General features: G+C 45.0%; 3 protein-coding genes across 4 annotated transcripts; 1 reads left to right on the top strand and 2 right to left on the bottom strand.

Moving 5' to 3' along the window:
- Positions 1-21,042: 21,042 nt before the first annotated feature.
- DARS2 (aspartyl-tRNA synthetase 2, mitochondrial) lies at positions 21,043-36,134 on the bottom strand. The gene is made up of 17 exons (XM_058808595.1): positions 35,937-36,134; positions 34,783-34,882; positions 33,982-34,048; positions 33,632-33,733; positions 32,444-32,539; positions 30,945-31,068; positions 29,693-29,739; positions 28,903-29,009; positions 28,079-28,148; positions 27,353-27,532; positions 26,896-27,003; positions 25,660-25,722; positions 25,339-25,491; positions 24,271-24,489; positions 23,249-23,359; positions 22,957-23,032; positions 21,043-21,923 (listed from the first exon to the last, which is right to left on the bottom strand). The coding sequence occupies exons 1-17, from the start codon at positions 36,004-36,006 to the stop codon at positions 21,736-21,738; spliced, it is 1,881 nt and encodes a 626-aa protein (XP_058664578.1). The 5' UTR covers positions 36,007-36,134; the 3' UTR covers positions 21,043-21,735.
- A 141-nt stretch (positions 36,135-36,275) lies between these two features.
- CENPL (centromere protein L) lies at positions 36,276-40,299 on the top strand. The gene is made up of 4 exons (XM_058808593.1): positions 36,276-36,419; positions 36,538-36,789; positions 37,747-38,289; positions 39,125-40,299. Exons 1-4 carry the CDS (start codon positions 36,297-36,299, stop codon positions 39,194-39,196), a joined length of 990 nt encoding a protein of 329 aa, XP_058664576.1. The 5' UTR covers positions 36,276-36,296; the 3' UTR covers positions 39,197-40,299.
- Positions 40,300-40,797: 498 nt separating this feature from the next.
- KLHL20 (kelch like family member 20) lies at positions 40,798-67,336 on the bottom strand. 2 transcript variants are annotated; one of them, XM_058808274.1, is made up of 12 exons: positions 67,281-67,336; positions 65,302-65,362; positions 58,023-58,596; positions 53,864-54,022; positions 52,716-52,810; positions 51,416-51,531; positions 50,397-50,580; positions 49,000-49,143; positions 48,625-48,758; positions 47,593-47,801; positions 44,970-45,076; positions 40,798-43,418 (listed from the first exon to the last, which is right to left on the bottom strand). In XM_058808274.1, the coding sequence occupies exons 2-12, from the start codon at positions 65,322-65,324 to the stop codon at positions 43,334-43,336; spliced, it is 1,830 nt and encodes a 609-aa protein (XP_058664257.1). In that variant the 5' UTR covers positions 65,325-65,362; positions 67,281-67,336; the 3' UTR covers positions 40,798-43,333. The 2 variants fall into 2 exon arrangements, with proteins under 2 accessions (XP_058664257.1, XP_058664256.1); XM_058808273.1 differs by lacking the exons at positions 65,302-65,362; positions 67,281-67,336 and having other exon boundaries at positions 58,023-58,628.
- Positions 67,337-70,740: the final 3,404 nt, after the last annotated feature.

Here is a 70,740-nt window from a genome sequence, read left to right as displayed (position 1 = left end):
CCGCCAGACAGACAGACAGACAGAGCTCCACAGCGATGCCCTGCCATGGACTGCCCCGTGCCTCGCAGGGTTTGATGGAGAGCTGATGCTCAGCACGGGGCAGGGAGCCAGCCATGCCGACAGACAAGGTTAATTTTCTGCTGGGGGATCATCCGAGGTGCTCGCAAGCAGCCTGCGTTCTGTGAGCTGACTATTGCAAACGAGCTGTTTATTGAGTGTTAAAAATCAGCCCCAGAGCTCGGGGTTGCAGCCCCAAAGCCATTTATGATGGACAAGGTCTGCTTCTGCTCTGCTCTTATCTGCTGGTATTCCACAGACTGGGGCCTGCAGGGCATCCAGGTCCCAGAGCAAGGATTTCCTGGGGCCATTCCCTGCTCCAGGGATACACAGCTGAGCCAAGGGGAGGTCATTCCCACCACAGCAAAACACCTGAGCACGTGTTTAGTTTTAAACACCTCACCCAGGATGAAATACAAACACAGCTAGCCACCAGGGTGAGCTGGGATTTCTTTCATCCATCTCTGGAGGCTGCTGCTGTAGCCTGAGCTGAAATATAAATGAGGCGAGCAAGATGAGCTCGTCCTCTTCCTCCAGCAGATTTTTCTTTCATAAAAATGTCTGATGCATCCAGCAGCAGCTTCTCCTCGGCAGAGTGGCTGCCAGCAGTGCCCGTGCCCTGCCAGGCTGCAGGGAGATGCCAAAACCCAGATGGGCGATGTCCCCAGAGCCGCATGGCAGGGGCACAGAGTGGCAGGGGGACAGGGCAGGATTGTCACAGCGCTGCTCTGGGGGCTGCAGGGATGAGAGAAGGGCAGCCCAGCAGGGCAGAGGAAGCTCAGCCCGCTCATTATGCAACCTGTGGGCTCCCCAGCGGGAGGAATTCCACAGCATTCCGCTGGGATGGGGCACAGCAGCCCGAGAGAATGCCAGCACCACGGGCCCCTTGGATTTGCCAAATAACCCAGTTTGTTTCCCAGCTGTGCCAAATACCGGTTTGTTTCCCCCACCCTTGGGAGAGCAAGGAGCTGACCCTCACTGCTGTGGGGGTGTTACAGCAGCAAATTTACAGGAGCAAAATAAACCCCCCAGTCCTGCTGGTTGTCCCCAAAGGGTGCACGTGCCTCTGCTGTCTGCAGATTTATCTCCAGCCTCGGCTCAGCACAGCTCTCTCCTCTCCAACACGGAATCTTTTCGCTCCAGTTGGTCTCGTTTTTAACCAGCTCAGCCCCAGCGCTCAGTCACAATGTCACAGAGACCCAAATACTCAAAGGAGACACAATCCACCATTTTAAAACCACAACAGCAGCGAAGCAGGGCGGGGGGAGATGCCGGGGTGCTGAAGATCTCCGAGGTGCAGGCACAAGCACAGGCTCAGGCTGGTGTTTTCTGCCAGCATCAAAGGCCCAGCGTTAATCCCATTGCAACAGAGATCACCTAGCGCCGGTCCCGCTCCTCCCCAGGCAGGGCTGGGCTCAGCCTAAGCAAAGCTGAGCTTTCCCCGCCTGCTTATTAATTCCCAGCCGTGCCCGTGTCCCTTGGACCATTCACAAGATGCCACGGGACGATTAAAAAGGGGGGAGCAGCACCGCGGTGCCATTGACGGGGTGACATCCCAGCATCACCCTTCCCCTCCCGCTTGGCAGAGTCGCCCTTCCCCGCAGGAAACCGGGCAAGGAACAAGTCAAAAATCCCTCCTCCCGCAGGGATGCAGACAAGGGAAGGCCTTTCATCACACTCCTGCCTCTTACCTGTGTGCAGCTACCTGGCTTTTGGTGCTGGCTGGGGCCCTGAGGAGCTGCGGGGTCTTGGAGCATGGGGGGCGGGTGTGGGACCTGTCCCAGCCCCGTTATCCCCTCCAGGGCAGCAGCACCGTGCCCCTTCCACCGTGCCCAGCCCCGTTATCCTTCCCAGAACAGCACCGTGCCCCTTCCACCGTGCCCAGCCCCGTTATCCTTCCCAGAACAGCACCGTGCCCCTTCCACCGTGCCCAGCCCCGTTATCCTTCCCAGAACAGCACCGTGCCCCTTCCACCGTGCCCAGCCCCGTTATCCCATCAGGAGCAGCACCGTGCCCCTTCCCGGGCTGCCCAGCGGGGAAAGGGACGGGAAAGGGGTGGGAAAGGACAGGAAAGAGTCAGGGAAGGGACAGGAAAGGGATGGGAAAGATACAGGAAAGGGAGAGGGAAGAGATAGGAAAGAGACAAGAAAGGAACGGGAAAAGGACTGGAAAGGGACAGGAAAGCACAGGAAAGGGATGGAAAAGGGACAGGAAAGGGACAGGGAAGAGACGGAGACATAAAAGGGACAGGAAAGGGGCAGAAAAAAGACAGGAAGGGGACAGGAAAGGGATGGGAAAGGACAGGAAAGGGACAGGAAAGAGATGGGAAAGAGATAGGAAAGGGATGAGATAGGGACAGGAAAGGGATGGGAAAGATTCGGGAAAGGGACAGGAAAGGGACATAAAAGGGACCGGAAGGAGAAAGGAAAAGGATAGGAAAGGGACAAGAAAGGACAGGAAAAGGACAAGAAAAGACAGGAAAGGGATCAGGGCCTCACACAACATCAGAGCGAGGAAAGGACTCCTTTATTTTCAAAAACTCTCACTCCTCCACATTCCTACTCCTATATTATCGACAAACAAAACAAAACAAAACAAAACTCTCCTTTACTTTTAATTAATTTTAACTAACTAAAACAAAAAAATTCCCTAAACCATAGGGTTTTTTTCCTTTTCTGAAAACCTACTCTAAACACCCAAAAACCTCACACCTATAACTCACCAAAACCTAAACTACAACATACTGAAAAAGTAATAAAAAACTAAATAAACCAAACTACAACCCGCAAAAAAACCTTTCTAAATTTATAATCTCTTTTAAAACAGTGAAAAAATTTATTATTTAATATTATTCTTTTTTATATTAATAAATACTTTACCTATTAAATAAACATTTTTTCCACTTTTCTCCAAAAAATCATTTTTCCCAAACCAATTTAAAAACAAACCTTAAAATTTACTTTTCTAAAAAAAACCTTTAAAAATTTTCTCCCAAAATTACCCTAAACTAAAACAAATACAACTTTTGGGCTCCATGGTCTTTGTTTGCTGTCACCTGAATGTGGGAAATAGATTTGTGGAGAGATCTTAAAGTTTGATAGAAGGATTATAAAGTATATATTTGTATGTAATTTTTGAGATAAATGTTGGTTTGGAAATGTTATGGAATAGGATAGATACAGTTGAGAGAGAAATGAAATTAGAAATAAGTTTTAAAAGATGGTTTTGTAAATAAGACTAGATATTTTAGAGAAATAGAACTATGAAAGATGTATTGTAGTAGAACTTAAAAGGGGTAATTTTAGGTAATTGGTTTTACGGTATTTATAGTGTAGTGTAGTAAAAATTGGTAGGTTAAGAAACACTTATAATGCACTGTAATTAGGAAATAGTTGACTTTTGACTGTGATGGTGTGAATTATAACACCTGTATTGTCTCACTCTTCACATGAGACTGAAAATAAAATAAAAGTTTTAAAAACTCTTCTTAGCTGTTCTATCTTTTGCTAGAAAAGAGTTTAATCTGACAAAATTGGTGTTTTGTGCGAGGAATAAAATACTGGTTAGTTCTGTGTTGTGAATTTGTGTGAAGACATGAAAGCCTTCTTTATACATTATATATTATATATTATATATTATATATTATATATTATATATTATATATTATATATTATATATTATATATTATATATTATATATTATATATTATATATTACATAATACATGTTGTATTACATATGGTATATGTTATATGCTGTATGCATATACACATATACATTATATTATATGTTATATGTCTTATATATGTTATATGTTGCATAGGTAACATGTTATATATGTAATGGTATATGGTATATGTTGTATGTTATATTACATATGTTACACATTATATACATTTTATATATAAACCTTTAAAATAGTAATAATAGTAATGATAATGATGATGATAATGATGATGATGATGATAATAATAATAATAATAATAATAATGATGATGATGATGATGATGATGATGATGATGATGATAATAATACACAACTTTAAAATTTCTCTACAAATTTATTTCCCTGGAAGGAAGGGGATTGCAGTGATAGTTCAGCTTTTTGTGGGTAACTCCATTTTTCCTTTGAAGATAACAAGTCCCCAAGCCTGGTGCTCCCCAGGGACACTGAGGGATGCCTTGGGGGTGGCCTGAGCCAGGGCTGCACATCCCAGAGCAGCATCTCAGCCTTCCCCTCTCACCCCCCATCATCTGGGTCATCCTGAAGCAGGTCCAAAGGGCTGGCAGGGCTGTTTGGGGGCTGTAAGACACTCCAGCTCCCCTTTGGATGCTGTCAGGGAGCTGCTGGCAGAGCCCCTGCAGTCCCTGACACACCCAAAATGGGGGGAGCCAGAGATCCAGACAGAATCCTGCCCAAAGGGCACCAATTCCTCACCCCACTGATTTTATTTCTCTAAAACATTGAGTGTTTAGAAGTGTGATCCTCTGCGAGGAAGGGAGAGCTTTGCACCTCATGCCTTTTTCAGCTTTCCCTTCCCCTCCTCTGCTCCAATGTTCTGCCTCTCAGATCTCACCTGGGGGAGCTCAGTTTGGTCAGAAGGGTTAAAATAAAGTCGAGTCAGATGTTTGAGGTATTGTACCCTCCCCAAAAGCCCCACTCACCCGTTTTACTCCAAGGCTTCCCACTGGTGTTTGCAGACACATGGATCTCTAGCCACAGGGCTGCTGTTAATAGAAATCAATGGGTGATGCATGGAATTACAAGTGCAGAATTTCCAAGTCAATACCCTGCCCAGCAGTTAACCGGGGAGCACACCAGCCCCATCCCCACCTCTGGGTGCCTGTGTTCAGTCACACACCTTCAAGGCTCACCTAAAACGATGAACATTCCCACAGCAGAGGACAGGATCAGTCCTACCGAGCAAAATCCAGTACCCTGCCTGCTCCACTGGCCTCAGGATGCTGGCACCCAGCTCCAGGAAAGCCCCTCCTCACAGATCACCCTGCCAGGAGCTGTCAGAACAGATTTCAAGTCTCAGCATTCCATCAGCCCTGCAAGAGAAAAGGTCTCACTGTGGGTCTGTGGCTCTGGACGGATTCTCTGCCTGGAGCAGCACATCCAGGGCCCAATGGATGATCACTTCAGGGCCTTTAACCAGGTATTGATGCCTCAGGTTTGAGTTTTTACATTTTAAAAATTCTGTGCTGCTTTAGTGTGTGGGTCTGGGCTTCATATGAGGGTATGGTGAGCTCTGTGCACAGAGCAGGGAGACAAAACAATTCCTGCTCCAGCTGGGCACCAAGGACAAATGATCCAAATCTCAGCCCCAAGAGCACAAACAATGTGGGCTGGAGAGAGAAAAACAAGCAGGATGGGACTGCATGGGCTAAAGCTGGAACTGGACAATTAACTCTAATATGGAAATAGAGCAGAACTTATAAATGTGAGGGACTCTGTGACTGGGGATCCATTTTTTGTGACCATTTTGGTTCATCTTGGGCGTAGCCCTGGCTGGGCTCTTGTGCTGCCCAAGGTGGATCCATTGAGGCCTTTTAATAAATCCCTACTTTATTCTTTAACTCCATCTAGTCTGTTCTAGGTCAGCTCTGACAAGACATCATATCCCATCCTCATTCCCACCACAAGAGCAGCGAGGAGCTGAGGTTTGGTGCCATGACAAAATCATTGTTTCTCATCCCAGAGAGATCCCAATGGTGCTGGGGAGCTGGATCCCTTTAGGATGCTGAAATTGGGAGCACATCACTGCAAAGGGGGGTGTGGGGCTCTCTCTTGCAGCACTCTGTATTACTGACACCACTAACAAAGCTGCCAGGAGTCTCTGAGGATGCACAGCTTTCCTACAGCCCAGGGCTGGGAGATTTCCAAGTGACATCCATCCTCTGTAGGGCTGTTTTTAATGCAGATACACTGCAGAGCTATCGGGGAAGGTGGGCAAAAACCATCTTTGGGGAAAATAATCCCCATATCTGTGTCTTGTGGGGAGTGAGGAGCTGCCTGCTCTGTGCCCCAAGCCAGACTCCAAGTCTCTAGGAGGACAGACGCTCTGGCAGCCTTATAGGCTGGGATCTGACTCTCCCAGAGGGGGAAAAAAAGGGCAACTTGATGATTTGTGGTGTCCAGGACTTGCAAGGGGACACTGTCAGTGCCACTCTCTGTCACCACCATGAAGGTGCCCCCCAGCTTCCAGCTTCTCCCTGGCTGACCCAGGATTTCCAGCTGCATGTGGAAAAGCAGGTTTGTTTTGTATTGCATGCAAGATCCTAAACTTAGTGAGCAAGATGTTTATTTGGGAGGGGAAAATAGGCCATATTTATGTAACTGTGAAAAGCTGCAGCAAAAGGCTACGGATCCAATGGGAGAGGAGCGTCTGCTCCCAGCTCAGGGCTTTTGTGAGAGCTCCAGCAACTGCATATTCATCTCCCCACACCCCAAAGAACCAGCTTTGAGGCTTTCCAGGCTAAGAATAGAGGTCTTGTTGTGTTTGCTGCTCCACGGGCTGGGTTTTTGTCCGGGATTAGAGGCACCAGGGTGTGGAGCTGCAAACGGCAGCATCTCCTCCTGCCTGTCAGCCCAGCAGGGATGGGGAGCGCAGAATAAAGGGAGAATTCATTCCCAGCCACACAGGATGGCATTAGTGCTGGCCCTCTGCTCCCAGAGACATCCCCCGTGGTGGATGGGGCACCCACAGAACACGACTCCCTTGTGCACAAACAAAAACCCGAGCAGGGCAGCTGGGGCAGTGCCACCACTGAAATTAGCAGCTCGTCCTGGCTGTGAAGCTGATGGCTTGGAGCCACCTCGGGTCCCTGCAGGGACAGACAGCTCCCTGCCAGCCATTTCTGTGACATTTCTGTCTCTTTCCACTCACATTCTCTGTCCTACTTAAACCAGGTTGGGAATCCAGCAATGCCCAGGCTGGGAAATGGGAACTCCAGGGATTTTCAGACAGCCCTGCACTTCAGGGGTCTTTCAGCTCCAGAAATCATCATGTGGCACTGCTGGGAAGTAGCACAACACTTCTCCCTGTTTGGCTTTGAATTTGTCACCCTGGGGCTCTGGGAAAGCTCCTTAAGGGCTGAACTGGGCTCACAAATGGCAGCAAAGTCGTTCCTGTAGGGAAACCAAGAGGAAAAGGAATTCTAGAGGCTCCTGTGGCCTCTGACTCCACTATTCCCTGAGCCTAGGGCCATATTCCTGGACACACATCCTAAAGCAGCAAGGGATGAGACTTCCAGAAAGGATGGTGACCCAGGGCTTGGGTACCTGTAGCCAAGTGAGAGGAATGGTGGATTTGTCTTTACAAACAAGCTGTGGGTCTGCTGGGAGATAAAACCAGCACTGGGAGAGAAAAGAAACAATGGGAAGGATTCCACTGATTGATGAATGGATAAAGATATTTGCTTTTGCAAATGAACTTGAGGTTTGCTGATAAGTGAAATTAGACACTGAAAGATGAAAGAAACAATGGGGAAGAAAAAAACCCCTAAATTCCATGAGAATTAAAGATTAAAAGGGAGGGTTGGAAATTAGAGGGGAATCTTTGGTATCAGGCATTCTGGGAAGTCTGAACCTCTCAAGTACCTCAGAAATGGGGAAAGAGAGAAGGGAAATGCAGTTGGGAAATTGGGATAAAAAGGAGGCTGCGTCCTCCAAAAATTGGAGAGACCCCAGGGGAATGCCCCATGTCCTCTCCCTTTATTGGAATAAAGTAAAAGGACTCCTCTGTCTCCTTTTTGGACATAAACGTCTGGTGTTTGTGGGTTAATTTTCCTGACATAAGGGCAGCACTGAGCACAGGCACTGGCTGCAGACAGCAGGATGACTCCTGTCCACCAGAACTCCAGCCTGGGAGGTGAGAGAGGCCACCACAGCACAGACTGAAGGCTATGACTGATATGAGGTGGTGTTTTCAAATACATGGGGACAGAAATTGGTTTTTTGAAACATGCAAGGAAATGCTCTGCAAAACATGAATCCCCTGAGAGCACGCACAGTCTCTGGAGAAGGCCTTTCTTGCTAAAACATAACAGAGAAGTCTCTTGGGAAAAGACTCTCTCCTAAAATAAATGCCCCTGGGAGCAACTGTCTCAGAAAAAAAAAAAAATAGAAAAAGAAGTGTTCTAAAAGCTGCTATTGATTCTGTATTTACCCTCTCTGCAGCAGCAGCACACAGAGCTCAGAGGTGAGCCATCATCTCCCATGCTCCTTCCTAATCAGAGCTGAGAAGGATCCAGCAGTGATCCTGCTGCTCTCTCATTTCCTCCCCATCACTCAGACCTGCTCACTGTGAGCAGCAGCTCCACAAAATCTGTCCTGGGCTCGTCTGTGCAGCACCACAACGGGGCCATCCCATCTGCTGCTGTTTGTTCAGCCCTTGCATTGCCAGAGGAACATCTGGGAATGCTGCTGAGCCTCTGCTCAAAGCACAGGGACACCTGGGTTTCTCCCCATGGGCTGTGTGACCCCAGCACCGTTTGGCAATGAAGGAGAGGCCAAGAACCAAGTGGTGCCTGCTGGAATTAGCCACTCTCGTGATGCTGGCTGTGAAAAATGTGTATTTTATTATTGGCTTTTCGCAAATATTAAAATGAATATTATATGTGTTGTGTTGGAAAGTGATGCTGTATTAATTCTCTTAAGTAGTGTGTTAAATGTAGTTTTAGGTTCTAAAAATTGTTAAAATAGAAACGATGCTATGTAGGATACTTTTTTTCTAAAAGAAAGGACTTGCACTGAGATAGCAGCCACAGGACACCTAAATCTTTCAGAGAAAAAGAATTTATTGCCCTCTTATCAGAAGAAACAAACTTCGTCCTGCCTCGAAGGCGCTGTTAGAATTCAGAAGAAGAAGTTGACGATGACCAGACAGAATCCTGTGTTTGAATGGAATTTATGCATCATGTATGAGGTGTATGAATATGCAACAGGCTGTTGCTTTTAAGGGTTAATCCTCTGTTAACGTGGGTCCTTTTTCGGGCTGGTGCTGCCCAGAAAAGGTACCTGGATGTCTGTAACTCTTTGTATTTGTTGTCTCATATTGTCCTAATTCAAATTATCCAAATTATTATTACCCTAATTGTATTACTATTTTTATAACCATTTTATTACTATTAAACTTTTAAAATTTTAAAAACAAGTGATTGGCATTTTTCACACTGGCCACCATCCAGGCACTTGGCCAAACACAATCCAGACACTCTGACCCTGAGGATTGGCTGCCATGCCTGGAAAACCACATGCCAGCTCTGACTAAGCACTTGCAGGTTAATTTATCTTTCACATTTCCATTGGTGTAGCTCAGCAAAACCCAGAGCCACACTGGCAGGCAGCAGAAAATTCCTAATGAACAGCCATGAGTGGGGAAGGCCTGAAAATTCTCCAGGAAATATTCATGGAGCAACTGAACACTGAGGATCTGCTGTAGGGGGCATTGGACACCAACCCTTCTGCTGCTGGCAGGAAAGATTCTTTGGATGTCTTTAGGAGAGGAAGGCAGAAGCATTCTAAAGCCTGGTCTAGCAGCCTGTTAAAACCTACCTGCCCTCACTGTGGTTTAAGGCATAAATCTGTATTTATTGCCCAAATTCTGCATATCCTGCAGTCCCCTTTTCCATGAGCAGATGTGTGCAAACAAGGTGACCCCCAGAGAGGGGGTTATATTTCAGGGTGTTCCATCACCAGCAGGAAAATGAGGTGTTCCTGAGACAACAGGAGTTGATGCAGATCCATTCTGAGCTCAGACTGATTGCAAAGACAGCGTGGATGCAATTCCCAGGACTTCAGGCAACACCCACAGAACACAACAAGGTACTGTGTGAATAACATCTCCCTAAAAATCCAGTTCTGGGGACATGGTCATCCTCTGGGACTGTATGGTTAAAACCAAAAGAAACAGGCAATGAGATCAAGGAAAAAAAAATACTGGACTTCCACAGCCACCTAAGCATGAGCATCTCTCTGTCTGGGAAAATAGATGGACAGAAATGGAACAGAAATGGACTAAAGAAGCTGGAGTGGTCACAGAGTGTCACAGCACCTCTGAGTGGCCCAGGGCATCACCATGCACAGCACCCAAAGAAAACCCCATTTATTCACCCACATCAGTCTCTGCCTGCCCTGCTGGCAGGAGGAAGTGTCACCACGTTTCTCTTCGCAGAGAAAAGCAAGGCACAACTTCCCAAGAAATTCCTGAGATTCACATTCTCTGAACCTCAGAGAAAGAAAAACCAGTTCTTGTCTCATTTACTGCTTCTGTGTTTGTTCACAAGTAAAATACATTGTAGAAGATTGTTTACCTAAAAATAATTAGTAATTAGGTTCTGGTGTGAGTATTTTGATTCAGTGACCAATTGAATCCATGTGTGCATGCTGGGACTGTCACTGACAGTCACGAGATGCTGTGCATTGTACAATTAAGTGCTTGGCAGATTCAGTTTAGATATAATATAATACAAAATAATGTAGTATAATAAAGTAATTAATTAACCTTCTAATAAGATGGAGTCCTTCTCATCATTTCTCCCTGCCACAGAGGTCAGCTTGTTCCGATAATGTGAAAAATGCCAATCACTTGTTTTTAAATTTTTAAAAATGTAACAGTAATAAAATTGTTATAAAAATTGTGATACAATTAGAGTAATAATAATTTGGACAATTTGGATTAGGACAATATGAGACAATAGAGACAAAGAGTTACAGACATCCAGGTACCTTTTCTGGGCAGCATGAGCCCAAAAAAGGACCCACGTTAACAGAGGATTAACCCTTAAAAACAATAACCTGTTGCATATTCATACACCTCATACATGATGCATAAATTCCATTCAAACACAGGATTCTGTCTGGTCATCAGATTCTGTCAATCCTAACAGTGCCTTCAAGGCAGGAAGAAGTTAATTTCTCCTGATAATGGAGCAATAAATTCTCTTTCTCTGAAAGATTTAGGTGTCCTGTGGCTGCTATCTCACTGCAAGTCCTTTCTTTTAGAAAAAAAGTATCCTACATAGCATAGTTTCTATTTTAACATTTTTTATAACTTAAAACTATATTTAACACACTAATTAAGACAATACAGTATGACTTTCTAACACAACACATATAATATTCATCTGAATATTTGCAAAAAGCCAATCATAAAACACGTGCATTTTTTCACAGATAAGAAAGCAGCTTTTCTGTTCCAGGCTGCAGCCAGGCACAAGGCAGCAGTGAGCAGCTCTGCTCCGGCCCAGCAGGGACTGGGATCAGGGCAGTGTGCAGGGTCTCCTCAGGACAACAGCCCCAAAATGGGGAATTTTGGCTGAGAGCAACAGGAGGAGCCAGCAGTGTGTGTGTTTTGCTGTCTGCAGGGCAGCTCACACCCAGCGTGGTGTTTGCCTTTGCACAATGGGCTCAGTTTGTTGACTCGTGTTCAGCTTGTGACCCAGCAGCAGCAGCAGCAGCAGCGTCTGCTGGCACAGCAGCTGATCCTGCTGGGCTGCTCCCTCTAAACCCAGCATCTCACACTCACTGAGAGCTTTCCATCACCATTCCTCAATTTATCAAAGCTCAAAACATTTCCTTAGGTTTTAGGAGAAAACCTACCTTTAGGAGGAAACCTACTTTTAGGAGGAAACTTACCTTTAGGAGGAAACCTGCCTTTAGGAGAAAACTTACCTTTAGGAGGAAACCTAGCTTTAGGAAGAATCCTACCTTAGGTTTTTAGTTTTTCTGTTCTGCTTTTAGCTTTATATTCAATGTTACTGGGATCTTTTCACAGGGTGGTAAAGACAAAACAATCCTGTTCTAGCTGGAGACTCAAGGACAATCTCTTCAAACTTCAGGCCCAGAGCATAAACAATGTGAAAAGAGGAGGGTGGGCAAGCAAGCAAGGAGGGTGAAACTTCGTAATTTGAAGCTGTTAATTGGACAGTTAACTCCTATATGCAAATGGATTAAAACTTATAAAAATGTGAGATCTTGTGACCCATCTTGGAGCCATCTGGGCAGAGCCACAACCAGAGCCAGTGGCTCTGGTACTGCCAGGGTGTGACCTTTGAAGGCACTATATATATATTTATATTTATATTTACATATATATTTATATAAATATATTAAAATTTATACTGTATATTTGTATATTAGGTAAATATATACGTATATAATTATTTTATAAAAATATATATAAATAAAGTTGAAATAGAAATTTTAAAATATACAACAAATATATCAATATAATAGATATAAAATAGTATAATATGTAAATAAAATCTATTATTTCTATATACTGTATAAATATAATTATACTTATAAATATAAATATATTTTAAAATATACTATAAATATATTATATAAATATAACATATAAATATATCTAAAATTATATGTTACATATAAAAATATATATTATTTTTATATTATATAGATATAAATCTGTAAATATTAATTAATATTTATATATAAATATATAAATGAAGAGACAGCACTTGAATAAATATCCACTTTATTCCTCTTAACTCCATCTAGCCTTTGTTCCAGCTCCTTAAGGCATCACACTAGCCTATAGATTCTCAAATTTGTACTAGTTTGCTCACAAATATAGGAAACAACATTTTCTATTCACCATCTCAAACTGAATTAAAGGACCTGAAAATACTAATTTAATTTTCCTTATAGCAGCCTTCCAGTACCTAAAAGGGGTTTACAAGGAGCCTGGAGAGGGACTTCTCACACCAGCACTTTCCCAAAACAACCACATGGTTTTACCTGCCCAGCACCTTCCAGACCTGTGCTTTTTTTTTTCAGTTTTTTTGTCCTCCTGCAAGTGAAAATTAAACTGATCTGTAATTACCCAGGTCCTCTTTTTTCCTATTAGAGCCAGGTACTGAGCGAGGTTTAGAGCAGCCAGGTTCCTCACCTATCCACCCAAATTTATCAGAAAGCACCACAAATTATTCTGAAATCACTTCAAAGCTCTTTATTGAAATTCCTGCCACCCAGGCAGCCTGATTTCCCAAGAGCCCCCTTGAATGTAATTTTTTTCCCCTCTATTCCAAGCAAAGCCCTCACTATTTGTCATTATCACCAGCAGTGCTACTCAGCACTTCTTTCTCTTGAACTTTCTAACAATGACAACTATGAAAAATAACCATTTTGGCCTTCCTGACATTTTTTGATAGTTCTTCGTGTCCCCAAGATTATCCCACATGGACATTAACAGCCCGAGGAGGACCAAGGGAAATGCTGACCTCGTTTGTTGTGATTAGCAGGACCACAGAAAGGAAGGGCTGTCACAGTCAGAACAAGTATTTCTTACATTAATGGACCATGATGAAGCAAAATGCATTTTTCCTGCAGGTTTAGAGAATAAAGCAAGCCCAGGGTTGCAAAGGGGAAGTGTTTTTATTCACTGAGTAGTGGCACCTTTAGGTCAGTGTCACAAAAAGCTCATTCCCAACAGCCCAACACTCCATCTATCATGAAATGTTATATGGCAAATTTATCCAGCTCCAAGGAGGGAGAAAAACCTCCAAACAAACCTGCATTAGTTCAAAAGCAAAGCCAAGTGAAATGCAAGAGTTGCCAGAGAGGTCATAATTCAAATTGAGCTCAATTAGAAGCATCCCAGTGTTTTTACAGTGTTAGGTTCTAGTCCTGACTGTGGACAGCAAGGTGAGTGAAGCACCTCGCCCTCCTGAGCACCTAAATCCTCTTTTATGACGGACACAGCCCCCAGCAGAATTCTCCTCCTCAATTTTCCCTATCCTCCTGGTATACTTAATAAATAAATGAGCACCATACATCCACTACTACATAAAATGACGTTTCCTGATTATGAATTTGTTAAAATTACTACAGTTTTCTATAACTGCATATTACATGGTGCCTATTCTTCACTATAGGATGCATAGTAACACAGAATTTATATATTTACACACAATTTGTGTAGATTTGTAGCTTTTAGTTCCCACTTCTGTGAAAGACTAAGGAAAAAAAGCAGCAACCTCTTTTAGGATTTCAAAAGGAACAGTAACCCCCAGGAAAGCACACAAAAACCTTCTGTGTCACTGGCTATTTAAAGAACAGCTTCAGTATTTCCTACTGTTGCATAATAGATTCTGATTATTTTGACACTTTTCAGTATTTTAAAATCTTTTTTAAGCTGGAGCCATGGGGAGGCAGCACGAATTAGCTGAACCTTATTTTATTCCTGTCAGCTAATTTCTAGATCCTCCAAAGCTCAGTTATTTAGTCCTGTTCCTCACCCGAGCTGCAGCAGCTGCTTTGGGAAGCCATGCAGTGTTCTGGGTCCAAAATCTGCTCCTGGATGAAATAATGAAAGGCTGCTCATCAGGCACCCCTCAGATGCTTTGATGAGTACTGCCAAAGAAGCAGTGAGGAGCAGAAAAAAGGCATGGAAATGACCTTGATGTGAAGAAAAATATGTCTGCAGGCTACCAGCTTCAACAGCAGGTTTTTTAGGTAGCATTAACCAAATTATAAACTCACAGAAATTGCCTTTTCAGAAAGCATCATTCCAGCAGAACATTCCTGACTACAAAGCACATTAATTCAGTCAGCACAGTTATTTAACTGGTGAGTCTACATTTAATAGGTGTTTATATTCATTAATATTTATCTCATCTTCCACAAATGAAATTAGTAACAGCATGCCAGAGATTTTCTCCACATGGCTCCTGCAAATGCATTAAACCCAGCTATCTCCAGAGGCAACTGTGGGCAGAGCTTGGCCCTGTGTGTTTCTGTGGCAGCTGTGCTAAAATTATGCTCCTCCCATTAAAAGAATCCTTTTTTTTTTTGCTGGATCTGGCTTTAGTTATACAATATTAACAGTGAAAATAGGAGCTGAGAATTCATGGCTTCATATGCTTTCAGTTTAAATTCTATTTAGAGAATTCTCAGTATTTTATGAGACATCTTAAACATCCAAATCAAGCTCTCACCTTCCATAATTGCTTTGCTGTGAATATTTTAATAATTATTTTGTTGTTGTTATTATTAATTTATTATTTTAATAATATAATCCTTTACTATGAATATGACAGGGTAGCTTTTATATAAACTCTTGCCTTGCAAAGAAGCATGGGAGGTTAGAGATGAGTGAGATTTAAAGTACTCAGAGAAGGAAATGTATGGGTTGGGAGGGATCTTAAACATCTAATCCCACCCCCTGCCATGGGCAGGAGAACTTCCACTACCCCAGGTTGCTCCAATCCCCATCCAGCCTGGCCTTGGACACTTCCAGGGATCCAGGGGCAGCCTCACAGTGCCTCCTCACAAGGAAGAAAGTTCTGGAAGGCCACAATGAGGTCTCCTCCCCAGGCTGTTTCTGGGATGCTCCCTCTGGGACAATGCCTGTGGCACCTCGAGCTGCTCAGCCTGTCATCCACCCACATCTCCTCATGGCTCTCTGGCAGCTTTGTACAAAGATGCAAAAAAGGCAATTCCTCAGTTAGCAGGGCTGTGTCATCCTCCAGAGAACTCCTGGCTCTGGGCAGTGTTTGGCTCTGGCTAATGCCTCTGGTTTTGGGTTTTATATTTTTAAAATTCTGTGCTGTTTTAGTGTGTGGGTCTGGGCTTCATATCAGGGGATGGTGAAGGGATGGGAAACAAAACAATTCCTTCTCTAGCTGGGGACCAAGGACAAATGATCCAAATCTCAGGCCCAAGAGCACAAACAACGTGAACTGAAGAGAGAAAAACAAGAAGGATGGGACTGCATGGGCTAAAGCAGGAATTGGACAATTAACTCCAATATGCAAATGGAGCAGAAATTATAAAGGTGAGAGACCCTATGACCAGTGATCCATTTTTGGGTTCATCTTGGGTGTAGCCCTGGTTAGGCTGTTGTGCAGCCCAAGGTAGATCTAATAAATACCTAATAAATCTCTACTTTAGCTCTGTCCAGCCTCAGTTCTAGGTCTGCCTTCCCAAGGCATCCTGGCCATTGTTGTTGTGCCACTCAGAGTGAAGTGATGCTGCGTGAAAGGATGGGACTGACTCAGTCCTTCTCCTCAGAGCCCTGCTGCTGTAATTGCTGTCAAATTAGTTCTGTTCATGCTGCAGGAAAAAAATCTATTGAAGGCTTTTCTTTCCCAGAATCAGCCTGGATGTCTTTTCTCTTTACATATAAATAAAAATAATGGCAAGGAAAATTGAATAGATGACAAACAAGGAGGCTGCATTTCAAGGGACAACATCAAGGAGCTGAGGACTTCATCTCCAATTCCCTTCAAATTGCTCAAATAAACAATAAAATTCTCAGGACTGAGACAGGGTAATATTAAAAATCCAAGAGTACACTGTGATTGCTGTTTCAGAGAAAACTGCCACCAAACAGGCCCCTTGTACCAACTGTTCTCAGAAATGTTTTTATACTGTTCACTTGGGCAATTAGAAAGTGTTGTCCAAATCTGCTTCTTGTTTTTTTCAGATAGAGTGGAGTGGGATCTTTCTGAGTACTTAATATTATATATATATATATATATATATATATATATATATATATATATATAAAAATATGTGATTTAATGCTAGTTTTTGCACTAAAAAATATCTAATCACTGGAACTGAAGGTTGGTAAATACTAACAGCAGGATGTTGGGGAAAAAACCTACAAAAACAACCAATAAGAGCATTCAGCTTTGGCCATCCAGCTGTCCGTGGGTATATGAAAAGTCACTGCACTGAAGTCATGCAGGGATTTCCTCAGGAAAGTAGGTGAAATTACCTAAAACTGTACAGCTTAAAATAAATGTGAATAATAAAAAAAAGAGAAGATATTAATTCATGAAGTTATAAGCAGAACAGAAAACACATAAGAAATTTGAATATCATTACTTCTATAAGCTGCATGGGAAAGCGCAATGATCAGGTGAGAGGTTTAAATTAAGCATGAGGAAGTAGTTTTTAGAATAACACATAATTTAACAGAACTCAAGGCTATAAAAATGCAGAAGGGAGTCTGCAAGAAAGAGGGGGAGGTACTTTTTGCAAGGGCACGTAGTGACAGGACAAGGGGATAGAAGTTTAAAGTGACAGAGAGCAGGTTTAGATGGGATATTGGGAAGAAATTCTGCACTGTGAGGGTGGTGAGGCCCTGGCACAGGGTGCCCAGAGAAGCTGTGGCTGCCCCTGGATCCCTGCAAGTGTCCAAGGCCAGGCTGGATGGGGCTTGGAGCAGCCTGGGATAGTGGAAAATGTCCCAGGGTGGAACTAGAGGGTCTTTAAGACCCAACCCAAATAAATTCTTGGATTCTACGACTCTATAAAATACAAATATTGTTAAAATATAACCAAATTTATGGTGGAACCATCCACAATGCTTTTCTTCTGCTCTGCAGTGAACACCAAGGCTATCAAAACATAACAAGCAAGCTGGCTCCTGATGGGTTATTAGAGAAAAATGTGACCAAGCCATCTGAACAGATCTGTCACGGAGCTCTGCTCGCTGAGAACTGTGCCTGGCACAGCTGGTGACTGCATGGAATCATCATTTTTTAATTACTGAAAACAAAGCTTCCAAAGGAACACAACAAACTGGAGCACAAGCCTGGAATCAGAGCCCAAATATTGAGATGTGAAGTCATGTGAAGCTGACATGGGGGATTTGCATCTGGCACTGTTTAGGTGGCTGTGGTTGTCTCTGCCTGTTCTGTGAGCACAGAGGCTCAAAATGCACCAAGAATGCTCCAAACACACCCCAGGGCAAGCAAAGTTAAGAAATAACTGGGGGGAAAATAAAAATCCATACATCTGAGAGCATAAATTCTCTTGATCCTTCTGCTTGTAGCAATAGAGACTCATTTCTTTGGGCTGCCTGCATTCAGTGCAGCATCATTGCTCCTTTCCTCACAGTGGGAGAGGTGGAATCCAGAGCAGCAGAGGCATTCCTGGGATTGGGAATGTACAAAGCCACACCTCCTGCTCACACCCAGGATAAAAGAGCAGGTACAAATCCAGCTGCAAACAGCTGAAACCATTCTTCGAATATTTCTGACTTTTTACAAATACTAATACTTTCTGTTTTCAGCAGAATTGGGAGTTCATCAGCACTCTGAACCTCTGGGTATCTGCAGCACAGGATTACACAAAGCTGCTGTGATACATTGCAATTTGGTAAATTATATTGTAATTTAGCTAAACTAAAGAGAGATACCAGGACAATACAGGATTAAACTCCATATTAAATTCTGGGAACACTTTCTGTCTTTGTGGCACTTTATACAAATAAATTTACCCAAACCACCTGGGATGGCTGAAATCAAGGGCTGCAATTTCTCCCCAGGCTTGGAAACTTTTAAGAAACAAAAAAAAATTAAAGTAACAACTCACACTTTGGCTGCTGAGAATCCCCCCCTGTTCTGGAGAGGGAGGGAAATATCAGCAGAAATTGATCTCTGCTTCCACAAAAGGGTAGTATAAATTTACTAGAGGGTTGTTCTGGTCAAATCTGTTGAAACATCCAGAGTAGGTTCTTCTAGAGGTGAGGAACAATCATTTTACCAGTGTTTTGTTCAGATCCAACAGAAGAAAATCAGTAAGAGGTGGAGTCAAAGAGTGCAGAGGCTCCACAGGCAACCCTGGCTCCTTCTGGAGCACTCCTTGTATAAACCCATTGCCCACCCTGATCTTCACATCCCATCTGTGCCACTTGTGAAGTTGTCTGGAGAGGAGAGGATCATGTCAGGGAACATTCAACCTCACATTCTTACCTAAAGAATAATTCTTAACAGATGAGGATTTGGCATCTTCTAGCACAGCTGACAGAGCAGCATTTCTCCACAGGTTTGTCTGACACACAAGGAAAATAACAAAGAGCAGAAGCAACAAGGGGTCTGTGATGGTTTCAACATCTCTTTTCAAGATCACAGGCTGGCATCTTCTCTCCAGCAAGCAGGAGATTCTGGTCTGCAAGAGAACCAGCCCTGATTTCCATGGATTTCTTTGTACTGCCTGTCTACTCTTGCTCCTACCAAAATATGCAGTGTGCCAAGCAGATTGTGGTTTCAGGGATTTTCTGTAGATTTGGCTTGCACAAGCCCAAGCACAATCTTACACAATGCTCCATAAAACAAAAAAAAAAACCCCTTAGTATCTTCTCTGTGGCAACATTCACACAAACTTGGCAAACTCACATTTGGAGAGCCTTGGGAGCCTCCTTCATTCACCAATCCAATCACAAATGATTTTCCTGCATTTGGGACACACCTTTTCATATTTAACCTAATTGTGGCAGGACAGCAGCAGCTCAGACAAGGTGTTTGGCTGCACTTTTGATTTCTACCTGCAGTGATTCCCTCATCTAGCAGTGGGTAAACAACCAGCAGCCAAAGCTGCTTGCACAACAGGGATGTGTATGGCCGGGAGACAGCTCACTCACATGTTTTAACAAGTGCTCTCAAAAAGAATGTTCCAGGCAGGGTTACATTTCTGCCTGAGCCTCCCAGAGCACCAGCTTCCCCTTGAACACTTGATAATCCTAATTTGGGACTCAGCAGAGGTAAACAGCATTTGCCTTTGCAAGCAGGTGCTAAGCAAGCAATATGCTACTCCTGATTTCACAATTAAAAAGCAAAGTTCAGCACATTTTGTTTAGAGTTACTATAAATAATAGCCTGGGGGGAGTGAAGAACTTTTGAGAGTAACTTATTTCCATGACCTCAAACAAGCCTATGACATCCCTGCTTTGGGAACACAGATGATCCTCAAGCAAATTCCATGCAAATCTTAATCACAGTACCAGTAAAGAAACGAAATCAGAAAATCCAGCATCCCATAAAGCAGCAATCTGAATACAACACATAGCCTGCAGTGGCTGCACTTTGCATCACCACTGACAAGGCAGGAGAACAAAAATATCTGTTCTAACTGCCCCAGGGTGACTCTCCTCCCTGCAAAAGCAACAACAAAAATTAAATAATTGTTTTTGAAGTCACAGGATGTCCTCAGCTAGACAGGACCCACAAAGATCATAAAGTTTCAATCGAATCTGCTTAGGGATCTGTTTTTCAGGTCAGCTTCTCTCTGAAAACTGATCCTCACTCCATTACTGACAGCTTCTGCTCAAAGAAAGAAAGAAAAAAGGTTAACTCAAGATGAATTGATTTCAAATAGAAATGAATACCCCATATGAAGAAAAAATGAAGGAATTCAGTGTTTGGCTAAAATAAATGTGAATACAAATCCAGGATTGTTCTGGTTTGTTTAAAGTAATATTTAACCAGCTCTGAGACTGAAATAACAATCATGCCAGAAATAAAGTAATTTCGTTTTACACATGTAACTCCATCATTTTATAATCTGCAAAGCAGCAGCAAGTCAGCTCTAGTGCCACTTTCTATGGATGGTATTCAAAAAAACCCAAAAACCACCCTTAAGGAGAGGAGCTGCCTGCATTACTGATTCTCATCAGCAGGACAGCTCAGTATTTAAATAATAACTGTGAACACCACCACGTAGTGTTACCCCATGATGTGGAGACTGAGAGAGTGGCCAAGCCTTGGAGCAGACCAGGATCTGACAATCTGCAGGACAGGCTGGAGTTCAGTATCAGCTCGGACAAGAACTGAAATCTTCCTTCTGTCCTCCAGCACCTCCTCTGGCATGTGCCTCCTGCTGTCCTTCCCAGCTGGGACACAGGAACTCTCCCTCTTCTTCCTTTGCACCAGCTTCATCAAGGAAACTCTTTTCCTCAGTTTCTTTACCTCCACCTCTCCTCAGAACAGTCACTGTGGATGTTCTAGTGTGGGACAGAGATGATCAGTTCCCTGGGAGGAAATTGCTGCTGCCTCACCACCACTGCAGCAGCAGGTTTGCAGAGCTCACAGAAGCTCATGCTGTGCTCCCACAGATTTCTTGTCATCTCCTGGAAGGGCCAGGGGTCACAAAGCCAAACTGACAGCTTGCTGTTGTAGAGAAAACCCAAAGCTACACTCAGGCAAAACCACACTGCCAGGTAAACTTTATTTATAAACATACAAACTCCTGAATGACTGTGCTGAAAGCACCAGGACCACAGGCCCCAAAGACAGATCAACACATCTTCAATGAGTATTACAAGGACAACTGTTGCAAACATCATCCATGCTTCTCTCCCTCTCCTTTAAAGGGAAAACACAGCTGAGTGTGAATTCCCCATGGCAAAGTTCTGCATGATCTGTATCCTCCATCAGGAGACAAGTTGCTGGCTGAGCTGAAAGTTTGGCTGTGCAGTGTTCAGAGCTCCTGGTCCAGCAGTTTTATTGTCACAGTGCTCAGCTGATGTAATTTAATGAGGATCATGATTTAATTCCTGCCAGGGAAGCTGACTATCTCCTCCAGATTGTAGGAGGAATACTTTACAAGGGACATGTAAAAACTGGGAAAAACCAGAACCCATCTTCCTTCCAATATGACACACTAAAGCAAACAGTCTCAATATCCTATGCTAAAATTACATTCTTTGCTATTGCTTTTTGGCATGTCCTTCCCATTACCTCCCAAAGATAATTCCTATCAGGAAGATCCCTTATCTACCTCCCACTCCATCCAGCCCAGTGGAGTTGGACTGTCCCCACCCTGCCACAGCAGCTGATATTTCCTGCACTGAATCCTGGCCTTTAGAAGCTGTAACCACCTCTGGCTGATCAGATCAGCTTACACCACTGGTGTGAAGTCAGTTTTTCTTTGCTTCTTTCTCCTCAAGAGGCCAGGAAACCTGAATGTGATATGGCTCCAGCTCTTCTGGAGTGACATAGTCTGGAGCATTGCCCATCAGGTCTCGTCCCCTGAAGGATTTTGGAAAGGCAATCACATCCCGGATACTTGGAGCGTCAACAATGAGAGAGATCAGCCTGTCAAGTCCTACAAGCAGAAAACAAATTGGTCAAACATTTGAGTTATGGCTCTGTATTACCTCCCCTGAGTCAGAAAAATCAGAAAGATTGAGGAGGTAATATCACTGAGCTTGAAGAAAAAGAGTGAAGCAAGAAGCAAGTAAGGGAGGAAAAAAATTAATCTCAGCTGGTAGCAGAGAAAGAGATTTGCCTCGAGAGCAGAAATGTCTACCAAAATAAAGCTTTTCAATATTGCAGGAAGCTCTGTAACACACTAAGGGCTTACAAACACAGCATAACAAAACTTGGGCAGCTGAATGGCAGAACACTGGCAGGGCTCTGCTTTACAACTCAGGGCTCTGCATCAAGCAGTTTGGAAGGATTACAACTACTGAGAATTCAAGAGGAACAAAAGGCTCTGGGTGACTGGATGGAGGAAGTCAAACTGCAAGACCCCAGGTTAAAAAGATAACTTCATTCTTTGTAGGCTTTTTTATTTTGGTGAGTGTAGGGAGGGTGTTGTTGGTTGGTTGGGTTTTTTCCCCCTCTTTCTTTAAAGCATGAACTTGCATTGTTCTAGGGAAAAAACCAAACCCCTACATTTTCTAAACTAATGAGCAAAACAGGTGAGGAGAGAAGGGAAGTGAGATGGCAGCAGAGGGGAAGGGTGTGAAACACAAAGTGCCATTTCTGTCCCATGTCTCCAGGCAGGCAGCACAGGGATCCTGCTCTGGCTGCACAGGAGTGGGAACAAAGCTGACTCAACCTCACTGAATACAGGGTTTGCAGATCAGCAGGTAAGGACCATCCTTAGAGCCACCAATGTCCTTGCTTAAGACCTAAACCCCACTGTGACTCTGGAGAGGAACAGCCCAACTTTCTGCTCTTGGTGACCAGACCTCTGTTTCTTTTCACAAAGCTGCTGCAGAGATGGAAGCAGCAAGGCTTTTCCTAACAACCATGAGCCTTGTTCCCTGGATCTAGTATTAAAAAAACCCACCAAACAAAAAAAAAAAAAATCCCACTGAAGACCTGCATCTGTAGAACTACAGATCACTTACCTAAAGCAATTCCTCCATGAGGTGGAGCTCCAAATTCCAAAGCCTCAATCAGATGGGAAAGCACCTCAGAGTCCTCCTGCAAAATCACATTAAGAGGTGTCACTGGACAAGCAATGCTCCTCCTGTTAGCAACACAAGATGAAGTTACAATGAAAGCATCCATTGCTCAGGGCTAGGAGTTATGTCTTTATCTGAGAAGATGAGTGTTTCTTTCAAACTATGTAATTAATATTTCAATTAATCTGTGCTTTTAAATCTCCAAGAGATCATTAGAGGCATCTGTAGGTGTTACCTTCAGCACTTTCTCCAGCACAAAACGCTGCTGTTCTGCACTGTGAATTCTGATGGAGCCACCTCCAACCTCATTGCCATTTAGCACAAGGTCGTAGTGCTGGCTACGGACCTGCAGAGAGACAGGGACAGGCACTCTGTGAGGCTGGCCCACAGCTGCACCTAGAAACAACCTGCACAGAGATTCAAAGACACTGGGAATGAAGCCCTGGAAGGTGTAAAACTGCTCTCTCAGGGGTACATTGCAGTTCAGGTGTCAGTCCTGCTGGAGGTATGGCGTGCCTCTGACTGATGTGGGAGGAGAACAAATCCTTTTGAAAGGTTTATCAAACCTGAAGCAAATGAGATAGGTCAGAATATAAGATTTTGGTTTTCTGTCAGCTCCTTTTGCTGGGGCACATGTGAATATTTGCTATTTGCAGTAATCAGGAAGCCATCTCTTCCAGACACATACAAGATCATAGAATCACACTAGGTTGGGAGGGACCTTAAAGATCCTCTAGTTCCAACCCTCTGCCATGGGCAGGGACCCCTTCCTCTACCCCAGGTTGCCCCAAGCCCTGCCAGCCTGGCCTTGAACACTGCCAGGGATGGGGCAGCCACAGCTGCTCTTGGCAATCTGTGCCAGTGCCTCACAGGGAAGATTTTTATCCTGATACCAATCTAAGTCTACCCTCTTTCAGTTTAAAACCATTTCCACTTGTCCTATCACTGCTTGCCCCTGCAAAATATCCCTCTCCAGCTCTCTTGTAGCCTCTTTAGGCACTGGAAAGGACTCCAATGTTGCTCCTGAGCCTTCTCTTCTCCAGGATGAACAACCTCAGCTCCTTCAGCCTTAACTCACAGCAGAAGTGCTCCAACCCCTTGATCATCTTAGCAGTCACCTCTGGACTCATTCCAACATATCTACATCTTCCTTGTGCAGTCAGTCCCATGAAACATCTCTTTTTACACTAAACCCAGCTGCTGCTACCCTGGTTTTCCATGTAAAAGAGCCAGCACGGCAGGCATGAAGCTGGTTACCTTTGTGGGATCAGAATACAGGAGGCTGACATCTGAAGGATGAGGGGCAGTGAAGGGGTGATGAGCAGATTCCAGCTCAGTGGGATTCTCAGCCTTGGGGAGGAAGAGGGGGAAATCCACCACCCAGAGGAAGTGAAAGGCTGTGGGATCACGGAGTGCCAGCCCAGCTGCCTCCAGGAGGTTGGCACTCAACAAGCGCAAGGCTCCTAAGGCAGAGCACTGCAACAGAGAGAAGGGAGAGGTCAGCCAGGGTGGTTTCACCATCAGGAATTCACTCAAACACCCACCAGGCAGAGTGTTCCATGAAGGAAGTACCACAGACAGCATCAGCTGGAATGCATTGCTGCCTTGAACACTTTAGCCTCATATTCTGAAACGTATCACCTTCCTACCAAGGCAGCAGCAACACCAGGGTTTGATAGACACCAAGTAAGGAGCTTGGAAGTTCGTGTTTTTCCAGCTATTTCATCTTCAGAACTTTCTCAGACTAACCTGGATTAACTGGGGGACCACATGTAAGATCCACACTTTGCAGACTGAGAAATGAAGGCACAGAAGTGAATACAACAAAATGTTGGCTATTGAGCAAAGTGTGACACTTTATAATAAAACAATGCTTTGTTTTATTGTTTTATTTCTCTCTGCTCTTGCCAGTAACATCTGCTGGCAAGAATAGAGAGAAGGGTGGAAACAGAATCTCTCACCATTGCTGCTAATAAGTCATGCACTTGTGGGAGACACAATTACCTAGTTGACCTCATTTTCCAATCTGTTTGATGCTTCAAAAATGAAGTTAAAAAAAAAGAAGGCACTGATTTGTTGCAGGGTTTTTTACATTTCAGGCTTCATTTAAGTTACAAGTCCTGCCTAGAATTTGAATGGGGGCCATGAAAGTAATAGGCACATTTCATGCTTTATCTGCTGTTGCTATAGCTGCCGTTCCAGAGAAAGAGAAAATTAAACGATGACCTATTTTAATAATAAGAAGAATCAGACTGAGGTCAGATAACATCAAAACCATCATCAGCAACATTCAACTCACAGAGCCACCCAAGAAAAGCCTCCTACCACTTGCTTGTGCTCTCCAGCTGCCAGCAGCACCACATCACCCTCCTGTATCTTCAGTGCTTGGATGAGCTCTGACTGCTCCTTCTCACTGAGGAACTTGGTAAGCAGAGATTTCAAGCTTCCATCAGGTCTGCAGATAATTTCCATGATTTCCTGGAGAAAGGTTAAGGGTATGTTCAGTGCAGTGCTGCCCTCTCTTGACTTGAAGCATTACATGCTCAGGCTCTCTCAGCTATTAAAAACTGCTCTCCTACCTCCCTCTGCCTTTATCACACTTTGTCACTCACCATTCTCAAAGCCTCAGGAGAGTTTCTGTCTCACCTGGTTAAACTGGGATTTTGCAGACTCCTTCAATGATCCCAAGTCTTTATTTGTGAGATACCTCTAGGGAAAGAGCAAGAGAAGACACAGCAAAGATCAGCTTGGAAAACTTGACTAGATATCAAATCTACTGATTAAGCTGTTGCAAACATCTCAATTCTTTTGTTTCCAGTTCAAGTTCTTATGAAGGCTGTGGAACAGGACAGGGTCCTTAGCACTGGGCTGGGTGTCTGCTCTGAGGGCTTCTTTCAGGAAAAGACCCCTCCAGATCTACACATTTTTTCCCCCTCTCACAAATAAATGTATCTGGTCAGCAGGGTCAGGTCACTGCCTCCAGCCTGAAGAAACAAGGCTACACCATCACACTGTGGATGGGGAATGCAGAGCTCAAACTGGAGGAAGAACAGAGAAAAAACAACTGGGCTGACTCTTGCATGCAAAGCCATGCAGTAAATGAGGAGCTGCATCACGATCTTGATTATTTTTCAGCTACTCCAGTGTTTAGGGTGGGTCTAGATGACATTTTTGCGTTGCTCTAACAAACACATCTGTGCCCTCTCGTGGGAAGCCACTAACTTGCACTTTGTGCCAAACTGAAAGGAATCCCAAAGGAAACCATGGCCACAAAGCCCTGCTCCCCAGATAAAACTCAGTTTTTAGAGGACTTGTTTTTTCCATACTACCCAAGCTACAAAGATGTCTACAGCCAGAATTAAATCTGTTTCCTTGCCAAAATGCAGGACTGTGTCAAAAGTCTTCCACATCTATTATAAACTTTGATTTTGGTCCATGACAAGACACAAATTGTACCCAAAAATGCAGCTAAAGCAAACAAGAGAAGGACATGGAACCATCTGATCCTTCTCTGCCTATCCCAGAGCTGTGCCATGCCCAGCCCCTAACCAGGACAAATCTCCTGTCACAAGGCATAATTTATTATTGAGATGCACATCAAAAAGCTGACAGAAAGCAAGGTGATACCTGAGAGGGTTCCCTATCCTCATGAGATCTTGCAGCTCTGTTGTTTTCCTCCTCTTCCTAAGAATAAAATACTCTTCCTGTTCCCTTTTTATTCTAACACCACTCAGCCCCACCTAACACGGAATACAACCAATCCCAAGCTCCCTTAAGAACACCAGAAATAGCAAGGAACATTTCCATACCAACAAAGGAATTCAAATTAGCATTTTATTTATTCCACACAAACCATAAACAGGATGTAAGAGCATCACTTACCACTCCCTGAGGGATACAAATGGCTCTGATGGAGCCATGTGGGTAACTGAGGGCATTCTGCACAAAATGAATGTTTGATCCTCGTAAAACCTCACTGACATCCACAATCTGACAAAGGAGAGAGCACAGGAAAAAGCACTGCTGGTAGGAATACAAAGCAAAAATTCCTGCATCCGTGTCTTAACACCTTCAACACTATTCCCTTTTTGAAGATTTTGCTTTTAAAATAGTCAAGATACGTTGCTCCCTACATCACCTTTAAAATCAAGTTTTATTAGAACATATATTTTTCAGTCAACTGATTAAATCCTCACTTTTACAGCAGCAACAACGGAACAGGCACCTTGGGTAAATTACAGCACTCAAAACTCCAGCCAACCATGTGTCCATGATCCAAAGGTTATTAAAACACTGACTGAAAGGAAAAGCTGCAAGCTTTCAATGGGCAAATCCTCACCTTCATCCCAAAGCGAGTGTCTGGTTTATCAGTCCCATATTCAGCCAGTGCCTCCTCATAAGTCATGGAAGGGAAAGGAGTCACAATGGAGCCTCTTTCCTCAGGCCAGGAATGTTGCAGGAGGCCCTCTATGAGCCTCTGGATCCCAGCTTGATCTATAAATGACATCTCTATATCTATCTTAAAACAGAGAACAAGGGGGGGAATTCCACATTAGCTACAGGTTGTGCTTTCACGGTGCTTCTTGTGAGTACATAGCCAGCAGAACAAGAAACAATACACAAAATGACATCACAGCATGACTGCATTAGGCCAGGAATGTGTTTAGGATCACCCTCCAGGCTGATGACTCAGCCAACAACCTCCTCAGAGAGTGAATGAGGTAAGGATGACAAGGACATAGAAGCGGCCTTGAGTGAACCAGGCTAACTCAGCCTGGGATTTCAAGGCTGAGGAATGGGATGTCTGCCCTAGCAGGACAGGAGGAGATTGTATCATCATAGTAAAATCACTGCTGCAGCGCAATTCCCACATCTGCACCTGAGGCACTGCAGCAGCCAAGGACAGGAACCACGCACTCATCCCACACCAATTTCCAAGGCTGTGCCAGTGAAACACACACCAAAGCAGCACCAGACTGGCACAGAATAAGCCTGCAGAAGGGAAAACAGCTCTGAGCCACTTGGGGTGAGAAGCAGCAGCAAGGCAGCAGAGGCTGGTGATTACCTGGGTGAATTCTGGCTGCCTGTCAGGCCGTGACCCCTCGTCCCGGTAGCAGCGAGCGACCTGGAAGTACCTGCAGTGACACTGTGACTTAGACCATGATTTAAAGTATCCTCAACTCAACTGTGGCTATAGAACTGAGCACACAAAGAGAAGGAAAAAAAGAAGTAAACCAGAAAGAGAGGGCTTTGCTCCCACAGCAGATGATCTTTGTTCCCATCCCTTCAAAAGAATGGAATCATAACAAGCAGTATCCATCTCCATATCTTCCAGAGGCACTGGAGACTGCCAGGTGAGCTGTCCCCCAAGGGCAGCACACTCAGCTCTTTATTCCACCTTCACTCCACTCCAGGACTCTCATAACAGCCATGCAAAGCTCTCAGACAAACCTGGCCTGCAGTTCACTGTGTGAACAATTGTCTGTCTCCCCGTTCATCCATTTGATTTGGAGAAGTAAGCCCAATTAAAAGCTTTGCACTTGGGCACCCTGACATGCTTTTCCTTGTCGCAGTCATGCTCAGCTGCCCAGCCTCACCTCAATTAATTCTGTAGGTTACTCCTGGAGCAGCTTTCATCACACATTAAATCTTCTGCCCTTCAGGAAGGCTCTGCTTCAGATCAGGTTTGCATTTAACACAGCAGTAAAGATTTCAGCTTTCCAGAAGGATACATTTCATCTGACTGTAAAGTCTTAAATACTTAAGGATCTCTCTTCAAGACACAAATCCTTGCCAGTGAGGTTTTTTGGAAAGTTTCTAAACTTCAAAGATAAAGCAATCAAACCCTAGACAGAACATGCAGAGAACAGGAGTTCAAGAAACTCTTACCTGTCCAGGCCTCCAACCATGAGGAGCTGCTTGAACTGCTGAGGACTCTGTGGCAGAGAGTAGAACTTGCCTGCTTCCCTCGAGGGCACAAGGAATTCTTTGGCTCCCTGGCATCAGAAAGAAAATTTACAGAGTTCAGCAAGTAAGTGGCCCCAATTCCTAACAGAGCAAGGGGAAAGGACCTACTTCTCCCATTATGAAATCCCACATGTGAGGAAATGGTTGTTTACACATTACACTTCATATCTGTTAAGCAACTTGGTCCAAAATATCTGAAAGGAGAATTCTCTACCTTCTTCTCTGAGAGCCTAATGCATAATAGACCATCCAAGACTGGGGTTTAAATGCAAGAACTCCAGGGTAGCTGCATCAACAATTCCTCAGCTACAGCTCTCTTCTCTCTGACTATTTTTGAAATGAAAGAAATGAATATAAGATCAGAAATTTAATTTACTTGAGTATGATCTCTACAATAACCTACTGGTTAAGAGATAAATGCTGAAAAGACAGTGCTTTCAAATTTTTTGGGTTTATAATCCCAGGGTAGACTTGCATTCAACATGTGCTCTACAAGGCAGAAGCTTATCTTGTTTGAAGGTTCAAAATTAAGACATGAATTATCATCTCTCCCCTTTATCTCCCTCTACGTTTAAAAGAATTTGGGGAGGATATCAGAAGTTTCACAAGCTGTTATTTAGCAAGGGAAAAGCAACAAATACTGAGTGGCAACTGGAAATGATTCAGCCCTGACTGTGCAGCTGTAGGAGGCCAAAAAGCATCACATACATACCCCTGGCGTTCTTTTAAACAGAGTTGGAGTTTCTACATCCACGAACCCTGGGGAACAAACACAGAATATGCTGAGAGGAGGGAGAACTAACATGACAGAGTAGGCTAGAGTAGGGTTAGTCAGCAAAATATCAGGTCGTGCAGCACACCATGGAGCCTCTCCAAAACCAGCACACTTTACTACTTCTAATAATTATTCCTGTAATGACAGATCTAAAGGCTCTGAGCTACTCTGATGTCCTGCCAGAACTGTTGATGACAGGACTCCAAACAGGCTGAAAATGTGTTAATTCTCTATCTATTCTAAACCAAGCACTGATTTTCCAAAATGCACATCCTGATTTTAAGAGAAGCAAAAGCCCTAAACAAAATCCATCCCTCTGACATGCCTCAACTGGGTGACCAAAAGAGGGCAACTACCTGCAAAGTGTATTTTCTCATTGGAAACAGCTAATTTGAAACAGGCTGCTCAGAGCTTCATCCAGCCTAGCCTTGAACACTTCCAGGGATGGGGCAGCCACAACTTTTGTGGGCAGCTTCTTCAGGCCTGATGAAGAAGTAGCACCCACCCCACCATAAGCAGACATTTTCTTATTAAGTGTGACCAGTTTGGAGCAGCAAGTTGGTTAGGAATCTCTGCCAGCACAAGGAAAAAGCAGCAGGGAGAGCTGGAATGTCTTGAATTTGTGAGGGTCCCAAGGACGAGGTGAGAGATGAGAATCTGACCCCATGTTCTCAGAAGGCATATTATTGTATTATATTATATTATATTATATTATATTATATTATATTATATTATATTATATTATATTATATTATATTATATTATATTATATTATATTATATTATATTATATTATACTAAAACTATACTAAAAAAAGGATATAGATAGAAGGCTTAACAAGAATGAGAATGAAAAACTCATGACTGACTCCTCAGAGTCAGTTGATGACAGAGGACTCCAAACAGGCTGAAAATGTAATTCTCCATCTGAAATGTTAATTCTCTTGACACAGATGATGGTGATTGGTCATTAATTAAAAACAATTCACATGAAACCAATCAAACATACACCTGTTGCATAAACGATCTCCAGCCAAATTCCAAAGCAGCAAAACAGGGAGAAGCAAATGAGATAATATTGTTTTTTCTCTGAGGCTTCCATTTTCCCAGGAGAAGCAATCCTGGTGAGGGGATTTTTCAGAAGACATGACAGTGGCAGGAATGTTTGCTGCTCCAAGCAGCTCCCTCACCATGCAGGTTGCAGAGGTACTCGCGCATCCTCATCACCACGCGGGAGCGCAGCCGCAGCACCCACTGCAGCCGGGAGCTGCGCAGGTCCAGGTACCGATACTGCATCCGCAGCGCCTCCGACTTCTGGGGACGAGAGAGGGGCGGGGTTAAGGACAAAATTCAAACTGCATGGCCAGTGAAGGGATCCTAAAGCCACAGAGAAAAAGGAGAAGATAAATAAACGGTGATGCTCGGTTGCCGCAATGCGCCCGTTACGCACAACCTACACAAATATGGCAATTGCTTGGAAAAAAACCCAAAGTGCCCACAGAAGCTGGGGCTGCCCCATCCCTGGAAGCGTTCAAGGCCAGGCTGGGTGAAGCTCTGAGCAACCCGACCCATGGCAGTGGGTTTGGAAAAGGATGATCTGTAAGGTTCCTTCAAACCCAAAACATTCTGGGGTTCCACGAATCAAATAAAACAGCCCCATTTCAAACTCAAAAACCCAGCATAGCCCTATGTTGAAGATGGCAATGCAAGATGTTTTCAGTTACCATCTATATGGTAATTGAAAACATTTGTCTTTGTCAAGTGGGCAGTTTGCTTTATCTCTCTCTTTGAGTGACCACATTCACACCTCCCTGGGGAGGGGACATTGCTGATAACAGACTATTGAATGTCACTGCATGGCTGATAAGAACTACAGTATCCCATTGGGAGATATGAGCCCAGAGGGAGGAGCCAAGCATTCCTGCCTGGATACAATCTGAGGTTTCAAACATTCCTACGTGGATACAATCTGAGGTTTCAAGCACTGCTACCCAGATATAATCCCGAGGTTCTGAGACACCAGCACGGCTTCTCCACTGGATTCCCCAGAGGAACAGCAGCTGTCTCTCCTTCCCCTGGATCTTCAGAGGAAGAATCCATCCTTCTCTACAGATCCCTGCTCCAACAGAACCACCCCTGACACTGCAGGAGGACTGCAGCCACATTTCCAATGGGACTGCCACCAACACCCTGACCCACAGGGTGTCAGGCTGGGTTCTGACTCTGTCAGTGTTGTTCTGGTGTACTGCATTGTTTATTTTATTCTTTATTTTTTCTTCTCTATTAAAGAACTGTTATTTCCTGCTCACATATTTTTGCCTGAGAGCCCCTTAATTTAAAATTTATAGCAATTGGGAGATGTGGGGAGGGTTTACATTCTCCATTTCAGGGGAGGCTCCTGCCTTCCTTAGCAGATTCCTATCTTTCCAAACCAAGACACCCCATTTCTTTCACTCTTTCCTTTGCCATCAGTGCTTCCAGAAATCTGGAATCATTCAAGCCCTGTTTTCTGCTTAGCTCTAATTGGAAATAAATCCTCCCAGCAAACAAACACCACCTCTGTTTTAAATACCATCATTCCTCCCAAGTGAAGTGGGAAGAACCAGACACAGCTCTCAGATGTTTTACTATCACCCTGGGCAAATTCCCAATTTAGTGAAAAGCCGCCACTTTGATAAGAAAAACACACCTTGATAAAATCCTTGATTTCAAAAGGCAGCTTCTTGCAGGAGTTTAGGATCTCTGCAGTCTCTGCCTTCACTTCAATATCCCCTGTTGGCATTTTCTAGAACAAAAAGGCAAAAAAATTAAAACTCAAAACAGTTCGACAAAGGTATTTCACAGATGCTCAAAGGGGAAAAAAAAAACCAATGTGATTACCCTCCCTGCCTTCTAACACAGAGTATAAATCAGAGAGTTTCTCCCAAGGACAGATTTCTTCTAGGTTTCCCTTCTGTTCAGAGAAACACAAGCCACCTCACCAAAGATGGCAGCTTCTTTCCCAGTAGCATACTGGTCAATAAACAGCAAAACCACACAGTGTAGGTTTCATTGAACATGAGCAAAAGCAGCCCTTAATATGAGTCAAAAAAAGGCAAATTAGAGGAACTTCTCAGAACTTCCAGTTCTAAACACCAATTCTCAGAACTGGTCTTCTTTTGACTCCATCCCCAGGGAGGACAGGCAGCTCCCCTCACGTAGCACTGAGGCACAGCAAAGTTCACTTGATCCTGCAGGACTTCCACTATTTAGCAAGGGAAAGGACACACAACCTTCCCAAAACAAAGAAATTAATAAAAGAAATAAAGGCATTGCTTGAAGCCTGCATTTTAAGTGGATATCTAAAAGATAGAGCTATAAGGAGCTATGATCATAAATACAATCCTCTTTTTAGACCTGCCAGTTATATGCACAGTCCTGAAAGATCAGTCTATAGCTGATTACAATGACAGCTGAGGAATGCAGAACATTAAAAAATTATTCAACCTCTGTTCCCTATACAGAGGATTTTCCTACAGTAGAATATTCCTATTCTGCTGGGAGACCAGCAGAATCAATAAACAGGTGGAACTCGACACGACAATATTTATTTTCAAGCAAAAGCAATTCCCACCACACTCTGAAAGCCTGGAAAAGCCAGCTTTATCCTTGCAAAGGGCTGGGATCCAGTTTAATTTGTGTGTGCCTGTAATGTGCTCTGAGATTCTCCTGTTATCTGACACAGTGTGAGGTGACATCAGTGCTATCTGAGGATGGGCTGTCACACAAGCAGAATCTGTGACAATGCTCTGACACAAAGCCCACCATAATCCCACCATCCAGAGGTGTTTCCTTCAAGGAATAAAAACTCTGGGAGTCCCCCTGACCCCATCCTCACCGGATTCTCCTGCCCCTGGGGCCGGGGGGACACTGTCCCGGTGACTCTGACCACAGACTCCAGTGGGGCATTGGACAGCAGCTCCTTCACGTGGGAATGTGCCTGCAGGGAGAGGATACAACCTCAGAGGAACTCAAAGAACAGCACAAAGGCACTGAGGCCAAGCAATTAAACCCAAAATCATTCTTAAGGCAGGGGGAACTGATGCTTCTGTTGCAGGGTCAGGTCAGGGCTCTCACGACACCGCAATCTATTTGTGACTCAGAGCACTCAGTTTGGCAAAGTGGCTGCTGAAGCCAAGCTACCAAAGGAAAAATAAAAACACAGATTCATGTTTTGGTAGCACTTACCTCATCCTGAGGAATGATGACCTGGGTGAGTCCCTGGAAATCCCTCAAAACCAGAAACAGGCCTTGTCTGATCCATGAAAAGCACAAAAGGAAGAACATTTTATTCACAGATTTGGTAGTTTCTGCTTTTTAAAGCATATGGCAACCGGCTACACTTTCAGTACCTTGCAACTCATCCCAAAGCACTCACAAGTACTGAATGATGGACACCTTTCCCACACCTGAACAATTCATTTCACCTTGTGATCAGCCTCACACAACATACAAATAGCCAGGAGAAGCAGAATTTTAACTTGAGCTTTCATGCATACAGAGCTGGGGTTCTGGACATGTGAACTTTCCTGCTGGGAAACATCATTCAGCTAAAAACAAATGAGCAAAAAACCCTAAAGTTCATGTGGAATAAAAACAACAACAACAAAATCCAATAAGTCAAGAAGGGGAACACTCGTCCCATAAAAAGTTCCACATGAACAATCCACACTGCCAGCCCCAGAGCCATAAACCTTGATTTGTTCAAGCTGCAGCAGGGACAGCTGCCACTGTGCTTTATCCATCAAAAAACTGCCCAATGGGACATGCTCTGCTGTCTTTAAAAACAAGATCACCATGACCACATTACAATAATCCTAACTCCTTTTCCTGGGTCCCCATTCACAACTGCTCAAAGATGAGACACTCAGGACCTCCTAAAACCAAAAAACTTTTTAACCCATCACTGGAGAGCAATGCTGGATGAAACACAGCTCAGAGTGGATGTGACAAATAATCATCTCCATTTTCACCATGGTTTGCACTTACCTTTGATATTGAACCCATCCATACAGGGTCACCTTCTGTCCCACGTGAGCAGCACGCAGCTCTCCACATGTGTTGGTCCGAGTGACAAAACTGTTGAAGTCTTAAATAAATTAAAAAAAAAATATATATATTTTATATATATATACATAATCTCTCATAGCTTTTGTAGATGAAACAGAATAAATGGAGTTTTCCCTCCCAATAAAATTTGTACATATATGGAGAAGTTACTTCTTATCTAGATCCGGACTATGTCTATGTCATAAACATGAAATTAAGCTAATCTAAATGTAACTTAAACAGGGATTTTTTTCTGTTTCTCAGTTCATAAAGATACTTGAACATAGCCTTGCTGCAAACTGTTTCCCTGCACATTTTAGGAGCAAGAGAAGCGAAAGTCACAGATCAATCCTAAGGGGTGCTGACAATTCCACATTTAAATCTAGAATCATAGAATAGTTTGGGTTTCCAGGACCTTAAAGCTCATCTCATTCTACCCCCCTGCTATGAGCAGGGACACTTTCCACTATTCCAGGTCGTTCAGAGCCCCATCCAGCCTGGCCTTGGACATTTCCAGGGAATTGGAATTTGCAGCTCCTCTCAGCAGGACCAGGACCTCACCACCCTCACAGGGAAGAATTTCTTCCAATATCCAACCCAAACTTGCCCTCCTTCAGCTCAAAGCCATTCCCCCTTGTCCTGCCACTGCAGTTCCTAGCGGTGACACAGCAGAACAGGGCTTAACAAACCAAGAATTCAACACACACGGAGGACACTCACCATGGAGGTGTAAATTTATTAGCTCCTGCCTGAAACAACTGGAAGAAGGCCTCAACAATGGTTACAGAAAGGTTTGCACAGACCCCCGTGTGCCTGTAATTATGGCCTAACTCATAGATCCATTCACAACCCCTTACACAATGTGCAAGAGGCTCGGTTTGCAAGGAGAAGCCTGAAGGATACCAATACCTGGTCTTATATAAATAATTCTTCATGATCGCTTTTAGAATTAGAAGAGATTTACAAGACACTTAGTAAACTGATACAGGGAAAATAACTTGTGATATTAATCGATTCTGGGGACTATCCTGACCTGTACCCCGGGAGAAAAAGGACCCAAACCTCGAGGGGACGGGACCAGCGCTCCTCCTCACCTGGAGCCGCAGGTGCGGCGGCAGCGGCCGCCCGGTGCAGCGCTCGCACCAGCAGCCGGGGCAGCGCCATCCCCAGCCGCCCCTCAGCCTGAAACACGGGGAGGAGCGCCGCGGATCTGCGCGAAGCGAAAAACGTGAGCTCCGGAGGGGAAAAAAGGGAAACCAGGGCCGCCTCCTTCCCTCAGCGCCGCCCGCCCCAAAGATGGCGGAGGGGCGCGCCCCCGGCGCTGGGGCCGACGGGAAGAAGTTCGAACGGCGGAGGCGGGCGGGTCGAGGCGAGCGGAGGCGCGGGCGGGCCGAGGGGCGCGGGCGGGCGCCGCGGCCGGCGGGTCGAGGCGCGCGGGCGCCGCGGCGGGCGTCATGGCGGAGGAAGCGCCCGAGGACGGCGCGGCGCGGACCCTGCCCAGCCTCAGGCGGCTCTCCCGGGCTCTGCCCTTCGGACGGAGCCATGGCCGCCTCATTGTGCCAGCGCTGTGCTCTCAGGTACGGGGAGGCACGGGTGGTGGCACCTTCGTGTTCCCTCCGTGTCCCCGCAGCCGCGCTGCGTCGCGCGGGAAAGTCAAACTTGAACCTTATTCCTTCTGTTTTGTTTCCCCGCTAGGAAAAGGCTGACCCGCAGAAAACAGCGTTCCTGCTGCGGAAAGCCTGGACGCTGTACAGCGTGACCCCTCTGTACGGCTTCCGCCGCGCCCGCCTCAGGGACTACGCGCGGCTGCTGGGCGCCTTCATCGCCGCCGAGAAGCAGAAGGGGCTGGCGGTGGAGGTGGGCGTCGAGCTGGACATCAAGGTGGCCCTGTCCAGCCTTGCCGACATCAGGGGCAGCGAGCTGGACCAGGCTGCCCTCCTCGTGCAGGTGAGGGCGCTGGTTTTGTTCTGATGGAACGCTCTGTCTTGAAAGGAAGCCCCGAAGTTAAACCCTAGCTGTGTGGAATAGCTAGTGGGGCATCCACTGTGGTTTAATGAAACTGAATCGTGTCTATTTTTAAGTGAAACTGAACATTTATAGGCTTAAGCTGTGCCAGGGCAGGTTTAGGTTGGACATTAGGAAGAATTTCTTTACAGAAAGGATGATTAGACATTGGAATTGGCTGCCCTGGGAGGTGGTGGAGTCACTGTCCCTAGAGGTGTTTAAGTTAAGACTGGATGTGACACAGTCAAAAGCCTGGTCTAATGACAAGGTTGAGCTTGGTCACAGGCTGGACTTGATGGCCTCAGAGGTCTTTTTCAGCCTAATTGATTCTGTGATCTCCTCTAAGCAATGCATACAATAAAGAGCAAGTTTGAGTTCAACTTTTTAATAGCATCTATATAGTTAAACAGCAGCAATATCTATCTATATTATACAGTACAACTATACATAGCAATCTCTGTCTGATGTTTTAGCTCAGCAATTTACTGCCAGGACTTGGATGGGTTATTTTTCTTCCTGGATAAAGCATAATCCCACTTCTTGAGCAGAACTTAATATTTCTGAAATGCTTTGCTTCAAGTGGAATGTGCTACTGAAATGTCAGGTTCATTGTGGCAATGGTTGTAGGATGTACCATGGGAGTTAAGCAGCAGAAACTCAGATCTCAGGACTGTTCCTAAGCAATTTAAAAGTGCTTTTTCTGCTGTTTTCAACATAATTGCATTCAGCTTTTAGAGATGTCATGGATAGACTGAATAATTGTATATGTTTGACGCAAGGCAAAAAAAACCACTTGTAATAAAGTCTTAAAACTTTAAATCACTATCTGTTTTTAGCTGATGAAAAAATAAAAGCCATACTTGCTTTTCAACATTGCAATGCTTCTTCTCCCCATCACAGCTCTCCTCGAGGTCACAAAGCTCCTCCAGGAACTCTGAGGACAAACCCGTGTGGTTGGGCTGGTTCTGCTCCGTGTTTGGAGACGAGCTTTCCGAGAGCGTGCCCGAGCACTTCACCTGCCTGCCCCTGTTCCTGAGCCACGGCGCCGAGAGCTACACGGCCCTGGTGGGCAGCTGGTTCCAGAAGACTTTCGACTGCTGCTTCCGCCGCCTGGCCATCAGCCCCCTGAACCTCAGCTGGATGGTGGCCATGTGGGCTGGCTGCAAGCTGGACAGAGCTGCCTCTGCCGTGGAACTCGTCTTCTCCGTGCCCCGCCTGGCGCAGCCGCTGGATATTTCCTACGCCATCCACCCAGAGGATGCCAAAGCTCTGTGGGACACGGTGCAAAAAACGCCGGGAGAGATCACCCACGAGGAGGTGGATGTCTTCATGGACTGCCTCTATGCTCACTTCCACAGGCACTTCAAGATCCACTTGTCAGCTGCAAAGCTGGTGAAGATTTCCACAGCCATTGCCTCGGCACACTGTGATGGGATTGTAAAGGTGAGGCCCTTAGTTGTTCTAATGCTGGCCAAATTAAACAGCTGTACCTGAAAGTCTCATGGTTCTTTTGCATGATTTCCTACAAGGAATTGTTAAACCCTCAGCTTTTACTAGTCATACTTATCTTTAGAGGTGGGGCAGCTGCCAGTATAGTATTATATTACTGTGTTGCAGCAGAAGATATGTGCCTGGGGCAGAAATAGGTGTATTAGCTGTGGTATGAACAGGAAAGTTTCTTAGGCCATAAAAAAAGTCATTTTGGACTTAAAAAGATCTCAAACTTCACAAAAAGTTCCTAGCTTTCTAGTATTGTAGTTATTAAGACATAGGCAGAAGACTCCTTCACATGTAAACCTTTTCATAAAGGTGCTGGTCTTTCTACAGAGGTTATCTCCAATATCCTTCAAACCTCAGAATATTAATTCTTCAAGCAATACAGTATTTTCTTCTGGGTTAAAGGACAGTTTGTGTAAATGCAGTTGTTTAAATTTACCCTATGATGAGGAGCACATTGCTTGCTTTTATCTGCAATAGCTTAAAATTGCCTGAAACAACTTTTCCTGTTGCAGTTAAGTACACAGAGATATCTCAGGCTTTCTGAAGGGTGCTCCTGTGGAATGTGTGCTGTGTAAATTCAGATATGGCTTTTCATAATGGGACAGGATTCAAGTATTCAAGTCATATTCAGTATGGGAGAAGTAAAGCAACAACAGAGCAGCTGAATAAACACACAGAACACTTGGTAGTTTCCTTCCAAGCAGGGCTTCAGGGTGTGGAAATCTGGCAAATGCAATTGTTGCTTTGACAGGCTTTTTTCTCTTTTTTTTTTTTGCAGATTCTACACAGCCAGTACCTGCCTGGAGTGCTGATGCTACTGACTGAACTTGCAATCTCTCAGATACAGTGAGAGCCATTTCAGTAGCTCTTCATACTCAAAAGGCTTTCTGTTTGGACAGTCTGTGCTGAGAAACCCCCAGGAAACTCACTCCTGCAGCATCTTCTTTCCTCTCATTCTGGCTGACTTTGGACAGACTGTGACTCCAGCACTTGGCTGTGTAATTCCATGCACAGCCAAGTCAAGCAGACATTTGGCCCTGAAGAAGGGCTGCAATGCAAACTTGTGGCAGCTTCCTGAGCAGCTTTGTTTTCTCAGAGTCACTAATTTCATTTATGAGCAGGTATCAGCTCAGAGACAAACAGTGCAAGTTCTTGGTGCAACTCCCTGGCAGGTATTTCTGTTGTTTCTGAGTTGGTTTTCACTGGACAGCATAAGCTATGCAGACCTTGCCTAAACTGTGACTACTCTTGGGCTACCCTAAATGCAAAGTTCAGCACACCTGAGAAAGGATGCATGCTGTACAATCCAGGGCAGAAAAATCCAGGTTTCTAACTCCTTTTTTAGCTTGTTAAGGGTACTTGGTAATGGTGATAATGTTCATTTATGTTCCAATTGGGCATGAAATTGGAGATGAGGCACTTGTCAGCCTGCTGGTCCTCCCAGGCACATTGACAGATAGAAAAGTGTGGATAAACTTGATAGTTAATGGGCTTTGTCCTGATGTTTGTAATCTTGGATGTAATCCTGTAGGCCAGAGAGCTCTCGGTTGGAGCTGTGTGCTAGAATTTGATGTTGGATTCCCTCCCTTCTGAAGCAGGTAAGAGGTCAGAGGGACATTTAAGGAACAGAAAGTAGCACCTGCTGAGAGATTTTTGTAATACAGTACTAAATAAAGAAAATATTTTCCATCTATTTTTTCTTAAGGAAAGACCACCACTGTCTAATTAAATATATCCTTGCATGGAGCTTATTTCCAATTACAGCTTACCTGACCAAACCACCCCTTGTTACTTATTAAATGTTTCTCTGAGCAACAAAATTCCAAGTCTAATTTCTTGCTTCACACTTGTGCAGCACCTCTGGGAGCTGATTTGTACCATGACCTTCTCCTAAAATAGGGGTGCAAGTTTCCTTTCTCTTCCCAGTGTAAAACTGCCTAACACATGACATAACTGCATGCCTAGTTCCCAACCTGTTTCCAGAATTAAGCAAAGAAACATGCACATGGTTTCAGATTCTTTACTAATTGAAGATGGATTTTTTTTGCATGTTAAGGCTGAAGTCTGTAATTCTTACCCTGGTAAAAGCAGCTAAGTGATCTTCTGAAGGTCCTGACAGCTCAGCAGCTACTTAAACTATCACCTCTGGTGCTTTAGTTTCCTTATTAGAAATATCTCAGACAAAGTTTGCTCTCTGGGGTCAGAAGAGCACTGGACAAAGGAGTAGAAGGTCTGGAAATAACTGGCACCTGTATTTGGTTTGAAAATAGGACTGTTAAACCCAGGGCTAAGTTTTAAATCTAATGCTCAGCTCTTTCCAACAAATTTGCATAAATAATCTCTAAAAACCTAAATTCTTACAGCCTCTTTTAACCCCTTCCTTGAGCTGTCCTCATTGTTAAATGAGCAGAGATGAGATTTAGCAGACAGCACAGATACTTCCTTCCACAAAAAGCTGGCTCAGAGTGATGTGAAGGGTAACAAGAAACAGCAGAGTTTTAAGCCTGTCTTACTGGAATTTATCTAGGGAAAAAAACCTCCTCCAGCATCTTTGTCCATATAAACCACAGAAAAACACCTCCCACTGCTTTCATTCACCCCAAGGAACAAACCAAGAACAGCGTAGAAGAAATTTATTAAGATAGCACTATTTATACAAGTTACTCATGCTAGAAAAAAGCATAAATGATACATGTAAACATTTGTTTACAGAATACTTGTTTTCCTTGTAAAGGTGCAAATGATCTTCATATGTAAACACAAGAATACCGACCTTTAGGGGGGAAGGGGTTTTTATAAAAGTTTTAATGTCCCATTTATGACTGTAGTGTATTTTTTACTATATTCAAGCACATTAAAGTCTGAGTTACATGAATCAAACGATGAAGTTAAAGAACTTAAGGTGTCAGCACTGCCTTTTTCATCTCAAGAATTTACAGTCCTCTTTTTCAAAATGAAATTTAGTAAAGGTCCACAGTTAGATCAGGTGCAAAAGGTCATTCTTCCATACTCAATAGAAATTACTGTAAAAACAGAACTGTTGAGTCTTGAGTTCTTCCCTGCTCTCTCCCCACTCCTGGGTGACCCCACAGTTATTCACAGTGCCAGAAAACAGCCCTTCCCCTCCAAACTCTTTAATGATCTTCACACCTTTCCCTGCTCTAACCACACACAGGCAAAGTGCACAAAGACCACTCAAAGAGAGGGCTCCATCCATCAGGATCAGGAATTCTACAGACACAGACAAGAGGGCAGCTGAGCTGAGGCTGGTCTGAGGTTTTTTTTCCCCAGCAGGAAGGAGCTGGCTGTGGGTCTGCCCTTCCAGCAAGAACACAAGAAGTGGTTATCAGAATGAACAGATGATACCTGCACCCTGCTTCAGACAAGAACTGATATCAAACAGGCAACAGGAAGAAAAAGGCTTTTAAAGGTGAGCTAGATTTAAGTTCTGTCAGTGGTTGCAGGATAAAGTACCAGTGTGGGTGTAGCCAAACTGTATTCCACACCCAGCTGCATTATTTCTGACATTATTCCTGGGAGTGGTGGGTCCTTTGTAACAGCTGGGAGCTGAGTGCAATGTTCTCTGTCCTCACAAAGTGACAGCTGCACCCAGCCTAAAGGGGGCTCATGTCTGCCAGTGGGCAGAGTCCTATCAGGGACTCCCCAAACAGCCTATGACTCGGGATTCCATCATTTCATTGGGAAATCCCTTGCTCTGGGGGAAGGATTCAACATTCCTGCCTGGATTTGAGGGTCCATGATCTGGGGGTTTGGGGATCTGGACACAACAACCAGTACTGGACATCCAAAGAAGGACCAGGCCTTTCCACAGGACCAGAGCTTTTAACAAGACCTCATCCATCACACTAACAGGACTGCAACCACTGTTTGATCAGGACTGGTTTTAAGCCACTCTTTGTGTACTCATTGCATTTATTGTCATCTCTCTATTGAATTGCAACTCTGACTTGAAATCTCTCACAAGGTCTTTCTGTGGGGTTAATTCCTCCCCTGCTAGTTTACCTTCAAACCAGCACAAGTTCACACACAGGAGAGAGAAGAGGAGAGAAAAGCTCAATTTTTGTACAGTAAAAAGGCATTGCTTGAAATCCTTTTCCTCTCACCCTTTTTGGGCACTTCACTGATTCAGCTGAGCGATGCGAGTTCCAGTTCTGAAAAGATACTCAGGACAGCCATCTCACAGCTCTCCTGTCCTCTAAGAGACCCCAAATCATACCACAAGGGTTGGAACCACAGTAGGTGGCAGGACACAGCCCTGCCCAAACCACCAGCTGGTCGAAATGCAAGTCACACATATACATATATATATATAAAATACATATATATATGCACAGACAGATGTATATAAAAAGCTGGAATCATCGCTGTGAGCGATACAAAGGAAATACATGATACAAGTCAAATGAAAAAATAAATATACTCTGTGCACAGAAAAGCTTCTGTGCAAAGGTGGCACCTTGCAGGTCAAGTACTTTTTTTTTTTTTTTTGAAGCTCTCTGTAAATAAGGCAAAAGCAATGTTTTCTGTATCACTTTTTTTCTCTTTCGCCCACCAAACAGCTGCCACATCCACTGCTCCCACAGCAGGAGGGAAAGCAGGAATCCCTCCTCCTGGCCAGACTCCCAGTACAGAGTGTATAGGCTCTACATCAGCATCCTTTTAAGCTACAAGAACTGTTACAGTTTGGTTTATTCCAAAAATGTAGAACTATTTAGAAAAAATACGGACATAAGCAACACTTCTACTTTTGTCCAGTGGTTCTCTGGAGTCTGACAACGTGGTCTCCCGCGGGGCACACTCTCACAGAAGTCAGTTTTTATAATTCCATAGAAAGAGTTCACCGACAAAGAGTTACATTGGAGCTAGACCGTGCATACTAGAGCTGCAAAGAGGTCCAGTGTCAACAAGTCTCTTCAGTTTGTTTTTCTAGGAATGAGAAGGCAGGGGACTCCCTCCCTCTGGAAGCTTACCATATATGAGATTCACAGTGTGTCATTTTGATAACCCCCACGCCTCCGCCCAGCCGCCGGTAGTTCATCCCGCCGTACAACCTGCAGAGACAACATTCCAGAGTCACACATCCTGCTCCATGGGGACACCAACCTCTGGGAGCTGCCATGGCAAACACTGAACCATCTTTAATGTCTGCTTAAAATGAAGAAGAGCTTGTGGAAGCACCCATCTTACACACTTTGTAAGTAAACAGTTGTATTTGCTCGTGCCTTCCTCTCAGAACAGAAACTGCTGCTTGATTTGACACCAAATTTCTGTTAAATAAATACTTCCTGCTCCCTGTCTGGTAAGAAAAAGAAATTTGTAAACTGTAGCTGACCTTAAGCTAGGTTTTGGGTGTCATAGGACTAGGCTTAGTCCTCCTAATTCAACTAATTTAATTTGTATGTTTAAACCCCTACATTCAGCTGAGCCAACTGAGATATAACACATCCCAAGCACCATCTGCTGACTGCAATGGTGTCTGCATTTCACAGGGATATCAGACCCCTACAGATTGCAGCTGCCTGTCCCCCTCTAGGCCACTGGAGTCTGCTGGCAGGAACAGGAGAAGCAAGTTCTCCAAACAGCTTTGTTAAAGCCAAATTGTAGCAGAATTGTTTCTCAGTCAAGCAGCACAAATAAAAAATATCTTCAAGATACAAAAGAAAGGGGAGACCACAGAAGCTGGTCACCTATATTGAGTTCAGTGGAGGAAAAAACTGATAGTTTTTTCAAGCTAATAATACCTTGAATAATCTCCCAAGCTGTGTGAATGCCTGCCAGGCAGTCACTCCTAACTCTGGGCTGTCACAGGGAGTAGCTGAAACCATTCCACCAAGGAATCTGATGTATGTACCACTTTCTCTCTCTGGCTTCCTCAGCAGTTCAAAAAGTACTGTGGATCCATGGTTCACCAAACCAAGGGAAATTCCTCCACTGCTGCTCATGACAGCCATTCTTATCAGTGAAGGGTTAAACTACTGCTATCACTAGTAAGAATAAGGACATGAATTTCTTTCTATTCCCCACTCTTGCCAGATCACCACAGCAGCAAAAATAGCCACAGGTGCTTGATACTTTATGCTAATTACATTTGGGAATAAATACACAAGCAATTGTTTTCAAGTATAGTTATGACTAGAAAGGCTATTTTTCCTCTTTCTTTTCTGCTCAGCATATATTTTGATCAGTAATTTCATATTATTTGCCTCAGCTTGGAGATTCTTCCAGTGGCTGAATCCTGCTGATTTAAAGGGGAATAACATCATGTGCTTGAAGTATTTCAGCTCCTCCAGAAGGATTCAGAAATCACTGCCTCACACTGAAAGTAAGAAGTGATCAGGCCAAATTCTACATGGTGGCTGTGAGTTCCTTCTGCTAAGGACAAGCTCAGTTTTACTGGGATGCAGGAGAGACTCAACCCAAAATGAACAGAAGGGGCATGGTGAGATATTTTTCAAAATGTGGTTCTTTCTTGCAAGAATGGGAATGTTGTGATGGCTCTACCCCACACAAGTTCTCTGTTATGGTGTGTACCACATTCCTAATTTTCCTGGGACAGCTCCAGCTGGATTTCACTGCCTGATTGTCACACAAACTCAAGTTACCTCCACGTGTTGGCATCTGGATCAAACACCTCAATGGTCTTCAGGTACGTTGTGCCATCAAAGCCTCCCACTGCCATCAGCTGTCCATTCACCACAGCCAGGCCAACCTGCAAAACAGCCATCAGACAGCAGCTACTTAGCTGGGATGTACTCAAAAGAAGGTTTAAAATGAAAATATTAATGAAACTATTTAATAACCGTGTTTGGTGAAAGGCAGTCTGCAGGAGAGGGTTGGGGTTTTTTTCTTTAGGGCACAGCACAAATTAAATACCCTAAAAAATGAGACATGGAAAGTTAAATGTGTATCTCAGATTAGAGAATCTCTCAAAGAAAACGCAGAGGGTTCCCCTTATTGCCAGCTACAAGAAGTAGAACCATCTGAGTGATGATAAATACACGAGAATCTAAACCTTTTCCATACAAAACTTATGTTCTGGACTGAAATTTTTCCCCAACAAAGAATATCTACCAGCCCACAACACTTGGTTAAAGTAGCAGAATCACAGGAAAGCCCCTGGTCCCAAACCTCTCAGGTTAGGGCTTGGACCACCTGTAAGCACTTCGGCCTCCAAACTTCTATTTAATCTTTGAAATCACTGAAACATCAAAACATGGAGTATAACAAAGTGGAAAATGTGGAGTATAACAGCAAAAAGGGAAGGTACACATTGTAAAATGGTCCCTGTTTGGCTTTGAGGAAGTCAGGTGAGCTGCAGATACAGCTGCATGTGTTTAGCAGTTTCTATAGAAAGCAAATACAGAAGCAGCTGATAAAAAGTCACTGTCTAATGAGAAACTGAAGTGGACAGTGTTGGACAGCTCACTCTGTGCTTGGAGAACAGAAATAAATATGTATTCTCTGCCCCCAGAACCAGTGGTTACTCAAACTGTGATTCATACTTGCCTCACCAGACACTGAACACTAACTCACAGACAGAACTCATCCTCTCTTTACCACACAATCCAATATCTAATGATAAACACCCAGACCATTTCCATCTCCCAGCCATGATGGCTGCTGAAAACACTGCATAACCTGTTGTTCACAAGAAATCACCACGATCAGCAGTGGATGGGAACTTGCTGTCACTCACAGCACTGAGGAGGAGAGGCACAGCCCAAGTGAAAGCCCAGGAGCCCTGTTCCCACACATGCCTCAAGGCAATGAGAGTCTGCTGGGAATGTGTATCTGAAACATGCTAACCCAGTTTCCCAGCTTTTTCCTCTCAGCAAGTGGGTGTTTTCACCTCCTAATTCATCCAGAGAGATGCAGGTACTAATTTGATAGTGTTCTTTGATGGTATTTCATACCAGGTACAGCTATGTCACCTAAAAGCTCCTCTGCTTCAGGCTTAGCTGACTGCATACAAGCCCCAAAAATATTTAAAAACACCCTCAAATGTCTCATTTCCCCATCTAAACAGCTGTGTGTGGCATGACTTGGCTATCTATGCACCCTCTAGAGAGTTTTTTACAAACTTTTTCCCTCACAGAAAAGAGGTAAAGATGCAGAGGAGGAAGCAGGAGAGTCTCATGAGAAGACTGACGCTTCACCGTGTGCTCTCCCCACAACAAGAGTGACAATGACACTCTGCCCTGTGCCCTCTGTCCCCACATGGTGACAGGTGGCAAGGATGAGCCCACCAAGCCCCACCTGATGCCTGGAGGGGCTGCCTAGAACAGAGGGTAGGCAGTGTTAAAGGAATAAAGTAGGGGTTTATTAAAGGCCTTTAAAGGATTCACCTTGGGCAGTACAAGAGCCCAAAAGTGGCTCTACCAAAGATGGACCCTGGGTCATCAGTTTTCCCACTTTTATAAGTTCTGGTCCATTTCCATATTAGGGTTAATTGTCCAATTCTAGCTCCAGGTGATGCAGTCCCATCCTCCCAGTTTGCTCTCCTCAATTTGCTGTTTACACTTTTTGGGCCTGCAATGGTATCCTTGGTTCTGGGGCTGGAAAATGATTGTTTTGTGTGACTTAACTGTGAGGAGAACTTGCCAACACTTTATATGGAGTTCAGAGTTATAAACTAACATAGTGCAGAATCTGGAAAATGTGTGTGAGAAAAACAGAACTTCCACAGACACTGAAGGATCTGATCTGCAGCCTTGGAAGAAGCTTGGATTGATGTAAAAGTACAATACACAGACATTAAGCAGAAAAATCATAAACTTATGTTTCTATAGTTGTAAGAGTATGCTTTAAATAAATGAGAAACTGTATTGATAAGATGGTGAAGGGTTTGTAATCTAAGGGTGTGGTTGTATAGAATAAACTAGGAGCTTAGAAGTTATGAGAATGTGCAAGTGAGACAAAAGCTCTCTGATAAAAGTATCTACAGTGCAGCAGAAGTAAATAAAGGTGATAGGTTAGAAAAGCAAAATAAATTCTGTGGCAACTGTCTGTTGGATTAGAAAGTTCTATACTGCCTTGTAACAAAGAACCTGTGACTATTCTTGGCACATGGCAAATGCTTCCTCCTCTAAAACCTCATGCGCTCTGAGACTGATGTTTATCTGAGCAATAAATAGTTCTTAGCTTGAAAATAGCCCCATCCCTTCATTTCTAAAGGCAACAATGACAGGAAAACATGAAATGTAAAACCTGAGGCATCACACTCACCCCGCTGCGCCGGGACGTCATGGCCACCACGGGGGACCACTGGTTGGTGCGCGGGTTGTACCTCTCAGCACTGCTGAGCTCTGTGGTGTCATCCCTGCCTCCCACAGCATAGATCATGTCCTGGTACACAGCACAGCCCAGGTGCTTCCTCCTGGTGCCCATGGGGGCTATGGTGTGCCAGCGGTTCTCCTGGGGGTTGTAGCGTTCCACTGCCGAGGGAGGGAAGGAGTGCAGTCAGCAGGGTTGGCAGGCAGTGGGGAGAGCACTTTGGACCTGATTTCCACACACCAAAAATGCCATAAACCCATTTGTTCTCTCTTTTCCAAAGCCATGAACCCCTTCGTTCTCTCTTTTCCAAAGCTATGAACCCCTTTGGTTTCTCTTTCCTTTCAAAGCCATGAACCCATTTGTGTTCTCTTTTCCTCCAAAGCCATGAACCCCTTTGTTCTCTCTTTTCCAAAGCCATGAACCCATTTGTTCTCTGTTCCAAAGCCATGAACCCATTTGTTCTCTATTCCAAAGCCATGAACCCATTTGTTCTCTCTTTTCCAAAGCCATGAACCCATTTGTTCTCTCTTTCCTTCCAAAGCCATGAACCCCTTTTTTCTCTCTTTTCTTCCCAAAAACTCTTGCTAGTATCTCTCCTGTCTCCACACTCGAGAGGGAGCTGGCAGTGCTACAAACTGACCTGCAGCAGTTTTACCTTTGGCACCTTCTTTCCTACAGCAAAAATGGCTGCTGCAGGAATTCAAAAGAAAAAAAACTGCTTGCAACTCCTATGCAAATGATCAAATCATTGTATTAAGGACATACTGCCAAATGAAGCACTGAGAAAGTAAAAATATGACACACAACTAGGTAATAGGGCCTCACAAGTCTGGAGAGTGAGCTATTGTATGGTACAATAATATTTAAAGAAGAAAAACCTCCACAAACTGATCACTGAGATATTCAACAGCTATCTGGGGACATGACAGGCTCCCAGGACCAGGACAAGCAGTGACTGGGATGAAGGGACAGCAAAAGGCATACCAGTATTGAGAGGAGATGTGCCATCAGAGCCTCCCACAGCATAGAGGAAGCCTCCCAGCACAGCCACGGCCACTCCCAGGCGCCTGGTGCTCATGGAAGCCACTCGAGTCCATTTGTTTTCTTTGGGATCATACCTGGCACAAGAATAAACAGCAGAGCTGAGGGAAGTGCTTGACACCTTCACAAAGAAGCAGGAAGACTGACTTTATTCTCCCCAAACAAAAATCCCTGTAAGATTTGTACAGTTCCTATCTCCTCTCTCTCACCCTCACACTCTCAGAGGGTGCAGCTTTTCTGCATCAGCTGCACCCTCTAAGAGATCCTCTTTCTTGCTGTGCCCCACTTTTTTGGGGTTTTTTTGTAATTAAAAAGTACCTCTCCACAATGTTGAGACAAGAGACACCATCCTGGCCACCCACAGCATAGAGGTAACCTCCAAGAACCGCTACTCCAACACTGGTCCTGCAGGTGCTGGTGGGAGCCACATCACTGCTCCACTGATTGGTCTTCGGATCATACCTAGAAAAAAAAAAAAAAAACACAGCAAAATTTATCTGCCTAGGTTTGTTTCAGACTCTCCCATGCTTGGGAGCTCTACAAGGCTGTGAAACTTGCCTATCCTGAGCTTCAACTGCATCACAGCTCTTTGTAAGCTGGATAAAAGCCCTGAAGTGATACAATGCATCCCCTACATGTTATTCCAGGCATGTTCAAACTGCAGGTTGGGATGAATCAAGCTGGAGATCAAAGGTTTAGGCTCCTGAGAGAGACTGGCTGGCGTGTGGAAACTTGCAGCAGAGTTAACTCTGCTCTGCTCCCTGCAGTTCACACAGGAACTCAGCCAGCACTGGGACTTCCAGATAAAACATGGATAGACTTGGGAATCCGGAGAAAAAGAAATACAGTGCATAGCAAGGAAGTGCAGGATGTGGGAGATACAATGATTTGGGAATTTGGGAGCATTCAAAGAGATAGGTGGGAAGAAGGGGAGGCTCAGGGTGGGAGGAGGTATTTTTACAGCTCATTGGGTTTGTTACAGGGTCAAGATTTAGAGTAGTAGGAGAGCTTGACTCATGCATCTTTCAGGCATGGGAATTGCCCTATGCAGCTCCCAGAAACAGGAAGCTTGGTAAAAACTTGTTTGACTTTAATCTTTCACAAGCCCAAAACTGACCTATTTTCCTTCTTCTGCCTATGTGCCAAGGTTCCTTAACTCTCAAGTTGCCACTTGACAAAAAAAAAAAATCCAGGATCTTTCCCTCAGCATCTAAGAAATGCTCACTGTAACCCCACCTTCCCCAACAACACTAAAAACAAACCCTCAATTGCAAGGAAAGTCAACCAGGATCACCACTCCTTCCAACAACACACCCAGACCCATCTCCTACAGATTCCTTCCTTATGCAGAGGCTTTGGTTTGTCCCGTTAAGCTGGGGATAATGTGGCACAGTGTTTTGCACCAGGGGTATGCAAGGCAGGAGGAAATGGCAAAATGAACAGAATTCCTAAAAGGCTGCACCCAGGGTGCAGGTGAGCTGCAGACACAGCTGCATGTGTTTAGCTGTTTCTACAGAAAGCAAATACAGAAGCAGCTGCTAAAAAGTCACTGTGTAATGAGAAATTAAAGTGGACAGTGTTGGGCAGCTCACCCTGTGCTTGGAGAACAGAAATAAATACGTCCTCTGCCTTCAAAAGCAGTGGTTGCTCAAACTGTGATTCATACATGAACATTCACAGCTGAAATTCTGCACAGGGGCCTTATGGACACCTACCTTTCCACACTGTTCAGATAAGAGGAGCCATCATGGCCTCCCACAGCATAGAGGAGGTCGTCCAGGACGCTGACCCCAACTCCACAGCGCCTCTTGCTCATGGAAGCCACCATCCTCCACTCGTTGGTCTGGGGGTCGTAGCGCTCCACACTGGAAATGGCATCCCCACTGCACCAGCCCCCCACTGCAGCAAACACCAAAAACAGGGTCACAAAACACTCACTGAGCTCACACACTGCCTGTGCTCCCAGCACAAATCCCCCCTTTGGACTCGTCTCTAAGTCACTCCTGAGGTTTGTAGCTGCTCACACACTGCCTGTGGTCCTGGCACAAATGCCCCTTTGGACTCGTCTCTAAGTTGCTCCTTCTGAGGTTTGTAGTTATAAAATAGAAGGAGATTTTCAAGAGCCTGAACTGAAGTGTGGAGATGCTGTGGTTTGCACAGCACCAAATAAATCATGTGAGTAAGAAACATAAGTTAACTCAAACTTTCAAATATTAATGCACAGGTCACATCAGAAATAGGTTGTGAAGACTTTATGGGAACACCACCACCAGAAAATCCTGCCTGGAGTCTCCTGGCCTAAGCCAGTGGGAAAATGCATTGATTCAGAAAATCCTGAGTTGGAAGGATCAAAGTCCAACTCCTGGCCTGGCACAGGATAGCCCCAAGAATCCCACCACATGCCTGGGTGTGTTGTCCAAATGCTTCTTGAGCTCCATCAGGCCTGGTGCTGTGACCACTGCCTTGGGAAGTCAATTCCAGTGCCAGACTCTACTGTGGGTGTAAGAACCTCCTCTGACACAGCCCCAGGCCTTTCCCTTGAGTTCTGCTGCTGGTTACACAGAGCCCAGAGCAGTGCCAGCCTCTCCTCTCCCGTCACAAGGAAACCATGTAAACCACGATGAGCTCTCCTCTCAAGGCAGAACAGACCAAGTGACCTCAGCCACTCAGATGGCCCCTCTAGCCCCTCCAGCACGTCCTGCTGACACACAGACACAGCTGCAGGGACACACACCTGCAAAGAGCACCTCTCCACAGCGGATGGGTTTGCGCGGCCTCGTCCGCGGTCCCTGCATCAGCGGCCGCTCCTGGGGCAGCAGCAGGTAGTTCTTGGCTTCATCCACCAGATCCCTGTGCAAGACAAGAAAACATTAACCCCCAGAGGTCAGGCTTGGGAGAAGGGCCCAATCAGAAGTGATGGGAAGAGCAGGCAGCACTAGTCATGCACCTCAGGTATTGCCAAGTCACAGGAGAAGAGCGTGAGCAGCTCGGGTTAAACGCGCGCTGTCACCTCAATGCTCATCGGTTGTTTACGAGCCACTGACACAGTGACAGCAGCAAGCCAGCACCAGTGCTTGGCCACAGTTCATAATAGATACAGTTTGCTATAAAAAGACTGATTAAAAAAAGATATACGACAAGAGATTTGTCAGGCTTACTGTGCAGAAAAGAAAAATCCAGCCTGCCTCAAGCTAAACTGAACAGTCAGTGGTTTTGCCTCAGAAGAGAACAGGAGTTGGAAAGCACACAAATACATAATTCACACATGACCAATAGATGGAGATAGTACCCTTCTGATGAGTATTTTCTCCAGCTCACACTGTCCATCCATTCATGACTTGCCACCTGGACTAATCCTAATATTCCAAACCCTTGAATAAAACAAAAAAGAACAAAAAGTCCTCCTTCCCTCTACAAATGTGGAATTCCCCCAGTATGAATGCTTATTCAGGAAGAGAATAATTTAGCCTATGCCCTGAACTTCTTTACAATATGCACAGGATAGATCATGTGCTTTGAGGATGATACAGAACTCTGCAGAACCAGAAAGGTGAGACTCATACCATAAAAAGAGGAAATGAAAACTTCCCTGCATTATCCTTGTGGGAAAGAGCAGACTCTAATCCCAGAGTTCAATTCTGCTATCAAAGTGCAGACATTCTACACAGAAAAACTACTTTAGATCCCACAGAGATCATCATGAAAGCCATGCAAGAGCTAAGCTGCAATAAGAGGCCATGACTAGAGGAGGTGAAAAAAAAAAGGCAAAATGAAAACCAATACAGTGAAAGGTCTTTTACCTACATCAAACTGCACACTCAAATTTGCCATTTCACTGAAAACCTGAAAGAACAAAACCACTTCTAGGGTACACCACTAACTATTATGCAAATAGAAAACAATTTTTCCTGCTTCTCCTATCCTGCCAGTTGCCAAAGACGAAATTGTGAGGCATCACCCATTTACCAGTGACAAACGAGCACAGTTTCAGAGGACAACAGAATTCAATCCTGTAAATGGCTGAGGAGATTTACCTGCATTCCTCATCACTCTTAATGAGTGGATCAGAGCCCACTGTACCCACAAGAAACTTGGGACTCAGCAGGGGCAGGCGGACGTGCTGCAGCACCTGAAACATAAACCAGAACACCTATGGTGAAACCACAGTTACCCACAGAGATGCAAAAAGCCAAATGGAAAACAAGAGAATTTTAGCTGAATGCAGCTTGTCTCACAACACATTTGCCTTTTCAATATCCCAGTTTAGATACCCAGCAGAAAATCAGTTTTCAGAAAGGGACAATCCACTGGATGCATCAACAGCTGAAAGATGACAGCTGGAAACCTTTAGAAAATTACAGATGTCAAGACATTTGCCTGAACACTAGTTAAGTTAGTGGTTTTATCAAGGATTTAGCTCTCTTAAACCTGAGTGGTATTGCAGAGTAAATGAACAATGAGAAACAACACATCTTTCAGAAGAGTTGAGAATTTGAAGGCCCAAGCACATATAGACAGAGGCAAACAGTTATAAAAGCATTAAAAGCTGCCTTGAGAAGAGCAGCTTTTTCCAGTTTGGTTTGTTTACTTAAAACCATTTTCAAAAGCTTTCCAGTAAATAAAGTTGCATTTAACATCTCTTTCCAAAGCAGAAACAGTGAGGCAGGCAGATGCTCACCTCTTTTGATCATCCAGCCCAGACTTCAGAGGCTTTGGGCTGACAGCTTTGTCAGAATGGGTTCTGCTCTGTGAAATGCCTTGGCTTAGATGAAGCATCACATTCCAACAAAACCATTCTGACAAGCTCCACTGTAACATCATGAGGGCTGAGGCGCAAATCAAGCAGCAGAGCTTAAAGAAGCACTGCAAAGCAAGACAAGGCTTCCCCTCTCCACTGTGGTGTTGATATGACTCTCCAAGCAGTGCAGGCAGGTTTGTCTGGACAGACTGCTGGAGTGAGCTCGTTTGGCAAGTCCTAGCTGGGAACAATCCAACAAATCCCCTAATGAAGGCTCTGGCCAGCCTAGATGAAGGGACAGTGCAAGCCACCTAACACAGGTGGGAGTCAGAGAGAATTTTGGTGGCTTTACAACATTCAGAAGCGCTCTGGCACCACCCTACCATCCCTCCTTCCTCTCTCCCTGGATAAAGCAGCCTGGAATGTCTCTGTGCCCAAGATTACCTGTGGCAGCTGGGGTCTCCTCTCCTGGATGCTGTACTTCACCCAGGCCATCACAGCGTTGAACACCTGCTCCTCGCTGCGCACGTTTAACTCGTCACTGGATATGATGTCTATGAGCTGGTTGGCAGGAAGCAGCATGAACTCCTCGCTCTCCATCACCTGGGAAAGGCAGAGGAAAAAAGGAAGGGAGTAAGGACAAAGCATCAGAGCCATTCACCACTCCAGCACTTCATGAACCGAGCCAGTAAAAAGCCAAATCCCCATCAGTTCCAAGAACAACACACATAAAGGGTTTGCTGCACTGGGCAGAACACAGCCCCCAGCAACACAACAAGACACTTATGGATGGGCATGCCTTTTACACCCTTTAACAATTTTAAAGGGTTAAACCACACTGATCAGGTTTGAAAATTCAAGAAAAACAAAGCCTTTCTTTAAAATCAGCCTCCTCATTTGCCGTGTCTAATACATAAAGCAGAAATGAAACCACAATAAATACGTGACTAAAAAGCAGCACTGGAGCACAGAGATTTCCACAAGGAAAGCAAAACAGAGCACAAAAATAAGAGTCTCAAACAAGTTACCAGAGGCATTGCAGAGAACACAGAAAGCCTGATTTGTGGCAGAACAGAAAATATTTCAGGAGACTCATCTGATCCTGCCTCTTTCATTTGCTCTAAATATACACATGGAGTGTGCAGTAGTCGAGATGCACTAAAGAGGAAATCAGAGCCTCCAGAGCCCCTAAGGACTGATCTCCTGTGAAAGTCAAGCCACTGACAAACACATTAATTCCTCCAGCATCCAAGATAGCAACCAAGTTTCTCAGGAGGCCTTGGCTGCTGCTGGGGGACTGCTCACACAGCATGAGTCACTCAGACTGCCCTGGGAGCTCACACACCACCACAGCTCCTGCACAGACAGCAGATAGGTGGGGAAAGGTACAAGAATCAAAATTCAAACTGCAGAAATGGCCTGACTGATAACTGCCAGCTCACTTTCCCTGCAAGCACTCCCAGTCTGCAGCTGGGAATTTCCAAAAGGTTCAGGGACAGAAAATAACTGAATGCTGGCTTGCCCTTATCATCTGTGACCACATTAGAATTCCATGACTTATTTCACAATTTGCTGCATAAATTAAAGAAAAACACTCTTTGACACAATCATCTCAAGAGCAGTCAGCTGTGCAGTCCTTCTAATTACCTGAAGAAGTTATTTAAGGGCACTGAAAAAATATCCAGTTACTGACAACAGAAAATATTGTTAAAAAAAGAACAAAGAGGATAATGAGATCAGTTACCACACTTGGTTCTTGGGCACCCTGAGCTTTTGGGGACAGTAAAGGCCACAGAAAGGTTGGCCCAGAGACTCCTTCAGACTTTAAGTAGGAACTGGGTTGGTCATTAAAGATCTTTATCAGCTTTTTTCCATAGTCTCCCTTCCTCCTACAAAGCTTATGTGTAAACTTTACTCTGATGGTTTTAAATGCAGCTTCTGCAGAGTCTGGAAACAGCAGCTGTGGAAATTCCTGAGTTAAAGATGCTCATCCAGCCTCTCCCTTTGACCCTCAGGACATCCAGTTGCATTGATGGCCTCACAAAATTCAAAGCATTTCTTTAAACCAAATTATTACTACTGTGCAACTTGTTAGTTTACACAGTAAAACAAATCATTATTTTAAATGCTTTGGCTTTTTTTTGGCTTAATTATAAGGACACTCATAATTATCTGACTAATAGTAATGATCTATTTCACTGACTTGCTTAGTGGACAAGAATTGGCTGGATTTCATTTCCTCTGCAGCATTCCTGAACAACAGTGCTTTTATAAACAGAGAGAATTCATGTCAGACTATGCAATATGGAGTGCAATTTTTGTCTGTTGATAAAAGTGCAACTTGTCCACCCATAAATATATTTTTTCCCTACACACAAATGTCAAGAGAAAAAAAAAAAAAGGCTGTTCTTGTACAGTGGAGTTGCTAATAGAACCATTTCACATTAGATGCACAAAATCCACTAGGGGTTATAGGCAACAAATTAAATTGGGAGGAATGGAAAAAACATTTTACCAAGAAGTTAATGATGTAATGCAGCAACACACATAAAAATTTAATAGAAGCAGAGGTTAGCACAGCAGAGGACATGAAGCAATTCAAACTGCATTCAAAGTAACTGCAAGGGTTGGCCTGGTGCCTGCTGCTTAATATTTCACCTTGGCACCCAGGAAATTCCCAGCTCACATTCCTTTCTGCCAGCTTGGAGGAACAATGGCCACACAGCCTCTGCACAGGAAGGCAATTTTTTTTTTTATCAGCTTTTTATTTCTTTTTTATCAGTTTTCAACCTCCACAGTGGATGATGGTTAAACAGACAAGTGCCTGGCTTCCCCCAGGGATCACCAAGCCACTCCCCAGATGGGAAATGCTGCCAGAATGGAATGCAATCCCAAGGAGCAGCACCACTCACACTGTCTGCAGAGAAACAGTGGAAGCAAAAGAAGTGATGATTAAGGATGAAGAGCTGCAGAACTCCTGGGGCACTGAACTGGACACCAAAACCTGCCCAGGCCAAAGAAACAGTGCTCTAATCTAAGCCTCACTTTTCCAGAGGCTGTGTTTAAGTCAAGTCAATTATAATTTGCATCATCTTCGAGGAAGAGTGCTCTCTTCTCTTTTTCCTCCTTGTGCTTTAACAGGGATAAGGAAGACAGAAAGTTGTCTTCAAGGGACTGCAAAAGAAAAGAAGCCCATAGCAAGCAGCTCCTAACAGCCAGCTGCATGTATTAATACTAAACACTTTAAAACAAAACTGTCAAGCTGTTAAAATGTTATTTAGAGGCTTGTAAGCATGCCCTACTCATGTAATAACAAGATCTAATAGCCAGTAAAACAACCAAGCACTGAAAATAAACAACCATCTGGATAGCATCTTGCTCCCCCACCTCCCAAAAATAAAAAACAAAACCAAACAAATCCAGAAGAAAAGAAGTGCAGAGCAAGCACAGAGGATATGAAGTGGCCAGCTAAAATGTAGGGCTTTGGGAAACCACCTAGTTCTACAAAAAAAAAACCTCTCATCTTACCAGCAAATTCTGTTTGGTTAGAAAAGATGTATTTAATTGCAGCTTTTATAGTAAACTGATGTTTTGGATACCAAGAATTGTCTTCACTGTGTCCAACAGTTGTGTTCTGTTGTGTTGGTCCTGCTCAGATTTTGAAGTACTACCTGACTAAAATTAACAAATTCCAACCTGCTCCTTGCATGTTAGAAGGGAAAAAAAGAGACAAGCTGCCATCACTCACAGCACTTCCATACTGCTGCTTCTCTGGGGAAACTAAATTAGCACCAGGAGTTCCTGGAGTTCCTCCCTTTGGAAAGGATCTCCCTGTGAAGCTGGTGGGAAGAGGAGATTTTTCTGCAGCAGTTCAGTAAAGACCCACTTTTCTCTATTGCTCACACAATCCTTAATTATGATGTTGATCCTTCTCTGAACCAGCTGCTGGCATTTTTTTTTTCACCAAAAAATTATCTAGGCAGAATTAACAAAGGATGAGAAACTTGAGTTTATAAAGGTCAGCTACAATATTACACATCTGAATTACTTTCAGACAGCTTCTGCTGAATAATAGATACAAAACTCTAGTTCTGCTACAACCAGGGATTTGGAGACTCCCCTGAGGCAGCCTCATGCTCCCTCAAACACCCACTTTGTCAATTCCAGAGCTCAACATCAAATTCCTTGGGTTCTATTGATGTGTTGTCCTTACTTTTAACACCTTCCCCCTCTCCAACCATGTAGAATCCAGAATATTTCTGAAAGAGGAGTGGAATATGCAAGCAGGACAGATTCCATGCCAAATCCACCTGCACCCACAGCCTTGCCACCCACATAGCACACACCACACACCTTTCAGGGAAGAAATGTTGTGCATCAACCACTGGTACAAGACAGTCCTGCTACCTCTCTCCTCTTTCCTCCCCACTTAACATCTGGCACCCATCACTATGGGTCCCATCACTGACACCCATCACTATCAGGGCACAGAGCAGGTGTAAAGACAGGATTTGGAAAAAATGGCAAAATGAGAGTTGCTGAAAGCTCTCACAGGCCACATTGATGCATTTTACAGCACAATTCCAGCACACCAGCTCCTTACCTCCTGGAAGTTGTGCTGTGTGAATTTGTCGGCGATCCTCAGCAGCTCACGGCACGAGTGAGTGTCAGCAAAAGCCCGGATGCCCAGGCAATTGGAAGGGTCCAACTGTCTCTTGAGGAACTCACAGCAAGCCTCCTGGATCTCGGCCAGCTGGAGAAGACAAGCAGCTGGCAGCAAGGTCTGGACATTCCCCTCTTCCACGGTGATCTGCGAGGTGTAGGCGAAGTCGATGAGCAGCTCCATGGCGCGCTCGTCGATGTCCCTGATCACCACCTCGGTCTGCCGCGACTCCGCCAGCTCCCCGGTGAACATGGCTCGGAAATAGGGGCTGCAGGCCGACAGGATCACCCTGTGGGCGTAGATCTTCTTGGCCCCCACTACCAGCACCACATCACAGAGCTCCCTGTGCTTCCTGAGCAGGTTGATGACCTCCAGGGTCTGCCGGGGGTGCTTGTCGGAGATGTAGGGCATGCGCGCGGGCTGCGGCACCCCCTCGGGCAGCTTGTTGGGGTCTCCGAGGGTGCAGCGGCTGGTCACGTCCATTCCGGTCTCTCCTGGACGAGTGCTGGCACACCTGCAGTGCAGGAGATACAGATACAGCACCATGGTCAGGGATCCCAGAGCCAGCTGGGAGCTGGAGCTCCACAGCTTGCACCGAGCACGAGCCTGAGGGACACAGACACGAGCCGTGCCCATAAGTCCCCGGCGGGACACGAAAACAAGCACGTGACCACATGAAAGAGGAATCCATCTCCAAGCAAAGCTAGCTTAGAAGTAAACAAATGCCAACTTGCAGCAGGCTTCTATTTATTGCTATTTTTATAGGCTTTGGATGACACACGGCTGTAATATCCAGCTACACGCACATATTTATGAGCTGAACCTCGCCGTAGCCTCGTGTGGTAAAGGCACATTACCTCATTTCACAGAGTGACTCAAAGCACAGATTAGCTGGCTTGCCCACTGTCAAATGCGGGAGTTTTCTTTGACAGAGGTGGAGATGGATTTCCAGCTCTGCGATTTAACCAAACTTCTCTGTTCTACCTATGTTTTTAATGGGGTCACTCATCACTGTAATGTCTGAACACACTCAACTGTCACACAGACTTTAGGAGCTCGAGATGGCCTGCAGAGTACCATGAGCATCTTTCAGGTTCACAGAATACCCGTTCTAATCATCACCTCTTCAATTATCTTTGAGCTGTGGAGTCTCCTGACTCAACCCACCCTCCCTGACACGTGTCAAAAGAAGGTTAATCTTCCTCAAGAATGGCAGAAGGCAGGCAAAACCAAATCAAATCAAACAGGAAAAAGATAAAACAAGTATCCACCACTATCAACCAGCCAAAAAAGGAAGAATAGGAAATCAGGATGGTAACTTTAGAGGTGAAGAATCACTTAAGAACACATAAACTAAGTTACTGGCACAGAGAAGAAACACTGTGTCTTCCCAGTTTCAGAGGCAATTAGGAAAAGCCAGGAAACTGCTGCTTGTTCCCACATCAAAGGAAAAGCATCACTTAGAGCAATTAAAGGACATTGAGCAAAATATCAGAGTATTTATGGTTTATCACCACTGAAGATGTACTGAAAGACCCAAAACATGCTGGCCACTACCAGTTTTTCCCTGATCCACTGGCATTTGTGAGCTGTCACTACCCCACTGCTCATATTAAGAGTTGAAATTAAATCAAGCTTGGCTTTGCCATGGCTCAACGTAATTTGCAGCAGGCTTGAAGGAAAGAATTAAAAAAAAACACCTCACATGTTTTCCCCTCATTATTATGTCAAATGCACTTTCTAAGCACTGGGAAACCAGTCTCTGCAGCAGTTCAAATTATTTACTTGCATCTTAGCCTGTTTCCCATTCCCTCCACACCCTCTCCTTGATCATCATATTCATATGTTTTAGACCATTACCTCCTCCTCCTCCTATCTTGGTTACACAGATCCAGCTGGGGCTCCCCTCTGGGTTTTGCTGCTTGCTCCTGCTCAGCCTCTGCACCTTAAATGCCTTGGGTTTTTATCCCTGCTGCATCTTTTTTACATCCATCACCGTTCTGCTTCCCTGACACCTCTGACAAATCCTCCTGCTCTTACACTGCTTCTCCACCAGTCTCCTCCACCCACTCCTGTCCCTCACAACCCAAATTCACCTTTGGGGGCCTTGACAATCATTCTCAAAGCTCTGCCAAGTTCCTCACAAACAACGCATAAACTAAATTGCCCTTGCAGCAACACACACCAACCATAATTAATGGTACCCCTGCAAAAACCCCAAGAAACCTGGGCTGAAGATTAATTTACCTAATTGGCTTATTTTCCCAGTCCTTAGCAGTCAAGGCCAGAAGGTAAGTAATTTAATCCCTCTACCAAAAGATGGAGAAAGGTGGTGACAAACATTCCTCTGTAGAGTTTGGCTCTTGCTAAGCAAGCTGAGTTGATTTTATTGTGCATTAAGTGTTTTGAACTATGTCAAACCAACCCTTGGAAGGAAAAAAAGAACACAATAAGAGCTCTTTTAAGACACATGCTACTACAGTTCTGGACAGTTTGTCTTGACCAGGCTGTCAGTCAAAGAACAGAAGAAGCATTTTTCAAATAAAAACCCATTTCATGTAACTACAGCACACAGGAGATGGTGCACATCCAGGACAGGGCATCCTTTTGGAAAGCACACAACCCCTCTGTAACAGATTTACGCAGTAAACCTTGTCTTTCCTAGCCAGGACAGAACAGGATTTTTCTGCCCAAATGAGGCCCTGCTGAACACATCTTTAACTCACTGAAAAGGTGTCTGGTTAGCAAGAACTGCAGTCATTCCTGCATTGTTCCCACCAGCATTTATCTGAGAGCCTGCATTGTACTCAGCCTCCTTACTCCTGGGGAGAAAGTGCTGGTTAATGATTAAAGAAGATTGAATAGATGGAAAAAAGAGTAACAACCAAACATTCCTGATTCACCCACAACTTATCTCTGGGTGGTACAGAAGCCAGTGATCAATTGGCTTAAGAATTTCCAAGCTAGATCAACCCAGATGCTTGATGTGAAGCTCGATGGGTTGCTGCTACACACAGGCACAAAAGTGTGAATTTAAAGGACACCTCTGCTGGCTTGTATCTCCACAAAGCTTGTAATTCCACTGCATTCTGTGTGCATTATGCATAAATATGCACAGAGAATGAAATGATGAGTCAGTAGCTTAGAGGTGTGAAAGACAGAAGGCAGTACTTGATTCTCACATGGCAGGGGAGCTGCCTCCCCCCACACAGAACTCAGAGCTGCTCCTGAATAGCCAGGGTGATTAAGGAGGGCTGAGGATCCAGAGGAAATGTGTGTGTGCCTGGATAAAAACATTCACACCCAGCTATGCAGATATTCTGGGATTAGCTTCCATCAAAATGCAGGGCTGGGGAAATCAGCAAATACAATGGGATTAAGAAAGGGCTGACAAAGGATCAGTTTTTGTAGCACACTGCTGAGAAGTACAAATGGGAACACAGGCAGTCTGCAACACTAAGTCAGCTAAATAAACAGGCTGCTCTGCCTCCATTTTATTCCACTAATGCCCAAAATTTCATTCATTAACAGGGGCATGTATGAGACATCCATCTTTACAGCAGCTCCTCCCAAAGTTAAAAAAATACCTAATAACACACACCTAGGGAAAATTCCCTCCCATGCTGTCATAAGGGCACCTTAACTTTCAAACCTGCAATTTTTTAAGATAATATGTGTTTTAGCACAAGATTACAAAAAGGCTTTAACACAGTTCAGCAGAAAACAACAGGCTGACCTAAAGCTTATGAAACACACGTTTCAGGCTAAAAACATCAATTGAAATCCAAAAATCATGTGTTGCTGGAGTGTATTTCAGTGGCAAGAGATTTTAGTAGCAAATAAAAATAACAAAGCAAACTGGTAGTGATTTCTGTCAATGCCTTGATTTGAAATTAAGAAATATTTCCTATACTCATTACAGAGCTGCAAGAACAAGGGTCATTGACTTGGCCCAGCCTTTGGCAAGAAAAGTCACCACCACAACATGCCAACCAAGTAAATGGAAATGCTTTATTGTGGCATCAGTACCCTAGGCATCAAGTTAGCTACAAGTCTGATTATCAGGAAAAACACCACTGATTCATTTTCTTGCCCAGCTAGCAAGGTTCCAGTAAGTTTCCTCAACAAAGTTATGCAAACAAGCAGATAAACATGACTGAAATACTATTTGACATTACACAAAAGGAAACCAACAAGGATCTGGTGTATTTGCCTCTATTTATATTGCTTGGTTTGAATTTTACTGACCAAGAACAGAAAATTCAATTTCACTCTGACTGAGGGAAAATGTGACATGGTGCTGAACTACTGTGACATCCCAGTTAGGGTGAAACTGAGGATGCCCATACTCTGGAAGAAGAGATCATTACTTGAGCCTTCCAAAACCTTCCTGAGCCTTTTGTAGCTTGTTTTGGGCAAGAGCTATGTCCACGTAGTTGGATAACTCCTGAGTGCATGACCAGGATCTGAAGCCTCCTTCCTCCTGCTGGGTCTGGCTGCTCTGATCCAGCACTGCTGTAAGCTGGGAAAAGGCTGCCAGGAAAAAGCTGAGTGAGGAAGAGCTGGGAGAGCTTCCCCAGTTTGTTTGGGAACTGCTCAAGCCCTTGTGCCTGAGCTGTGTTGAAGATATGTCTGCAGCTGACTGTGCACCCACGCATCCTGAGCTGATTTCCCTGCTTCCTTCCTCACCCCTGCTTGCCCAAGGGGTCCAGGACTCCTGTCTGGCCCTGGCCATCAGATCTGCTCTGCCCTCCAAGTCTGGGTGCTGTGGGACCATGCCCTTCACTCAGAGGTCCCTGCTGCCTTGTTTTTCCCCTCAGCAAAGCCACATTCTCTTGCTGAGAGTGAGCAAGAACAGCCTGCCCCAGCCACCCCTTCATTCCTAATGCAGGGTAAATCCTGTTTGCAGCAGCAATTCTGTGTTCCCTGCTATAATCTTGACAGGAATAGCTGGAATTCCTTGTCTGTTCAAGCTGTTCCTCCTCCCCTCTGAATGCTGTACACATCTGATACCATCTCACTGTGTTTATTAACCCATTACTGGCCAAGCCCCACTCCCCTCTTTGACACAGGGTCTCTCACTTTTATAAGTTTTGGTCTATTAGTGTATTGGAGTTAATGGCTTAATTACAGCTTTAGTCCATGAAGTCCCACTTTTCTTGTTTTTCTCTCTTCAGCCCATGTTGTTTATACTCTTGGGCCTGAGATTTGGATCATCTGTCCTTGGTCCCCAGCTAGAGCAGGAATTGTTTTCTCTCCCTACTGTGTGCAGAGAGCTCATAGGAAGCCCAGACTCACACACTAAAGCAGCCCAGAATCTAAAAAACATTAAAAGCTCAAACCTGAGGCACCACCTGGGCAGGCAGAGCTGTGGATCATTATTTCTCCTTTCTGCCCCACCTCACGTGGGGGTGTTAAATTGGCTTCAGAGCCCTGAGTTAAAGGATAAAAGAAAGTGCTCTGCCATCTGCATAGCTGGAGTTCATAGGAAGATCTGTGCTCAAAATCCAGTCAGGAACATTTTATCATTTTCTGCTAAGACAGGCAATAGGAGGAGAACAAACAGATTTCAACAAGCCACACTGAAGCCCTTAAAACAGGCAAGTGTACTCCAGAACTGGAGTCCACAGCTCACAGCAGAGATGTGCTTGTCAGGCCAGGCTGCAGCAATAATAAAAAACCTCCACTTCTTCACCTCTGTGCTGCTGCCCACCACAAAAATTAAAATTGACTGGCAGCCAGAACTTCCACAATAGCAAATCCAAGGCCACAAACCCACAAACAGACACACCAACTCCAGCATGTGAATTCTCTGCCTCAGTGTGACACAGAAAAGAGCAGGCACAGAAACAACTTTAGAACCTCAATTTCCCCATCAGGAACACAAAAAGGAGGGAGAAAGCAAGAACACAAGCCAAGCCAGTTATCAATTTTATGTCATTCTGCAAAAATATCTTGATAAATGGAGCACAACATCAAAACCTAAAAAACTGGTTAAGATTTAAACAATCCCTACTGAAGAGGGCTACAATGAAAGAAAGCTCATCTGCTATTTAATCCATCCTGGAGGAAAAGGAATTCACTGCAAAAGTCACATACAGCTCCTCACTGAACAAACCACATTTCTTATCTTGGCAAAAATGCAGCACAATACCCAGGCTCAGCCTCTGTCATGTCCCAGGTTTACTCACTGCTGAACTGCAGCAGCGGCACAGCAAATTAAATTCATTAAAATGCATTTAATTAAAACGGCATTGTGCCATTCTTCAAGGGTTTAAGTGGCTCCTTCCTTCTTGCCTCCTTACACAGAACCCAGGCTAATGGTTTCTGTGGCTAAGAATGCTCTATAGATTCATCTATGGTTAAAAGCCTTGCCTTCCCTTACATGAATGTTTATAGATTTACCCACAATAAAGTTCTCCTCCTTTCAACATCCCAAAGAGCACAAACAGACCAAGCAAGCTGCCTGAGCTCTCTTCAATCCATTTAGAGCTGAAGAACTTCAGGCAACTTTGCTTCCACACAGCCTGCATCATGCACAGAAATGTATCTGCTGCTAAATTTTGCTGTGGGATTGCCATCAAGCAAGGAAAATCAACAAGAACTAGCAGGGAACCATGTTTGCAAACCTGTCATTGTGCTGAACTACTGTGACAACTCTTCCCTCTATGAGAGAGAATGTTTTTGACACAACCACAGCAAGAACTCCCCTGAATTAAACTTCAGCTGCATCTCCAGCTCATTAGAACTGAGGCAGCTGGCATCCATAATTAGAAAAGGAAATCTCCTTTTCACCCAAGACCTCACCAAACTCCCTTCCTTAAGGGAAAAATAATACCCCTTGGAAATCAAGTTTAAATTTATTCCTGGCAGTTTATTTTTTCTATTTTCCACAGCTTTGATGCCTAAGTAATTAAATACTGAATTTTAAAGATTATAGTAAATGGGGAAGTGGAAAAGGGGATGGAGAATTACAGAATTAGAGTAACTTGTCTTCCATACTCTTCCTTAAAGACATCTGGCCTTGTAAATACTGAAAACTAAATACATTTAAGAAAGGACTAAAGAGGAATGATTTATTTCCCAATTCCCCATAGCCAGGCTTAAAAAAAAAAAAATCCAAAACCACAAAAGATTTTACAGTCCAGGCACACAGCAAACCAACTCACATGATTTATCCTGTTTGGGGAACAGAAGAACAATTGTTTTTGTGTCTTACCTGCGCATTGGCTTTCCGTCCATGCACCGTGAAGAGAAACCTTCACCCTACACTTCAAGACCTGATCCAACAGGGAAACAGAAAAAGAGAAAAAAATGTGATTTCCTATGGGTTACTTTTAATTTTTGAAGGAATGCTTTGCTAGGCTGTGTCTCTACAAATGAGCTGATATCTTTTTGGTATTCTGATAGAATGGCTTGAAGTTTTACATCTCTTGTGTCTCACTATTCATAGAGACTGAAAACAGAATAAAATCTTTTAAAACATCTCTCAGTTACCCTGTCTCTGTAAAAACTAAGGAAACCAACAATTTCCAAGTGAAAATAACCTTCCTTCCCCTCTTCAGTCCTAATGTGCCTTTGAGCTCTTGTCCAGTTATAAATTCACATCCCAGATTAACAACACCTGGACCACAGAAAATAAAGCAGAAGAAAACATCACCAGCATTAAAAACATTTCCACCACGGCTGCACAAAGATTCCTCACCAAACAGAACACGCACATTATAAAGTCAGCACACTGCCTGCCTCCCTGAATCCTTAAAACTGTTCTACCAAAGGGAAAAATATCTGAAGTGACAGGGTGCTCACTGTCACTCCTTGCTCGGAGCCAGGAGGTATCTCTCCCTCACACATTTAGCAGAGATTTAAGGCAGGCTGGCACCTAATAAACAGCACAGCGCTGCTCACCAGCTACACTGCAGAGCCAGGATTTGATAGAAGATAAAACTTGTGTCTGGAAATTGAAGATAACTGTGCCCCAGAGGTAAGAGGGATGCTAATAATGCTACTACATCTGCAAAGATGAATGATGCTGCCTGATGTTCGCTACACTTCCACTCCAAATATTCATTTTTTGAGAGTAATAACAGTTGCAAACTGCACAGGCCTTTCATATTCAGCCACTAACTTCTAATTCTAATGTAAATTAACCCTTTTTACAAGGGCATCGCTTCACCCAATTTCATTTTTGATAGCTATTCACTTAGGAATACATTTAATTCAATTATTATTCGAAGCAATAAGCCTAACTTTTTTGTAAAAATCTATTAAAAGAACAGAAAGGTGTTCTGCCTCCACACTGATAGTCACAGGCTTCTACCTCTCCAGAAATGAGCAACCACTGAACTATGGGAAAAGCAATGACAGAATGAGAATGAATTAAAACTTAAAATAAACACAAGTAGCATTCACAAGAGGGAAAAAAAAATATAATTAAATTTAGGAAAAAAAAAGGTCATTTTTGGAAGACTGAGACTGTCAGACTGGAACCTTATTTCACAGGCAGCACTCTATAGGAGCATTATCCCAGACACACCAGCGGAGCTGGCTAATGAAGAATAAGCTCAGACTTGCTGTCTGCCTCACTTGCAAATTACTCAGGTTCGCAGCTCCCTGCAAATAAAGACAGGCGATTCCTCACGGTTAGGGCACCGCATAGCGATTCCGAGGTGAGATCGGGGCTGCCGGGGCACCGAGCACCGCCTTATCCCGCCGGGGCACCGGGCACGGCCGCGTCCCGCCGGGGCTGTCCCGTGAGCCGGCAGCGCCAAGCGGCCCCCGGAGCACCCCGCACACGCGAGGGAACGTGCGGCAGGCTATTCTTAGCCCCCCGATTGCATCAGATTTAATCCCCTTAAACCCACGTTGAAAGCCGGGGAGGGGGGGAAATCACACACACGCATATACAAGCAAAATAAAGGCATTTAAACCGCGCTGTCGGCGCGGCAGCAACAGGCTCAGGGGCGGCTCTGCCAGCACAGCCCGGCCCTGCAGCCCCCGCGGCACAACTCGGCTCGGCCGGCGGCAGCTCCTGCGGGACGGGCACCGCACCTCTCCGCCGGGCCGGGCCGAAGGGCCACGCCGAGCCCAACCCGGCTGTGCCGAGCCGAACCGCGGAGCCCACGCTGCGCCAGCCCGCCCGGGCAGCGCTGCCCAGCCCACCCCGCACCCCCCGGCCCGCAGAGCCGCCTCACTCACGCCGGGCGCGGGCTCCTCGCCACCGCCGAGCCGCGGTCCCGCAGCGCCGCCCGAGCGCCTCCCCAGCCGCAGGAAGCGGCCCGGCCCCCGCCAACCGCCGCCGAGCCGCGCCCGCCCCTTCCGCCCCCGGAGCCACCGCCTCAGCGCGGCCCGGCCCCCAGGCCGTGAGAGGGAGCCCCCAGCAAGGGGCAGAGCCGCCGCAGGTACCGGGCTCCGCGGGTGCTGGCGGAGAATCAGAACGGGCAGCGCTGGGAGAGGGATTTAAAATGACACCGGGTCCAGGCGTGCGCCCTGCGCGGCCGCTGGAAGCGCTAAAGCAGCGCCAGGTCCAGACGCCTCCTAAACAGCGACTCCAGCACCTCCCTGGGCAGCCTGTTCAATGCCTGACCACCCTGACAGTGATTTTTATTTTCTGATCTCTAAGCTGAACTGCCCTGTCTCAGCTGGGCAGTTCTTGTTCTCCCAGCGGCACAGCCCGAGCCCAGCTGGCTGCACCCTCCTGTCAGGTGGCGATAGCGATGAGCTCCTCCCTGAGCCTCCTCTTCTCCAGGCTGAACACCCCCAGCCGCTCCTCGGGTGTTTTCCAGACCCTTCACCAACCTTGTCCCCCTTCTCCCGGCACACTCCAGCACCTCAATGTCCTTTTTAAAGTGAGGGACCCAGAACTGAATGCAGCCTCACCAATGCCGAGTACAAAGGGATGATCACTTCCCTGGGCCGCCTATCCCTCCATAATTCCAGATTAACACCACTTCTCATTCGCTGTGGGTGATGCATTTCTCAATGTGCCCGAACTTGGCACACGGTGTGATTCTGGGGTTGCCCTGTGCATGAGGAGACCTCATTCATGTGTATAAATATCCAAAGGGGAGATGCCAAGATGCTCTTAGTGGTGCCGGCCACTGGGAGGAGATCCACAGAAAGTTCCACATGAATACAAGGAAGAACTTTACTGTGCAGTGATCAAGCACTGGAACAGATTGCCCAGAGAGGTTGTGAAGTCTCCCTGGGCAGACATCCCAGACCTGCCTGGTTACAAAGCAAGGCCATGTTCTGAAATGGCCCTGCTTGAGCAGGGAGGTGGCACCAGATGACCCTCACTGCTCCCTTCCAACCCCACCCATTCTGCTATTCTGTGCAGGGCCACGAGCTGGATTTGGATGATCACTGTGGATCCATTCCAACTCAGGATATTCTGTAATTCTGTGAACTTCTGGCTTTCCTCTTAACATGGATGACCATGTGTCCCTGTAAGGTGACAGTGCCCAGTGCCTGCCTATGGCCTGCTGGGTTCCTTAGTCCTTAGAACCTCCAAGGCTGGCAGGATCACAACTGGAAGAGGAGCAGATATTTGGAAGTAGCTGGATAACAATGCCAGCTGAAGTGTTTTCATCCAGACAGCAATGAATTCCATTCAGGATGACAACCAGCCACAAGGTGCCTCAGGCCCACCAAAGGCTCCTGTGGCTCTTCCACTGCTTATGCCCTCTTCTTCTTGCCTGCCACCCTCCCAGAGGTGTTCCCAGGCATCCCAAAGGCCAGGAATCTGTCTCCTTAAACATGACAGAGCATGCCCATGCATCAGATGTGTCACTGAAACTCAGCAAAATTCCTGCTAGGAGCAGCCAACTTCTGGAATCTTCTTAAATGAATTTTATTGTTCCTGAGGCACGTGCCCTTTTGGTAGGAAGGGCATCCAAGGGAGGAGCAGCAAGGAAGGCAGGGGTCAGCCAGGCTGCTGTCTGTGAGCTTCTAGAATGTGTGTATGCTCTGGGAGACATGGGAGAATTGGGGTGGCAGAGAGCAGGCACCCCACATTCCAGGAGGAGGCCAACGTTCCTGGGGCACAAAAACCTCCACACCTTGTCCTTGCCCAGGTGGACATGTCCTGGCTGCTCTGCAGGGCCTGGAAAACTCTGGGCATACTGGGCCTGGCTCATATTGCCCCCAGCATCTGGAGAAATGTGCAGAAAAACCAGAGATGGGCAAGCAATCTAAATCAGTCCCACAGGAAGGGACGGGTTTGTGGGGTGCAGGTAAGGCCTGGCCCTGTCATTTCAAGGGATGGGGACAGCCAGCTTGACATTCCACAAGGACAGATTGCCAAAGTGCACCTTCCCATGTTCCCAACTGCACAAGATGAGGGCCAAAGCCATGGTGATGCTCAGGACCAAAACCATGATGCTGATGTTTGGGGCTTTTTTTATCACCTTTACCTGCAGGAGCTCCAGCACCAGCACTAGCAGAGAAGAAGGGCAGAAGGAGTTTGGAAAGCCCCTTGAGGAGGGACATAGCTTAGAGCCAAACTCAGGAGAAGGCAAAAAGCTCCTCTCCCAGCGGGGAAATATTTCAAATTCACAGACTGGCTGGGGTTGGAAGGCTCGTGGCAGCTTGGTTTGTCCAAGCCCATGCTCAACTGGGGTTGTCTCAAAGCAGTTGCTCATAAACTTCTGCAGTTTTGATATCTCCAAGAAAGAAACTCCACAACCCCTCTGAACAAGCCATTCAGAAAGGTGCCAGTGCTCCATTACTCTCCCAGCAGATGTTTCCTTATGTTCAGAGGGAGCCCCTTCTTTTTCAGGTTGTGTCCATGTCCAACCACTGGCTGTCTTTTCACCTTCCCTCCTGCTATTTTTATACATTAATAGGATTCCCCCTCTGCCTCCTCCAGCCTGAACAATCCCACATGTCCTAATCTTTCCCCACAGGAGAGATCTTCCAATCCTTTCATCATCAATGGACTCTCACCAGTAGCTCCTGTACTGGAGAGCCCAGAACTGGACACAGCACTCAGGTCTGGCTTCATCTGAGCAGAGGGGAAGGATCACCCTAACCCAAAACTTCCCCTAAAGCAGCTCAGGATGCCATTAACCCTCTGCTAATGGACAACCAGGACCCTCCCAGCCTTCCCTGTGCATTCCAGGTGTCCCAGCACGTACTGGCACGTGGGATCATTCTTCCCCAAGTGCAGGACTTTGCAATTCCCTTTACTGAACATTGAAAGGTTTGTGTCAGCCCATTTCTCCATCATGCAGGTCTTCAGTGAAGGTGTCAGATGGGCTGGACCTAGTGACATGAGTTACTGGTGTTCCACCAGACCTCACACCACTGATCACCAGAGACTGGGACCAGTCTTTCAGCCAGTTTTCCCACCAGTTACTGGTCTTCCACCTGACCTCACACCACTCATCACCACAGTCTGGGACCAGTCTTTCAGCCAGTTTTGCATCTACCTCTGGGTTTTTCCAGCCTGTACATCACCACTACCAGGAGGTTACAGGAGATCCTACCAAATGCCTGACTCAAGCCAAGGCAGACAACTTGCCCTGCTCTTCCCCCACCCACCCAGGCAGTCATTCCTTCAGAGGGTTATCAAGTCCTTTAAGCCTGACTTCCCCTTTTTGCACTCATGCTGACATCAAGTGTTTTGCCACAAATCCCTTTGCCAAAAGTGTCCCCC

This window comes from Ammospiza caudacuta, chromosome 7 (assembly GCF_027887145.1).
Source record: "Ammospiza caudacuta isolate bAmmCau1 chromosome 7, bAmmCau1.pri, whole genome shotgun sequence".
NCBI classification, from domain to species: domain Eukaryota; kingdom Metazoa; phylum Chordata; class Aves; order Passeriformes; family Passerellidae; genus Ammospiza; species Ammospiza caudacuta.
The sequence above is the reverse complement of the archived record's forward strand: the minus strand, read 5'-3'. Positions and strand labels throughout refer to the sequence as shown.

Excerpts from the sequence above, each read along its gene's own strand:
- DARS2 (XM_058808595.1), bottom strand. The coding sequence starts at position 36,006 with ATGGCGCTGCCCCGGCTGCTGGTGCGAGCGCTGCACCGGGCGGCCGCT. Across the intron at positions 34,883-35,936 it reads CGCCGCACCTGCGGCTCCAG|ACTTCAACAGTTTTGTCACT; the intron begins GTGAGGAGGAGC and ends AATTTATTTAAG. Across the intron at positions 29,740-30,944 it reads GTACCTCTGCAACCTGCATG|GGTTCGTGGATGTAGAAACT; the intron begins GTGAGGGAGCTG and ends TTTGTTCCCCAG.
- CENPL (XM_058808593.1), top strand. The coding sequence starts at position 36,297 with ATGGCGGAGGAAGCGCCCGAGGACGGCGCGGCGCGGACCCTGCCCAGC. Across the intron at positions 36,790-37,746 it reads AGGCTGCCCTCCTCGTGCAG|CTCTCCTCGAGGTCACAAAG; the intron begins GTGAGGGCGCTG and ends TCCCCATCACAG. Across the intron at positions 38,290-39,124 it reads ACTGTGATGGGATTGTAAAG|ATTCTACACAGCCAGTACCT; the intron begins GTGAGGCCCTTA and ends TTTTTTTTGCAG.
- KLHL20 (XM_058808273.1), bottom strand. The coding sequence starts at position 58,628 with ATGGTGCTGTATCTGTATCTCCTGCACTGCAGGTGTGCCAGCACTCGT. Across the intron at positions 49,144-50,396 it reads TATCTGAACAGTGTGGAAAG|GTATGATCCGAAGACCAATC; the intron begins GTAGGTGTCCAT and ends TTTTTTTTCTAG. Across the intron at positions 48,759-48,999 it reads TGTCTCAACATTGTGGAGAG|GTATGATCCCAAAGAAAACA; the intron begins GTACTTTTTAAT and ends TTCTTGTGCCAG.